This window comes from Triticum urartu, chromosome 6 (genome assembly GCF_003073215.2).
Source record: "Triticum urartu cultivar G1812 chromosome 6, Tu2.1, whole genome shotgun sequence".
Classification (NCBI taxonomy): domain Eukaryota; kingdom Viridiplantae; phylum Streptophyta; class Magnoliopsida; order Poales; family Poaceae; genus Triticum; species Triticum urartu.
This window is the reverse complement of record NC_053027.1, coordinates 562118606-562190313: the sequence shown is the minus strand read 5'-3', so window position 1 is coordinate 562190313 and position 71708 is coordinate 562118606. Positions and strand designations below refer to the sequence as shown.

The 71708-nt window shown below is 45.7% G+C and overlaps 4 protein-coding genes across 5 annotated transcripts; 3 read left to right on the top strand and 1 right to left on the bottom strand.

Moving 5' to 3' along the window:
- The first annotated feature begins 31748 nt into the window (after positions 1-31748).
- LOC125515435 (disease resistance protein RGA5-like) lies at positions 31749-36730 on the top strand. Its single transcript, XM_048680903.1, has 3 exons — positions 31749-32716; positions 34230-36296; positions 36416-36730. Exons 1-2 carry the CDS (start codon positions 31896-31898, stop codon positions 36247-36249), a joined length of 2841 nt encoding a protein of 946 aa, XP_048536860.1. The 5' UTR covers positions 31749-31895; the 3' UTR covers positions 36250-36296; positions 36416-36730.
- A 576-nt stretch (positions 36731-37306) lies between these two features.
- LOC125515434 (CLIP-associated protein-like) lies at positions 37307-46136 on the bottom strand. Of its 2 annotated transcripts, none has more exons than XM_048680901.1 (17): positions 45783-46136; positions 45239-45404; positions 44428-44589; positions 44224-44321; positions 43923-43997; positions 43759-43827; positions 43591-43676; positions 43399-43516; positions 41390-41488; positions 40991-41309; positions 39340-40904; positions 39029-39133; positions 38833-38907; positions 38674-38742; positions 38483-38551; positions 38030-38131; positions 37307-37711 (listed from the first exon to the last, which is right to left on the bottom strand). In XM_048680901.1, exons 1-17 carry the CDS (start codon positions 46065-46067, stop codon positions 37571-37573), a joined length of 3603 nt encoding a protein of 1200 aa, XP_048536858.1. In that variant the 5' UTR covers positions 46068-46136; the 3' UTR covers positions 37307-37570. The 2 variants fall into 2 exon arrangements, with proteins under 2 accessions (XP_048536858.1, XP_048536859.1); XM_048680902.1 differs by having other exon boundaries at positions 37308-37711; positions 39340-40892.
- Positions 46137-64147: 18011 nt separating this feature from the next.
- Positions 64148-64843, top strand: LOC125517033 (protein DMP10-like). The gene has a single exon (XM_048682258.1). The coding sequence runs from the start codon at positions 64148-64150 to the stop codon at positions 64841-64843; it is 696 nt and encodes a 231-aa protein (XP_048538215.1).
- A 4696-nt stretch (positions 64844-69539) lies between these two features.
- Positions 69540-70483, top strand: LOC125513024 (protein DMP10-like). Its single transcript, XM_048678067.1, has one exon. It carries the CDS (start codon positions 69568-69570, stop codon positions 70255-70257), a length of 690 nt encoding a protein of 229 aa, XP_048534024.1. The 5' UTR covers positions 69540-69567; the 3' UTR covers positions 70258-70483.
- Positions 70484-71708: the final 1225 nt, after the last annotated feature.

Genomic DNA, 71708 nt, shown 5'->3' with positions numbered 1-71708 from the left:
AAGGTACACATCAATTACATGTATATCACATATACCTTTAGTGTTGCCCTTCTTGTCCGCTAAGTATTTGGGGCAGTTCCGCTTCCAGTGACCCTTCCCTTTGCAATAAAAGCACTCTGTCTCAGGCTTGGGTCCATTCTTTGACTTCTTCCCAGGCAGCTTGCTTGCCGGGCGCGGCAACTTCCTTGCCGTCCTTCTCTGAAAGTTCTTTTTACCCTTGCCCTTCTTGAACTTAGTGGTTTTATTGACCATCAACACTTGATGTTCCTTCTTGACTTCTACCTCTGCTGATTTCAGCATTGCAAATACTTCAGGAATGGTCTTTTCCATCCCCTGCATATTGAAGTTCATCACAAAGCTCTTGTAGCTTGGTGGAAGCGACTGGAGGATTCTGTCAATGACCGCGTCATCCGGGAGATTAACTCCCAGCTGAGTCAAGCGGTTATGTAACCCAGACATAGTGAGTATGTGCTCACTGACAGAACTATTTTCCTCCATCTTACAGCTGAAGAACTTCGGAGACTTCATATCTCTCGATCCGGGCATGAGCTTGAAAAACCATTTTCAGCTCTTCGAACATCTCATATGCTCCATGTCTCTCAAAACGCTTTTGGAGCCCCGGCTCTAAGCTGTAAAGCATGCCGCACTGAATGAGGGAGTAGTCATCAGCATGTGTGTGCCAAGCGTTCATAACGTCTTGGTTCTGTGGGACGGGTGGATCACCTAGCAGTGCTTGTAGGACATAATCTTTCTTGGCAGCTATGAGGATGATCCTCAGGTTCCGGACCCAGTCCGTATAGTTGCTGCCATCGTCTTTCAGCTTGGTTTTCTCTAGGAACGCGTTGAAGTTGAGGACTACGTTGGCCATTTGATCTATAAGACATATTGCAAAGATTTTAGACTAAGTTCATGATAATTAAGTTCATCTAATCAAATTATTAATGAACTCCCACTTAGATTAGACATCCCTCCAATCATCTAAGTATTACATGATCCGAGTTAACTAGACCGCGTCTGATCATCACGTGAGACGGACTAGTCAACGTCGGTGAACATCTTCATGTTGATCGTATCTTCTATACGACTCATGCTCGACCTTTCGGTCTTCTGTGTTCCGAGGCCATGTCTGTACATGCTAGGCTCGTCAAGTTAACCCTAAGTGTTTTGCATGTGTAAAACTGTCTTACACCCGTTGTATGTGAACGTAAGGATCTATCACACCCGATCATCACGTGGTGCTTCGAAACGACGAACTTTAGCAACGGTGCACAGTTAGGGGAGAACACTTCTTGAAATTGTTATGAGGGATCATCTTATTTACTACCGTCGTTCTAAGTAAAATAAGATGTAACATGATAAACATCGCATGCAATCAAATAATAAACGTGACATGATATGGCAATATCACATAGCTCCTTTAATCTCTATCTTGGGGCTCCATGATCATCTTGTCCCCGGCTTGACACCATATCTCCATCATCGTGTATCCATGAAGTTGCTCGCCAACTATTACTTCCACTACTATGGCTAACGCATTTAGCAGTAAAGTAATTTACATGGCGTTTCTCAATGACACGCAGGTCATACAAAATAAAGACAACTCCTATGGCTCCTGCCGGTTGTCATACTCATCGACATGCAAGTTGTGATTCCTATTACAATGGTATGAACATCTCATACATCACATATAGATCATTCATCATTCATCACAACTTTGGCCATATCATATCACAAAGCACTTGCTGCAAAAACAAGTTAGACGTCCTCTAATTGTTGTTTGCAAGTTTTATGTGGCTGAAGTAGGGTTCTAGCAAGAACGTTTTCTTACCTACGTGAAAGCCACAACGTGATTTGTCAACTTCTATTTACCCTTCATAAGGACCCTTTTCATCGAATCCGCTCCAACTAAAGTAGGAGAGACAGACACCCGCCAGCCACCTTATGCAACTTGTGCATGTTAGTCGGTGGAACCGGTCTCACGTAAGTATACGTGTAAGGTTGGTCCGGGCCGCTTCATCCCACAATACCGTTGAAGCAAGATAAGACTAGTAGCGGCAAGAAAGTTGACAACATCTACGCCCACAACAAATTGTGTTCTACTCGTGCAAGAGAACTACGCATAGACCTAGCTCATGATGCCACTGTTGGGGAACGTTGCAGAAAACAAAAAATTTCTACGGTTTCACCAAGATCCATCTAGGAGTTCATCTAGCAACGAGTGATTAGATGCATCTACGTACCTTGTAGATCGCGAGCGGAAGCGTTCAAAGAACATGGATGAGGGAGTCGTACTCGACGTGATTCGAATCACCGAAGATCTTAGCACGAACGGACGGCACCTCCGCGTTCAACACACGTACGGAACAGCCACGTCTCCTCCTTCTTGATCCAGCAAGGGCAGAGGAGAGGTTGAGGGAGATGGCACCAGCAGCAACACGACGGCGTGGTGTTGATGGAGCTGCAGTACTCCGGCAGGGCTTCGCCAAGCGCTATGGATGAGGAGGAGGTGTTGGAGAGGGAGAAGGAGGCAACCAAAGGCGTGGATGAAAAGCCCTCCTTCCCCCACTATATATAGGAGGGCCAAGGGGGGGCGCCGGCCCTAGGAGATCCAATCTCCTAGGGGGTGCGGCCAAGGGGGAGGAATCCCTCCTCCCCAAGGCACCTAGGAGGTGCCTTCCCCTCCTAGGACTCTTCCTCCTTTGAAACCCTAGGCGCATGGGCCTCTTGGGGCTGGTGCCCTTGGCCCATGTAGGCCAAGGCGCACCCCCTACAGCCCATGTGCCCCCCGGGACAGGTGGCCCCACCCGGTGGACCCCCGGGACCCTTCCGGTGGTCCCGGTACAATACCGATAACCCCGAAACTTGTCCCGATGCCGAAACAGGACTTCCTATATAAATCTTTACCTCCGGACCATTCCGTAACTCCTCGTGACGTCCGGGATCTCATCCGGGACTCCGAACAACATTCGGGTTACTGCATATACATATCCCTACAACCCTAGCGTCACCGAACCTTAAGTGTGTAGACCCTACGGGTTCGGGAGACATGTAGACATGACCGAGATCGCTCTCCGGTCAATAACCAACAGCGGGATCTGGATACCCATGTTGGCTCCCACATGCTCCACGATGATCTCATCGGATGAACCATGATGTCGAGGATTCAAGCAACCCCGTATACAATTCCCTTTGTCAATCGGTATGTTACTTGCCCGAGACTCGATCGTCGATATCCCAATACCTTGTTCAGTCTCGTTACCGGCAAGTCACTTTACTCGTACTGTAATGCATGATCCCGTGATCAACCACTTGGTCACCTTGAGCTCATAATGATGATGCATTACCGAGTGGGCCCAGTGATACCTCTCCGTTATATGGAGTGACAAATCCCAGCCTCGATCCGTGTCAACCCAATAGACACTTTCAGAAATACCTGTAGTGCACCTTTATAGTCACCCAGTTACGTTGTGACGTTTGATACACCCAAAGCACTCTTACGGTATCCGGGAGTTACACGATCTCATGGTCAAAGGAAAAGATACTTGACATTGGAAAAGCTCTAGCAAACGAACTACACGATCTTGTGCTATGCTTAGGATTAGGTCTTGTCCATCACATCATTCTCCTAATGATGTGATCCCGTTATCAATGACATCCAATGTCGATAGCCAGGAAACCATGACTATCTGTTGATCAACGAGCTAGTCAACTAGAGGCTTACTAGGGACATATTATGGTCTATGTATTCACACGTGTATTACGATTTCCGGATAATACAGTTATAGCATGAATAAAGACAATTATCATGAACAAAGAAATATAATAATAATACTTTTATTATTGCCTCTAGGGCATATTTCCAACAGTCTCCCACTTGCACTAGAGTCAATAATCTAGTTACATTGTGATGAATCGAACGCCCATGGAATTTTGGTGTTGATCATGTTTTTCCCTAGGGAGAGGTTTAGTCAACGGATCTGCTATATTCAGGTCCGTATGTACTTTACAAATATCTATGTCTCCATCTTGAACATTTTCACGAATGGAGTTGAAGCGACGCTTGATGTGCCTTGTCTTCTTGTGAAACCTGGGCTCCTGGGCTCCATTTTCTTAATGATATCCAAGTTTTTATCTAGCATGTCAATAGAACATCCTAAGTCAATCCCTACCAAAGAACTGATATGTAATAGAGAGGAATCTTCAAATTCTGATTCAAGGTTCTTACCATAATTGTCTCTTTCTTCTGCTCTGATTTTTGCCATCTCCTCCACTCTCTGATCCTCTCTTCCTTTGTTTCCGAGACTTCTTTTTAGTTCCACCTCTTTCCCTTCTCCATCCTTGTCTAGCCCCTCAACCCCATGAATATTAGCCAACTTTTCACCAAAAGTGCCTACTGATTCTTGACTAGCATTATAGTCAGTTGGTTCATAGTATTTTCCAGATCCAGTTTCCTCCCTTCTTGTTTGATTTTCCTTCTCAAATTCCTCCACATCCATATTAGTTAGCTCCATTTCATATTGTTCTCTGTTAGCTGCCTCTTGTACTACCTTCTGGATTTCTTCCTGTTGTTGGTCCACCAGTTCTTGCATTTTTTGATGTGTAGTTTCCAGCTCCTTAATTCTTTTCTCCGCTTTTGCCCATAATGTATTGTGTCTAGCTTTATCTTCTTCTAGTGCTTTGATCTTATTGAACATGATGTCACTTTCTTTCTGCCATTTCCTTCTCTCTGTGTTCATTTCATTCTGCCACTGCCCCATAGTCTCTTCTACTTGTGTTCTCATCTTATCAGTTCTTCCATCTATTTCCTCACTTTGTTTAAGAGACAAACACCCTAGTGCCATACCTCTGTTGTCCTTGTCCTCCATCTTTGTTCTTTTCCTTTTGTCATCCTCATCCTCTCTATCTTCTAAGTCATTGATCTCTTCATTTTTCCTTTTCTCCTGTTTGTACCACCCAATTTCCACCACTTTCTCAACCTCTGTCCCAATCCAGAACATGAGCAAATCAAGGGAAGTCTTTCCATTATTTCTATGATTCAAGTGTACAAAGTTGCACATTTGGGCATATATCTCGGTTTTCACAGCTCCCAGCCACGTGTAACTGCTGGTTTTCTAGGTGAGTTGCACATTGGGCATGTCTCAGTTGCACAGCTCACAACCATGGCTGCACAGGCGGCAGTGTTGAGTGTTGACTGTCGAATATGCAACTACAACAACGTAGAAAATAATAAACATACCTCAACACCCATAGGTTTCTGTGCATCTAGGTGTAGTTTCAACAAATGCCTTGTATATGTTCTTGCTAGTAAAAATATCTTACACTTCTGATCAGTAATAACTACAAGCAATTAACAGATCTCGAGTTCAGTATACTGTCGGGGGACTAATCCACGAACACCTATGGGACCGGCGGACCGAGTCCCTTTCGGTTCGGCGAGGGCGGAGGTCGTGCAAAGAGCGGATCGAGGCGAAGCACGCGAGCAGTTTACCCAGGTTCGGGCCGCACGGATGCGTAAAACCCTACTCCTGCTTTGTGGTTTGTATTGATTTCTTGCTCGGGAGCGCGAAGTGCTATAGTACACTTCAGCAGCTAACGAGACCGAGCGTGAGTGTTCGAACCAGCTAACCCCCCTCTATGTTACGCACGGGCCTCCTTTTATATGCTCAAGGGGTCACCAACAGGTGGCAACGTAGACAAGGGCAAAAAGGGAAAGGTGCTGCGGTGGGTACAGCCACCTGCTACAGTGTATCATACCTAACCCTGACGGCAGGGGACAAGGGCCTTAAATGCCCGTCTGCGTCGCCTAAACAGTGTAAAAGGGACCGTCAGGGACGCCACCGCTCGCCACGGCGGCAATCTTGTCAGCGCCGCTTGCCACCGCTCACCGCTGGCTGCACAGCCTCCCGCCACGTACGCTGGGAAGGGTCCCAGAGCGACACTTTGGTGGATGTGCTGGAGCGCGGGCACGGAGTGGTGGCTTGCCGCGGCAAGCGCCTTGCCGCGGTCGTTGTCTTGTCGCGTCCGGGAGCTTGTCGCTCACCGGGCCTTGCCGGGACGTGTGGCGCGCCGCGGCAAGTTCTTTAAGATGCCTTGGGCGGCCTTCCCGGCAAACTCCTCTTGCCGGGGTCTTGAGGTGCCTTAGTTGGCCTTCCCGGCAAGCTCCTCTTGCCGGGGTCTTGTCTCCTTAAATGGCTCTAGGGAAACCACGGAGGACCTTGGCGGTCACCCGGCAAGCCTTGCCACGGGATGCTGCGACTGCCCGTGCACAAGTTCGGGATACTAGGGTACCCCTACTCTAGTACACCGACAGGAGCCCCCGGGCCTGGGCCATACACGGTGCCGAGCGCTGTTGGGCCAGGCCCAAAACAGGGCACGGGCACGCGCGGCCTAGGTTACGCCGTATCTCACTCCGTATCCACCGCGCCCTCCCCGAACGGCACGCGTTGAATGCGGCGTCGTGGGAGAGATCGTGGGTGGTTATTTTATTCGGAAATGCGGAACGTCCGCCCCCTCCCTCTTTATAAGCAGGGGAAACAAGGGCAGTTCGCACATTCGCCCGTTGCTGCTTCCAATCTCAGAAATCTCCGCCGCTCCCTCGTCTTCCCAAAGCCGAAAGAGAGCAGCGCTCCGCCCCCCATCGCCACCAGCGCCACCAACGCCATCAATCTCCTCCACTACTTCCGCCATGGCTCCAAAAGCCGACAAGGGGAAGGTCGTGAAGTCGACCGAGGTGCAGCGGCTCGCGGCGCTGCAGAAGGAGCGCGCAGTTTTCGCCCCCAAGCTTGCCGCGAAGGAGCTGAGGGAGAACTACTACCTCTTCTGGTCGGCGGAGACGCGAGCGCATCCACGCACAAAGGTACTCCCCGCCGCCGCTTGGAAGAAGGCCCCAAATGGATACCCCTTCTTCGCTCTATTCTTCTACTGCGGGCTCTGCCCGCCTTTCTCTGAATTCTTCTGTGACATCATGAATACCTATGGATTCCACCTCCTTGACTTCACCCCCAATGTCGTTCTGACCATGGCAGTTTTCGCACATCTCTGCGAAAACTTTGTCGGAGTCCATCCCAACGTAGCCCTCTTTCGCCACTTCTTCATACCTAGAGTAGAGAGAGGAGAGCCTCTATCCGGCGGAATCGCCTGGATCTCGAGGGCCGGCAAGAAAGAAAGGAGGGAGAATTCCACGGCAAGTGGGAGGAGTGGAGGGCAAATTGGTGCTGGATTGACGAGGAGAATCTGCAGCCATTCACCACCCGACGCCAAACCCCAGTAGCACGCGGCAGCGATTGGAGTGACGTGGCCCCGGAAGACGACAGGCTGAAGATTGCCGTCACCAGGATCCTGCGCCTCAGGCTTGCCGGACTCACCGTAGGCGCTGTTGGCGCGGACTTTCTTCACCGCCGCATCGCCCCCCTGCAGGAACGGGGGAGACCCACTTGGGAGTTCAAGAACGCGGCGGACATCATGAGGCTGCGGCCGGGCCTCAACTACAACTTCACAGTTCTGGAGCTCAACGCGATGCTGCAGGAGCTCTTCAAGTATGACCCCCAACATCCCGAAGTTTTTAGGTTGCCGGGGGGCGTCGTTCCGTTGTGCAACAATTCCTCGCTCGACCGCATCCGTGCAATGATGCCGGAGTGTGACTCGCATGGAATTGTGCCAACTTGGCAGGAGCCTGCAGACAACGTCGTGCAACAATTCTTTGATGACTTGGTAGAAGTGGCGATCCGCGCCGACGAGAAGGACGGCCTCACCCGCGACACCACCGATGCGGAGATGGCACTTATTGCCACTAGGCTGGAGGAGGCGGCGGCAGCCGCGGCCGCGGGCGAGTTTGGATTCACCATGAAGGAGGCAGATGCAGCAGAGGCGGGAAGCCGTGCCGAGCGACAAGAGCCTGCCGGCGAGAAAGAGCTTGCCGGGCAGAACGTAGAGTCGAGCGAGCCCGCCAAGGATACGAGCGGCTCGCTGGAGATCAACTCATCTTCTACTTCGTCTTCGGGTAGCTCGCCGCAAGCAGAGCCTCCATCCCCGCCAAGAAGGCGTCTCCGCAAGGCCGGTGATGTAGCGGAGCGGCAAGCGGGTCAACAGTCGCCGCGCCGCGTGACACGCTCCACCGCGGCAAACACCGTTGCCGCGGGAGCGCCTCATGCTGCGACGACAACTGGAGCGGGACCCTCCCGGACCACCGCTTCTGCTCCTGCCGCTTCTCACGCCGCGACGACAGCTGGAGCTTGGTCGTCTCAGACCGCCGCCGCTGCTCCCGCCAAGCGGCCAAGGGAAGCTTCTCCTCCGCCTCCTCGCGCCGGGCACGCGCCGGACTTCGACTTCTCCGCGTTCAGCTCTGACGAGGAAGAAGAAGAAGAGTAAGCTTCTCTTGCTGTACTTGCTGTTCTTCAATCCTTGCTGCTTGTCTTGTATCTCACTTGCTTTACTCTGAACTTGTTGCTTTTCAGGACTCTGGCCCAGAGAGCAGCGAAGAGGGCCAAGGCCCCGGTGATTATCATCGAGGATGAACCCACGGCGACAGCGGGGGGCGCACCCGAGACAATCTTGCCGGACCCGGCAACTTTTCTCCAGAGCAGCCCCCAGCGTAAGTATCTGATTTGCTTTCCGCTGTGAGGTGCGCATGGATACTCTGTCTTTGCTGATATTTGATTGCTGACTTGTGTAGGAGCAGAGCAGCCTCACCAGGAGCCAAGGGAGAATTCCCCGACAAGAGAGAATTCTCCGGCAAGGGAGGGCTTCCTGGTAAGGGAGAGGTCTCCGGCAAGGGAGAGCGCCAGCGGCCCCCCGACGGTGGTGACCGCGACTGCAGAACCCAGCACAGGTAATCCTTTTGCTTCAAAACTTCCCTTGGGTTCTTCTTCTTTTGATCTTCTTTTTGTTGGATTTTTGCTTGACTCTTCCCCCCTTCCCGGCTGTCAGACCCATCAGCTACAGAGCCGATGGAGACCGAGGTTGCCGCCGAAGAAGCAGCCGGTGCTGGTGATCCCGCCGACGCAGAGGCCGCCAAGGCTGCCGCTGCAGCATCTGGCGAGGGGTCCGGCGATCGCACTGACGGCCTTGAGGCCGCAGGAGCGCCAGGCGCTACACCGACCGCCGACCCGTCCGCCGCTGCCGCAGCACCAGGCTCCGGAGAGCCCCAGCCAGGCGTCTGCCTGAAGGCCGGCGAAGGTATCTTCATCAACCTCCCGTGGGCGTCGAGCTCCAGGGCGCCGGTCGAGGGAGAGATCTTCGACGGGGAAGTGCTCGCCTCCGCCGGGCTGACGCTGGTTGACGCGCCAAGCAGCAGCAGCAACGAGCCCGAAGAAGAGCGGCTGCTGCGGAAGTTGATGTCGCTCTACCGCGCGCGGCAAGCCAAGCTGGAATCCCGCGAGGCGCTCGTCGCGAAGGCGGGAGCAGATATCGAGAAGCGCGCGGAAGAGCTCGGGGGTCTCCACCGGGAAGCCCTCCGATCCTTGGCGGAGGAGCGGGAGCAACTTGCCGAAGCGCAGAAGGCCTTCCTCCTCGGGAAGGCTGAAGTCGAAGAGCAACAGCGGCTTGCCACTGTGAAGCTATCCGCGGAGGAGGGCGAGCTGGCGCAGCGGAAGGTCAACCTTGACGCCCACGAGGAGGAGCTTGCCGCGCGCGAGGAGAAACTCGGCGGAGCCCTCAAGCAAGCAGAGGACGCTGCCGCCGCCGCCGAGGCCGCCAAGAAGGAGTTGGAGACGAAGGTGGCGCAGCTGGAGGTCAATCTTGCCGAGAAGGGCAAAGAGCTCAGCGCCGCCAAGGACTCCAATGCAGGTCTTGAGTCAAAGTTGACTGCTTTGACCAAGACGCTGGACGGCGCCAAGAAGCAGGAGGTGGCCTTGAAGGAGGAGATCAAGACCGACAAGGCGCTGCTAGAGAGTGTTGCCGCCACCCAAAACGCCTTCAGGGAGACTGTGGAGCATTGGACGGAGAGTCTTGTGGTTGCCGCCACAGACATTGACAAGGAGTTGGCGCAGCTGGGGATGGAGGATCTCGGATATCCCTCCAACGAGAACCTCCAACCCAGCGCCAAACTCGTCTTGTTCTTCAAGCGCGTGGCGACGGCCCTCCAGCGACTCCGGGAGAGGATTCCGAAGCAGCTGGCCGACGAGTCGGGCAACATCTGCGCGGGAGCTCTTCAGAAAGTGTTGGTGAAGGTGGCCTTCCGCAATCTGGGCCTCAACTTCACCAACGTCCTCAAGACCCTGTCGCCGGATGCCGATCTGGAGGCGCTCAATGCCCTTGTCGCACCCATTGTGCACAAGGTGAGCGGGATCAAGAGGATCGAGGGCGATCGCGTAGATTAGGCCGCCCATTTCCTATTTCCTTGTCGCTGTTTGTCATGTTATGAAAACAATCTATTAGAGCTGCGACAAGCTATCTTTGTAATATAACTTTATTCTGGGTAGTGATTGCAATGTTATTCCCTTTACTTGATTCCTCCCTTTGTATGTCTTTTTACCCTACGCTTTTAGGGAACTTACCGGTGCAGGCACCTGAGCCGCGAGCGCTGAGTGCGGGACGTCAGCAGCCTGCTGGCGGTGCCGCTACCGACAAGAAACCTTGTCACAACTAGTTGCAGCTCACTTAAGTTGTTGAGCGGACTCGAAACAAAGTAAGGGCGCAACCAGCTACGAGTTGGTTCCTCCGCGCACAGGTTTTCCATACAAAGTGCGGTCGTTCAAGGGAGATAACTTAAAAATTTAAAAAATCTGATTGCTCAAACTTTGGCAACTTAGCTTTTCTGTTGTTTGCTTCCCGGCAAGGCGAAACTTTCTTGAACGACGCCTGGTCCATACCATTATCTTCTCCTTTCCCCCCCGGTAAACTTGTGGGCGAGGGAACCTTCCTTTCCTTGGAAAAAAGAAAGAAGAGAAAATAAAGATATGGAGCCTTGCGGCTCGTTACTGCTTACCGGGGAGTAGGTGCTGCACAAAATGCCAGATAACACATGCAAAAAATAGAAAGCATGAAATTGACAAGATGTGCGAAGCACATGAGCTTTACTTATGCACGGGGTCTGCGCCCGGCTTTGTACAAATGATTACATGCAACAGCGGCAAGACTTGTACAAAAAGTGGTTGCCGGAACAGGTTCCGGCAACCGCGCCTTACGTGTAAAACTTACGAAGATGCTCAATATTCCAGGAGTTGCTCACCGGAAAGCCATTTTCGGTCTCAAGGCGGACAGCGCCAGGCCTAGTGACTCGTTTCACCCGGTAAGGGCCTTCCCACTTCGGCGTCAACTTGTTGGAATTCTTGGCGGACTGAACACGCCGAAGAACAAGGTCGCCTTCCTCGAAACTTCTGGCATTAACTTTGCGGCTATGGTAGCAGTGCAAAGCTTGCTGGTATCGAGCAGCTCGCACAGCAGCCTGAAGACGGTCTTCCTCAAGGAGCAGCGCGTCATCTTGTCGCAGCTGCTCTTGCTCAAGCTCATCATAAGCGAGCACTCGAGGTGACCCGTATATGAGTTCCGTGGGGAGAACTGCCTCTGCTCCATAGACTAGAGCGAAAGGTGTCTGGCCAGTGGCTCGATTTGGCGTCGTTCTGATCGACCAAAGAACCACCGGCAGCTCCTCGATCCAGTTTTTCCCGCACTTGTGCAGCCTGTCGAAAGTTCTGGTCTTGAGCCCGCGCAGCACTTCAGCATTTGCCCTCTCCGCTTGACCGTTGCTTCTCGGGTGAGCAACAGAAGCGAAGCAGACCTTGGCGCCAAGATCTTGGACGTATTGCATGAAGGTGCGGCTCGTGAATTGCGTACCGTTGTCGGTGATTATCCTGTTAGGGGTCCCGAAGCGGCAAACAACCGACCTGAAGAACTTGACTGCTGACTGTGCTGTCACCTTCCTCACTGGCTCCACTTCCGGCCACTTTGTGAACTTGTCGATTGCAACGTACAAGTACTCAAAGCCCCCTATTGCTCAGGGAAAGGGGCCGAGAATGTCGAGCCCCCAGACCGAAAATGGCCAGGATAAAGGGATCGTCTGGAGAGCTTGAGCTAGTTGGTGTATCTGCTTGAAATGGAACTGGCACGCTTCACACTTGGTTACTTGTGCAGTTGCATCCTGGAGGGCTGTCGGCCAAAAGAAACCTTGCCGGAACGCTTTGCCGACAAGTGCTCTTGCGCCAATGTGGTGACCACATATGCCTCCATGTATCTCTGCCAACAGTTTTTGTCCGTCTTCCCGATGAATACACTTCAATTTCACACCGTTGAGTCTTCTTCTGTACAATGTCTTGTCAACAAACTAGTACATACTTGACTGTCGGGCTACTCTTTCCACTTCTTCTTGTTCTTCGGGAAGTTCTCCTGTCTGAAGGAAATGGACAATGTGCTGCGCCCATGCTGGAGCTTGTGGCTCGACAACAAGGACTAAAGGCAAATCTGCTGCTGCGGGAACATCCGCTTCTACGGCAAGAACCTGCGGCTCTGCCGGAGCTTGACATTCCCCGACAAGCTTGCCGGAGCAAAACTTGTTGGGAGCTTCTGCTTCAACGGAACAAACCCTAGGGCTTGCCGGAGCATCTTGCTCCTCAGCGCTCTTGGTGTTGGTCTCAGCTGCTGCGGGAACATCCGCTTCTACGGCGAGAAGCTGCGTCTCTGCCGGAGCTTGACGTTCCCCGACAAGCTTGCCGGAGCAAAACTTATCGGGAGCTTCTGCTTCAACGGAACAAACCCTAGGGCTTGCCGGAGCAGACTGCTCCTCAGCGCCTTCGGCGTTGATCTTAGGGACCTTCTTGGCGGCGGCTTCGGGAAGCTCTGCCGGCAAGTAGTCACCAGAAATCAACTTCCTCTTCTTGCTCTGTCCAGTTGATGGCGTTACAGACGGTTGAGTCAGCTTGAGCACAAAGATCCCTGGTTCCACAGGTAATTTAAGTGCGGCGCACTTTGACAGGCCATCAGCAATGGCGTTCTGAGCCCTTGGAACATGCTCCATTTGTAGGCCGTCAAAGTGCTCTTCTAGCTTTCTCACTTCGTCGACGTAAGCTTCCATCAACGGACTCTGATAACTCTTGTTTACTTGGCGGACGACAAGCTGTGAGTCACCCCCGACAATGAGCTTCTTGATCCCAAGGTCTACCGCGATCCTGAGACCGGCAAGCAATCCTTCATACTCTGCAGTATTGTTTGTTGCTTGCTCCTTGGGAAAGTGCATCTGGACTACGTACTTGAGGTGCTCTCCGGTGGGTGCGACAAGCAGCACACCAGCGCCGGCGCCTTGCAGCGAAAAGGCACCATCAAAGTACATCAGCCATTCTTTGCTTGCTTCCTTGACGGGGATGCTCATTTCTGGAATTTCTTCATCTGGTGTTGGCGTCCATTCTGCTATAAATTCTGCCAATGCTCTGCTTTGGATAGTTGAAGTACTCTCAAACTTGAGGCCAAAGCTTGACAGTTCCAGTGCCCACTCAACAATCCTGCCTGTCGCTTCTGGATTCTGTAGTATCCTCTTCAGCGGAAAGCGAGTGACAACTGTGATCTCATGTGCTTGGAAGTAATGGCGCAGCTTTCTCGAGGCCATGAGAAGGCCAAAAAGCAATTTCTGCACACCAGAGTACCTTGACCTAGCCCCCTGCAGAAGGGAACTGACAAAGTAAACTGGGCGCTGCACCATTTTCTTCTGTGTCTCCTCGTGCATCTGCGCAGATCCATCTTTGTCGGGACCAGAGCTTGCCGGGGAAGCCCCTTGCTTGTCGCTGGATGCGCTTGCCGTGGTTTCTGGCTCGTCATCTGCCTCCCTCTCTGCTACTAACGCAGCACTAACCACTTGATTGGTTGCCGCTATGTACAGCAGCAACTTCTCTTGTGGCTTAGGTGCGACAAGTATTGGAGGGGAGGACAGGTATCTCTTCAAGTCTTGCAGCGCAGCCTCCGCTTCCAGAGTCCATTTCATTGGACCTGCCTTTTTCAATAATTTGAAAAACGGCAGGGCGCGCTCAGCAGACCTAGAGATAAACCTGCTGAGAGCAGCCACACAACCGGCAAGTCTTTGTACATCCTTGACGCGCTTTGGTGCTTCAATCTGCTCAATGGCCTTGATCTTGTCGGGATTGGCTTCAATTCCCCGTTGAGACACAAAGAACCCGAGAAGCTTGCCGGAAGGGACTCCAAACACACACTTCTCGGGGTTGAGCTTGAGGCTGATCTTGCGCAGATTTGCAAAGGTCTCGTCTAAATCTTGGATCAGAGTTGCTTTGTCTTTGCTCTTGACCACTATGTCATCCATGTAGGCTTCCACATTTCTGTGTATTTGTAGCTCCAAAGCGACATGGACTACTCTTGCAAATGTTGAACCAGCATTTTTTAAACCAAAAGGCATCCGTACGAAACAGTACGTGCCACATGGAGTAATAAATGCGGTCTTCTCCTCATCCTCTTCTGCCATGAAGGTATCCTGAGTATGCGTCAAGAAATGAAAGCAAATCACATCCGGCTGTGGAGTCAACAATCTGGTCAATGCGCGGCAAAGGAAATGGGTCTTTGGGACAAGCTTTGTTAACATCGGTAAAATCGATACAAAGTCTCCATTTCCCGTTTGCTTTGCGCACGACTACAGGATTGGCCAACCACGTAGGATGGAGCACTCCTCTGACAAGGCCTGCTGCTTCCAACTTCTTGATCTCTTCTGCAATAAACTCTTGGCGCTCCACTGCTTGCTTCCTGACCTTCTGCTTGACGGGCCGCGCATGAGGACAAATGGCAAGCTGGTGCTCAATTACTTTCCTGGGAACACCGGGGATGTCAGACGGTTGCCACGCAAACACGTCGACATTCGCCCGCAGGAAAGCAATGAGCGCGCTTTCCTATTTAGGGTTGAGACTGGCACTGATGGTGAAGGTACCACCAGTGCCGTCCTCCTTGGCGGACACCTTCTTCGTCTCTGGTGGGGCTGCCATTGTCTTCTTACACTTGCCGGTGGAGCTCGATGGTGCGTCCTCGACGGCAGGACCGGCGGACCGAGTCCCTTTCGGTTCGGCGGGGGCGGAGGTCATGCAAAGAGCGGATCGAGGCGAAGCACGCGAGCAGTTTACCCAGGTTCGAGCCGCACGGATGCGTAAAACCCTACTCCTGCTTTGTGGTTTGTATTGATTTCTTGCTCTGGAGCGCGAAGTGCTACAGTACACTTCAGCAGCTAACGAGACCGAGCGTGAGTGTTCGAACCAGCTAACCCCCCTCTATGTTGCGCACGGGCCTCCTTTTTTATGCTCAAGGGGTCACCGACAGGTGGCAACGTAGACAAGGGCAAAAAGGGAAATGTGTTGCGGTGGGTACAGCCACCTGCTACAGTGTATCATACCTAACCCTGACGGCAGGGGACAAGGGCCTTAAATGCCCGTCTGCGTCGCCTAAATAGTGTAAAAGGGACCGTCAGGGACGCCACCGCTCGCCACGGCGGCAATCTTGTCAGCGCCGCTTGCCACCGCTCACCGCTGGCTGCACAGCCTCCCGCCACGTATGCTGGGAAGGGTCCCAGAGCGACACGTTGGTGGATGTGCTGGAGCGCGGGCACGAAGTGGTGGCTTGCCGCGGCAAGCGCCTTGCCGCGGTCGTTGTCTTGTCGCGTCCGGGAGCTTGTCGCTCACCGGGCCTTGCCGGGACGTGTGGCGCGCCGCGACAAGTTCTTTAAGATGCCTTGGGCGGCCTTTCCGGCAAACTCCTCTTGCCGGGGTCTTGAGGTGCCTTAGTTGGCCTTCCCGGCAAGCTCCTCTTGCCGGGGTCTTGTCTCCTTAAATGGCTCCAGGGAAACCACGGAGGACCTTGGCGGTCACCCGGCAAGCCTTGCCGCGGGATGCTGCGACTGCCCGTGCATAAGTTCGGGATACTAGGGTACCCCTATTCTGGTACACCGACATATACGGGTTACTCCGAAGCATCATTTGGGTGTATGCCATGGCCGTGTCATGCGGAATGTTCACCTATTTTTTTTTCTCATAGGGACCAAGTTATAATATAATTTGTTATTTGCATTTTATTCACATGTGAAATGCCTTGTCGTTGTTGTACTTACAGCGTACTCGTCATGTGCAATGTGCTGAGGAGGATCTGCTATAATGCTGTTGTCATCTGCACGGAGAGAGAAATAAATCTCTGTAAGGCCAGTTTACAAAACAAAATTAAAATTCTGTTAATAGATGCTGAACTAAGGTGCATGGGGTGTGTTTTGACATGCTTGAGTGTGTAAGGAAATTGTGTCCCAGCATGATCTTGATTTTGCAAGTCAACGTAGGGTTGTTACTGAAACTTACCTTGGTGAGTACTTGTTCCTCCATAAAATCCAATCTGCTAATAGATTTTGTATGTCATGTGAAAACCATACAGTTCAGGCATTTTTTTTGTCTCCTTAGAGAAAATGATTGACTTGTACAGTTGCACTATGACAATTAGTCAAGCAGCAGCCAAAATGTTTTACTTTTCTTGATATACGGGGTTGTAAAAACCTATGCTGATAGTGGCAATGCCCATTCCAGCTGCCGCAAATTGACTGGCACCTCGAAGTAGCTACCTGTGTATTAAAATGTGAATTGCTGATATTCTTTTCTCATTAACTTTGTCCCGATCTAATAGCCTCCATACAAATCCAGAATTCCTTCACAAGACATCAGACGAAACTCAAAACACTAAGTGGAATCAGCTTAGCTCTTAGCAACAGAAAGCGAACTGTCCTGCCTTTTGCTTGTGTCTGAACATATTCCCTAGGACATCTTGTTATTTTTGCAGGCATATAAAAAAGCTGGATCAAAGGAGCATACAACAACAAATACAGGAGCGGGTGGGGGATATGAGAGATATGCTAACCTTGGTGAGTACTTGTTCCTCCATCCATTTTATATATATGCTTGATTTCTTGCAAAATTCCTAAATTTAATATATGCGAGGTTTTAGGGAGGGGTGAAGCAATTCTCCTGTGAAGGGTAAGAGGGAGAGGGAGAAGGCAGGAAAAGTGGGGAGGAGTGTTTAATAGGGGAAAGAGGCGGGGTTTTGGATTTCTACCTTGTGTTTCTCTCTTTTTTTGTGTGTGATTTTTGTGTTGACTTGTGGGTTTGGAGACCAACTCCAAAGGTCAGGAGCCGAACAGAAGAAACTAAGAAAAAACAAGTAAAAAGCCCAGTAAAAATAAACAACAAACCACATGAAGCAGGGGAGGGAAGTATTTGCAATACAAGTCCATCTGTAGTCGGTCGGCTGAGAATTAGTATAGGCGCACCCTTATTATAGCAATCGTACATATTCAGCTGCTTAACAAGGCGGCTTCATGTGGCTACACATTGAGACCAACGTTTTTGTACTTGGATTGAACTTAGCCCAATAGATTCCATCTTGAAAGGATAGGCGAGACACAATAGATATTACAACACTTTGAAAAGGCTGACAGCTACAGAATACAAACAAATACAAAATGAAAGTCACGAGACGATACATGTGAATGCTACATTAGCTTTGGTCCAAGCTTGTGTTTACATCGAGGACACGGGAAATAAAAAGGGACAAGTCGGCACATGAACCTAAGTAACCCAAGTGCTCCTTCGCGTGCGTATATGCTTTTGCTTCGTAGGGCCACGCACGGTGCATGTGAGACCGTGTGTGGGTAGTTTCCTTGTTAGTTCGTACGTTCAGATGGGTTGTCCTTTTTGCCCACTTGTTTTCTAATCTCAAGCCACTTATCAAACCTTGGAGCCGTTGGTTGCATGTTGTAGATTAGCCACGGTACATTTTTATTCTCGTGCAGTTACATGTAAGTTATGTATACGAGTTAGAGGCTAATCACCCCAGCTAATCTTTTCTCCTAGCAAAGCTTGTCGTTGACCTGTATGCTGCGATCAGCGCCAAGTCATGCAAGCGCATTATTTTTCCTTTCATATTATGCATGTAGATGATGTCTTCGCCCGAGTTGGGGCTTGAGGGAGGGGAGTCGGGGCAGGTGGCCTCGACAACTCCCATCTCTCTACCGTCGCCGGTGATCCAGATCTTAGAGGCGTCGGCGGGTGCTGCGACAGGTAGTCCGAGGCAGGTGGCCTCGGCTATTTCGTCCCCGGTGGCGGCGACGGCGCCCGCGACCTCTGTGGCGCGGGGGGGGGGGGGGGGGGGGGGGGGGGGGGTTCGGGGCAGGTGGCCCTGACTCCTCCTTCTTCTGCGGCGGTCAGGAGGACCGTCTCGCCGACGACGCCGGCGCGCCACTTGGCGCCGAGGGATGGGGCAGGAGGAGGGAGCGAGCAGGTGGCCCCAGCTGTCCCGTCTCTTATCCTACCCGTGGGGCACTTGTCCGAGGGGCTTGGGAGCCCGCAGCCGCCTCCTCTGTTTACTAGAGAGGAGGTTGTGGCCTTTGGCGGGATCCCGGACCCGGTCTCGACGGGGAGACGGATGAGTGCTCGCGTTCAGGAGCTTCCGGAGGTGGATGATATGCAGCAGCGGTGCGCTATGAGGGCGGCCAAGCTTCACGATGCTGCGATATCTTCTGGTATGTCCGTCAACATATCTAATTCTTTATTGCATTTTTCTCATGAGGAGATTATTAATAATGCAAACCAATTAGGAGTCACACTAGGAGTTACTGATAGTGAGATCTCCAATTCGGTGAATAATATGTTAGATTTGGAGGCGCAGCGTGCCTTAGAGACTATTCGTAATCTTGCAGCGGTTAAACCCATGAATGATGAGGAGATTGATGCGTTAGGGGTTAGAGTGCTAGATAATCTGTGTGCGGATCTAGCACCTTCTAATCATGAGTCTGAGGACGATGAGGTGCCCCTAGATGTTGCAGCTGTTAGTTCCGTTGAGTCCGGTTATGAGGACCGGGCGACAGAGCCCACTAAGCCAAAGCGTAAGTGGAAACGGAAGATTTATCCCGACTCTGCAGTTCGTAGGAGTGCTAGGATTCGGACTACTAAAAAATTCCATGACGAAATATGAAAGGAATCTTTTGGAATAGCAGAGGTCTGAAAGACTTAGCTAAAAGAAGGTTTCTTGCTGAGGCTTCTCTGGAACATTGGTTAGATTTTATTGCTCTATCGGAAACCGGCAGAGATAATTTTGCGCCGCAGTTTCTATCCTCTCTTGCGGGTGGTATTGATTTCGATTGGCATTGCCTCCCTCCACGAGGAAGATCGGGAGGTATCTTACTGGGTGTGAGATGCGATTCCCTTGAAGTCCGGAGTGTAGTAATGGGCGACTTCGCGGTAAAGTTTCGCGTTAGGTCTAAAGTTGATGGGTTGAACTAGGCTTTGGTGGCGGTTTATGGTGCCGCACAGCCCGAGCTTAAACCGAAGTTTCTGGCGGACCTTGTTCGAATCTGTGGGTCCGAGCAGCTTCCGATTTTGGTCGGGGTGATTTCAATATCATTAGGAGGAGAGAGGAGAAAAATAATGATAACTTTGATGGCAGGTGGTCGTTTATGTTCAATACCATCATTGAACGCTTGGATCTGAGGGAGATAGAGCTTTCTGGTAGAAAGTTTACCTGGGCTAATGCTCTGCCAAACCCGACATATGAAAAGCTTGATCGAGTTCTCGCGAGCGTGGAGTGGGAACAAAAGTTCCCTCTTGTTACGGTGCAAGCTCTCACGCGGGGAGTTTCCGATCACACACCATTGTTCGTCGACTCAGGGGAGCCAAACCATATGGGAAACAAAAACACCTTCTCATTCGAGATGGCCTGGTTCGAACGCGAGGGGTTCTTGGACCTCATAGCCAGGGAATGGGCTAAGGGTGTAGGAGGTAGGACGGCGGTCGAGCGTTGGCAGAATAAAATTAGGCATTTGAGAAGTTTCTTACGGGGTTGGGCTAAGAACCTCAGTGGGGTGTATAAGATCGAGAAGGATAGGCTCCTTTCTCTTGTACAGGCCCTGGACATAAAAGCCGAATCCGCGATTTTGCTGCCTCCTGAGCTCCAGGTTAAAAATGAGGCGGAGAAGAGGTTGAAAGAACTTCTCCGCGAAGAAGAATTGAAGTGGGCTTTGCGAGCTAAGGTCCGCAAAGTGGTCCAAGGGGACGCGAATACTCAATTCTTTCACCTCATTGCTAATGGCAAGCACAGAAAGAAGCGGATCTTTCAACTTGAACAGGATGAGGGTACTATTTTAGGTCAGGATAATCTCAAAACCTATATTACCGATTATTATAGACAGTTATTTGGACCTCCGGAGGATAATTGTGCGTCCCTCGATGAGTCCAGGACTGAGGATGTGCCTCAATTGTCTGATGCCGATAATGATATCCTGGTTGCCCCGTTCTCAGAGAAGGAGGTGTTTGATGCTATTGCACAAATGAAAAACAATAAGGCTCCCGGACCGGATGGGTTCCCGGTCGAGTTCTATAAAAAGTGCTGGCACATTATTAAGGGGGATTTACTACCTATGTTTCATGATCAATTCTCTGGACAGCTTCAATTATTTCACTTGAATTTTGGAACTATCACATTGCTCCCTAAGAAAACATTGTTGGGTTTCGTAGTAATTTCAAAAAATTTCCTACGCACACGCAAGATCATGTGATGCATAGCAACGAGAGGGGAGAGTGCTGTCTACGTAACCACGCAGACCGACTGCGGAAGCGTTGACGCAACGTAGAGGAAGTAGTCGTACGTCTTCACGATCCAACCGATCAAGCACCGAAACTACGGCACCTCCGAGTTCGAGCACACGTTCAGCTCGATGATGATCCCCGGACTCCGATGCAGCAAAGTGTCGGGGAAGAGTACCGTCAGCACGACGGCGTGGTGACGATCTTGATGCACTACAGCAGCAGGGCTACGCCTAAACTCCGCTACAGTATTATCAAGGACTATGGTGGCTGGGGGCACCGCACACGGCTAAGGAATAGATCACGTGGATCAACTTCTGCCTTTCTGGGGTGCCTCTGCCTTAGTATATAAAGGAGCCAAGGGGGAGGGGGCCGCCGGCCAGGAGGTGGGCGCAGGAGGAGTCCTACTCCTTCGAGGAGTAGGACTCCCCCCCCCAATCCTAGTTGGACTAGGATTCCCCGAGGGGGAAAGAGGGAGAGGGGGGCCGGCCACCTCTCCTAGTCCTAATAGGACTAGGGGAGGGGGGAGGCGCGCGGCCACCTTGGGCTGCCCCTTTCTCCTTTCCACTAAAGCCCATTAAGGCCCATATGGCTCCCGGGGGGTTCCGGTAACCCCCCGGTACTCCGGTAAAATCCCGATTTCACCCGGAACACTTCCGATGTCCAAATATAGGCTTCCAATATATCAATCTTTATGTCTCGACCATTTCGAGACTCCCCGTCATGTCCGTGATCACATCCGGGACTCCGAACAACCTTCGGTACATCAAAATGCATAAACTCATAATATAACTGTCATCGTAACCTTAAGCGTGCGGACCCTACGGGTTCGAGAACAATGTAGACATGACCGAGACACGTCTCCGGTCAATAACCAATAGCGGGACCTAGATGCCCATATTGGCTCCAACATATTCTACGAAGATCTTTATCGGTCAGACCGCATAACAACATAGGTTGTTCCCTTTGTCATCGATATGTTACTTGCCCGAGATTCGATCGTCGGTATTCCAATACCTAGTTCAATCTCATTACCGGCAAGTCTCTTTACTCGTTCTGTAATACATCATCCCGCAACTAACTCATTTAGTTGCAATGCTTGCAAGGCTTAAGTGATGTGTATTACCGAGAGGGCCCAGAGATACCTCTCCGACAATTGGAGTGACAAAACCTAATCTCGAAATACGCCAACCCAACATGTACCTTTGGAGACACCTGTAGTAACTCCTTTATAATCACCCAGTTACGTTGTGACGTTTGGTAGTACCCAAAGTGTTCCTCCGGTAAACGGGAGTTGCATAATCTCATAGTTATAGGAACATGTATAAGTCATGAAGAAAGCAATAGCAACATACTAAACGATCGGGTGCTAAGCTAATGGAATGGGTCATGTCAATCAGATCATTCTCTTAATGATGTGATCCCGTTAATCAAATAACAACTCATTGTTCATGGTTAGGAAACATAACCATCTTTGATTAACGAGATAGTCAAGTAGAGGCATACTAGTGACACTTTGTTTGTCTATGTATTCACACGTGTATTATGTTTCCAGTTAATACAATTCTAGCATGAATAATAAACCTTTATCATGATTATAAGGAAATAAATAATAACTTTATTATTGCCTCTAGGGCATATTTCTTCAGTCTCCCACTTGCACTACAGTCAATAATCTAGATTACACCGTAATGATTCTAACACCCATGGAGCCTTGGTGCTGATCATGTTTTGCTCGTGGAAGAGGCTTAGTCAACGGGTCTGCAACATTTAGATCCGTATGTATCTTGCAAATCTCTATGTCTCCCACCTGGACTAGATCCCGGATGGAATTGAAGCGTCTCTTGATGTGCTTGGTTCTCTTGTGAAATCTGGATTCCTTTGCCAAGGCAATTGCACCAGTATTGTCACAAAAGATTTTCATTGGACCCGATGCACTAGGTATGACACCTAGATCGGATATGAACTCCTTCATCCAGACTCCTTCATTTGCTGCTTCCGAAGCAGCTATGTACTCCGCTTCACATGTAGATCCCGCTACGACGCTTTGTTTAGAACTGCACCAACTGACAGCTCCACCGTTTAATGTAAACACGTATCCGGTTTGCGATTTAGAATCGTCCGGATCAGTGTCAAAGCTTGCATCAACGTAACCTTTTACGGTGAGCTCTTTGTCACCTCCATATACGAGAAACATATCCTTAGTCCTTTTCAGGTATTTCAGGATGTTCTTGACCGCTGTCCAGTGATCCACTCCTGGATTACTTTGGTACCTCCCTGCTAGACTTATAGCAAGGCAGACATCAGGTCTGGTACACAGCATTGCATACATGATAGATCCTATCGCTGATGCATAGGGAACATCTTTCATATTCTCTCTATCTTCTGCAGTGGTCGGGCATTGAGTCTTACTCAACTTCACACCTTGTAACACAGGCAAGAATCCTTTCTTTGCTTGATCCATTTTGAACTTCTTCAAAATCTTGTCAAGGTATGTGCTTTGTGAAAGTCCAATTAAGCGTCTTGATCTATCTCTATAGATCTTTATGCCTAATATGTAAGTAGCTTCATCGAGGTCTTTCATTGAAAAACTCTTATTCAAGTATCCCTTTATGCTATCCAGAAATTCTATATCATTTCCAATTAGTAATATGTCATCTACATATAATATCAGAAATGCTACAGAGCTCCCACTCACTTTCTTGTAAATACAGGCTTCTCTGAAAGTCTGTATAAAACCAAATGCTTTGATTACACTATCAAAACGTTTATTCCAACTCCGAGAGGCTTGCACCAGTCTATAAATGGATCGCTGGAGCTTGCACACTTTGTTAGCTCCCTTTGGATCGACAAAACCTTCCGGTTGCATCATATACAACTCTTCTTCCAGAAATCCATCCAGGAATGCAGTTTTGACATCCATCTGCCAAATTTCATAATCATAAAATGCGGCAATTGCTAACATGATTCGGACAGACTTAAGCATCGCTACGGGTGAGAAGGTCTCATCGTAGTCAATCCCTTGAACTTGCCGAAAACCTTTCGCGACAAGTCGAGCTTTGTAGACAGTGATATTACCGTCAGCGTCAGTCTTCTTCTTGAAGATCCATTTATTCTCAATTGCTTGCCGATCATTGGGCAAGTCAACCAAAGTCCACACTTTGTTCTCATACATGGATCCCATCTCAGATTTCATGGCTTCAAGCCACTTTGCGGAATCTGGGCTCACCATCGCTTCTTCATAGTTCGTAGGTTCATCATGATCTAGTAGCATGACTTCCAGAACGGGATTACTGTACCACTCTGGTGCGGATCTTGCTCTGGTTGATCTACGAGGTTCAGTATTATATGTTCTGAAGTTTCATGATCATTATCATTAGCTTCCTCACTAACTGGTGTAGGTGTCATAGAAACAGTTTTCTGTGATGTACTACTTTCCAATAAGGGAGCAGGTACAGTTACCTCGTCAAGTTCTACTTTCCTCCCACTCACTTCTTTCGAGAGAAACTCCTCCAGAAAGTTTCCGAATTTAGCAAAAAAAGTCTTGCCTTCGGATCTGTGATAGAAGGTGTATCCAATAGTTTCCTTTGGATATCCTATGAAGACACATTTCTCCGATTTGGGTTCGAGCTTATCAGGTTGAAGCTTTTTCACATAAGCATCGCAGCCCCAAACTTTCAGAAATGACAACTTTGGTTTCTTGCCAAACCACAGTTCATAAGGCGTCGTCTCAACGGATTTTGATGGTGCCCTATTTAATGTGAATGCGGTCGTCTCTAGAGCGTATCCCCAAAACGATAGCGGTAAATCAGTAAGAGACATCATAGATCGCACCATATCCAGTAAAGTACGATTACGACGTTCGGACACACCATTACGCTGAGGTGTTCCGGGTGGCGTGAGTTGCTAAGCTATTCCACAAATTTTTCAAATGTACACCAAACTCGTAACTCAAATATTCTCCTCCACGATCAGATCGTAGAAACTTTATTTTCTTGTTACGATGATTTTCAACTTCACTCTGAAATTCTTTGAACTTTTCAAATGTTTCAGACTTGTGTTTCATTAAGTAAATATACCCATATCTGCTTAAATCATCTGTGAAGGTGAGAAAATAACGATATCCGCCACGAGCCTCAATATTCATCGGACCACATACATCTGTATGTATGATTTCCAACAAATCTGTTGCTCTCTCCATAGTACCAGAGAACGGCGTTTTGGTCATCTTGCCCATGAGGCACGGTTCGCAAGTACCAAGTGATTCATAATCAAGTGGTTCCAAAAGTCCATCAGAATGGAGTTTCTTCATGCGCTTTACACCGATATGACCTAAACGGCAGTGCCATAAATAAGTTGCACTATCATTATCAACTCTGCATCTTTTGGCTTCAACATTATGAATATGTGTGTTACTACTATCGAGATTCAACAAGAATAGACCACTCTTCAAGGGTGCATGACCATAAAAGATATTACTCATATAAATAGAACAACCATTATTCTCTAATTTAAATGAATAACCGTCTCGCATCAAACAAGATCCAGAAATAATGTTCATGCTTAACGCTGGCACCAAATGACAATTATTTAGGTCTAATACTAATCCCGAAGGTAGATGTAGAGGTAGCGTGCCGACTGCAATCACATCGACTTTGGAACCGTTTCCCACGCGCATCGTCACCTCGTCCTTAACCAATCTTTGCTTGATTCGTAGTCCCTGTTTCGAGTTGCAAATATTAGCAACAGAACCAGTATCAAATACCCAGGTGCTACTGCGAGCATTAGTAAGGTACACATCAATAACATGTATATCACATATACCTTTGTTCACCTTGCCATCCTTCTTATCCGCCAAATACTTGGGGCAGTTCCGCTTCCAGTGACTAGTCTGCTTGCAATAGAAGCACTCAGTTTCAGGCTTAGGTCCAGGTTTGGGTTTCTTCTCTTGAGTAGCAACTTGTTTGCCGTTCTTTTTGAAGCTCCCCTTCTTCTTCCCTTTGCCCTTTTTCTTGAAACTAGTGGTCTTGTTGACCATCAACACTTGATGCTCCTTCTTGATTTCTACCTCCGCAGCTTTCAGCATCGCGAAGAGCTCGGGAATAGTCTTGTTCATCCCTTGCATATTATAGTTCATCACGAAGCTCTTGTAGCTTGGTGGCAGTGATTGAAGAATTCTGTCAATGACGCAATCATCTGGAAGATTAACTCCCAATTGAATCAAGTGATTATTATACCCAGACATTTTGAGTATATGCTCACTGACAGAACTGTTCTCTTTCATCTTGCAGCTATAGAATTTATTGGAGACTTCATATCTCTCAATCCGGGCATTTGCTTGAAATATTAACTTCAACTCCTGGAACATCTCATATGCTCCATGATGTTCAAAACGTCGTTGAAGTCCCGATTCTAAGCCGTAAAGCATGGCACGCTGAACTATCGAGTAGTCATCAGCTTTGCTCTGCCAGACGTTCATAACATCCGGCGTTGCTCCTGCAGCAGGCCTGGCACCCAGCGGTGCTTCCAGGACGTAATTCTTCTGTGCAGCAATGAGGATAATCCTCAAGTTACGGACCTAGTCCGTGTAATTGCTACCATCATCTTTCAACTTTGCTTTCTCAAGGAACGCATTAAAATTCAACGGAACAACAGCACGAGCCATCTATCTACAATCAAACATAAACAAGCAAGATACTAATCAGGTACTAAGTTTCATGATAAATTTAAGTTCAGTTAATCAAATTAATTAAAGAACTCCCACTTAGATAGACATCCCTCTAATCCTCTAAGTGATTACGTGATCCAAATCAACTAAACCATAACCGATCATCACGTGAGATGGAGTAGTTTTCAATGGTGAACATCGTTATGTTGATCATATCTACTATATGATTCACGCTCGACCTTTCGGTCTCCGTGTTCCGAGGCCATATCTGTATATGCTTGGCTCGTCAAGTATAACCTGAGTATTCCGGGTGTGCAACTGTTTTGCACCCGTTGTATTTGAACGTAGAACCTATCACACCCGATCATCACGTGGTGTCTCAGCACGAAGAACTTTCGCAATGGTGCATACTCAGGGAGAACACTTCTTGATAATTTAGTGAGAGATCATCTTATAATGCTACCGTCAATCAAAGCAAGATAAGATGCATAAAAGGATAAACATCACATGCAATCAATATTAGTGATATGATATGGCCATCATTATCTCGTGCTTGTGATCTCCATCTCTGAAGCACCGTCGCGATCACCATCGTCACCGGCGTGACACCTTGATCTCCATCGTAGCATCGTTGTCGTCTCGCCAAGCTTGTGCTTCCACGACTATCACTACCGCTTAGTAATAAAGTAAAGAATTACATCGCGATTTCATTGCATACAATAAAACGACAACCATAAGGCTCCTGCCAGTTGCCGATAACTCGGTTACAAAACATAATCATCTCATACAATTAAATTCAGCATCATGTCTTGACCATATCACATCACAACATGCCCTGCAAAAACAAGTTAGACGTCTTCTACTTTGTTGTTGCAAGTTTTACGTGGCTGCTACGGGCTTAAGCAAGAACCAATCTCACCTACGCATCAAAACCACAACGATAGTTTGTCAAATAAACTCTGTTTTAACCTTCGCAAGGACCGGGCATAGCCATACTTTGTTCAACTAAAGTTGGAGAGACAGTCGCCCGCAAGCCACCTATGTGCAAAGCACGTCGGGGAAACCGGTCTCGCGTAATCGTACGCGTAATGTTGGTCCGGGTCGTCTCGTCCAACAATGACGCCGAACCAAAGTGTGACATGCTGGTAGGCAGTATGACTTATATCGCCCACAACTCACTTGTGTTCTACTCCCGTGCAAATAACATCAACATAAATAACCTAGGCTCGGATGCCACTGTTGGGTTTCGTAGTAATTTCAAAAAAATTCCTACGCACACGCAAGATCATGTGATGCATAGCAACGAGAGGGGAGAGTGATGTCTACGTACCCACGCAGACCGACTGCGGAAGCGTTGACGCAACGTAGAGGAAGTAGTCGTACGTCTTCACGATCCAACCGATCAAGCACCGAAACTACGGCACCTCCGAGTTCGAGCACACGTTCAGCTCGATGACGATCCCCGGACTCCGATGCAGCAAAGTGTCGGGGAAGAGTACCGTCAGCACGACGGCGTGGTGACGATCTTGATGCACTACAGCAGCACGGCTACGCCTAAACTCTGCTACAGTATTATCGAGGACTATGGTGGCTGGGGGCACCGCACACGGCTAAGGAATAGATCACGTGGATCAACTTGTGCCTTTCTGGGGTGCCTCTGCCTCAGTATATAAAGGAGCCAAGGGGGAGGGGCCGCCGGCCAGGAGGTGGGCGCAGGAGGAGTCCTACTCCTTCCGGGATTAGGACTCCCCCCCCAATCCTAGTTGGACTAGGATTCCCCGAGGGGGAAAGAGGGAGAGGGGGCCGGCCACCTCTCCTAGTCCTAATAGGACTAGGGGAGGGGGGAGGCGCGCAGCCACCTTGGGCTGCCCCTTTCTCCTTTCCACTAAAGCCCATTAAGGCCCATATGGCTCCCGGGGGGTTCCGGTAACCTCCCGGTACTCCGGTAAAATCCCGATTTCACCCGGAACACTTCCGATGTCCAAATATAGGCTTCCAATATATCAATCTTTATGTCTCGACCATTTCGAGACTCCCCGTCATGTCCGTGATCACATCCGGGACTCCGAACAACCTTCGGTACATCAAAATGCATAAACTCATAATATAACTGTCATCGTAACCTTAAGCGTGCGGACCCTACGGGTTCGAGAACAATGTAGACATGACCGAGACACGTCTCCGGTCAATAACCAATAGCGGGACCTAGATGCCCATATTGGCTCCAACATATTCTACGAAGATCTTTATCGGTCAGACCGCATAACAACATAGGTTGTTCCCTTTGTCATCGATATGTTACTTGCCCGAGATTCGATCGTCGGTATTCCAATACCTAGTTCAATCTCATTACCGGCAAGTCTCTTTACTCGTTCTGTAATACATCATCCCGCAACTAACTCATTTAGTTGCAATGCTTGCAAGGCTTAAGTGATGTGTATTACCGAGAGGGCCCAGAGATACCTCTCCGACAATTGGAGTGACAAAACCTAATCTCGAAATACGCCAACCCAACATGTACCTTTGGAGACACCTGTAGTACTCCTTTATAATCACCCAGTTACGTTGTGACGTTTGGTAGTACCCAAAGTATTCCTTCGGTAAACGGGAGTTGTATAATCTCATAGTTATAGGAACATGTAAAAGTCATGAAGAAAGCAATAGCAACATACTAAACGATCGGGTGCTAAGCTAATGGAATGGGTCATGTCAATCAGATCATTCTCTTAATGATGTGATCCCGTTAATCAAATAACAACTCATTGTTCATGGTTAGGAAACATAACCATCTTTGATTAACGAGCTAGTCAAGTAGAGGCATACTAGTGACACTTTGTTTGTCTATGTATTCACACATGTATTATGTTTTCGGTTAATACAATTCTAGCATGAATAATAAACCTTTATCATGATTATAAGGAAATAAATAATAACTTTATTATTGCCTCTAGGGCATATTTCCTTCAAACATATGCTGTGAGAATTGAGCAGTTCAGGCCGATCTGCCTCCTCAATGTTAGTTTCAAAATCTTCACCAAGGTCGGGACCAATAGGCTCACACAGATTACGCATTCTGTGGTGCAACAATCCCAAACTGCTCATCCCGGACAGGAACATCCTTGAAGGGGTGGTTGTTCTTCATGAAGCGCTCCATGAAATCCACTCCAAAAAATTAGATGGAGTAATTTTTAAGGTGGATTTCGAAAAAGCGTACGATAAGGTCAAGTGGCCATTCCTCCAACAGGCATTGCGTATGAAAGGTTTTGATGAAGCCTGGCGCCGACAGGTCGAATCCTTTACGCAAAAAGGGAGTGTGGGAATTAAAGTGAATGACGATATGGGTCATTACTTCCAGACACATAAAGGCCTCAGACAAGGAGATCCGATGTCCCCTATCCTGTTTAACATTGTGGTGGATATGTTAGCAATTTTGATAGGAAGGGCTAAGGAGAATGGTCAAGTGGGTGGTTTGGTACCTCATCTTGTTGATGGAGGTGTATCCATCCTTCAATACGCTGATGATACAATCATCTTTATGGAGCATGATTTGGCCAAGGCGAGAAATATGAAGCTGGTGTTATGCCTTTTTGAACAATTGATCGGGTTAAAGATTAACTTTCATAAGAGCGAGTTATTTTGCTTTGGTAGAGCCAAAGACGAACAGGAGTCTTATAGGCAATTGTTTGGGTGCGAGTTGGGGAGTTTACCTTTCTCATACCTTGGTATTCCGATACACCATCGTAGGCTGACAAACAGAGAATGGAAGTGCATCGAGGATCGATTTGAGAAGAAACTGAGATGCTGGAAGGGTAAGCTCATGTCATACGGAGGCCGTTTGATCTTGATTAATTCGGTGCTCACGAGTATGCCTATGTTCCTCTTATCGTTCTTTGAGGTCCCAGTTGGTGTTGGGAAAAGACTGGACTTCTATCGGTCGCGCTTCTTTTGGCAGGGTGATGAACTCAAAAGAAAATACCGGCTTGCTAAATGGGACATCATCTGTCGACCGAAAGACCAAGGGGGTCTTGGTATTGAAAATCTTGAAGTTAAGAACAGATGCCTTCTTAGTAAGTGGTTGTGGAAGCTTTCTTCCGGGACTGAGGCCATGTGGGCGCAGATCCTCCGCAGCATGTACCTCCAGACTAAAACATTGTCCCAGGTCACAGTCAGGCCGTCTGATTCGCCTTTCTGGAAAGGACTAATGAAAGTCAAACAATCAATGTTTAATAGGACGAGGTTTGTTATTGGAAACGGTGCAAGTACACGTTTCTGGGAGGATACTTGGCTTGGTGACTCACCTTTAGCCATTCAATATCCGTCTTTATATCGGATTGCTCAACGACGTGAGGTGTTCATGGCAACAGTATTTCAATCTATCCCCCTTAATATTCAGTTTAGACGGTCGCTAGCGGGCAATCGTTGGGAAGAATGGCTCCATCTAGTTAGGAAACTAATGGAGGTTCAACTTTCTCACCAACCCGATGGATTACGCTGGAAGTTGACTAGTTCTGGAGTATTTACAGTTAAATCAATGTATATTGATGTTATTAATTCGAACTCCATTCCAACTTCCAAGTATGTCTGGGTTGTCAAAGTTCCTTTAAAAATTAAAGTGTTTATGTGGTTTGTCCATAAACTATTTTAACAAAGGACAACTTGATAAAGCGTAATTGGATAGGACCTACTAGGTGTAGTTTCTGTGATCAGGATGAGACGATTTAGCATCTATTCTTTGATTGCCCGTTGGCCAAAGTTCTTTGGCGGACGGTCCATATTGCTTTTAATATTACTCCACCGACTTCTGTCAACGCATTATTTGGGACATGGCTTAATGGAGTTGAGCCTGACTTAGCAAGACATTTTCGGGTTGGAGTTTGTGCCTTGTTGTGGACTATCTGAAATTGTAGAAATGATTTGGTTTTTAACAGAACATCACGGATTCATTTTTTGCAGGTTATTTTCCGAGCTACAGCAGTGATCCGTTCGTGGTCGCTACTCACTCCGATGGAGGCCAGGGAGCATTTGGTTACTGGATCTATCCGTTGGGAGATGGTAACTCGGGATATCTTCAACCGGTTTGGATGGCGGTCATGTAATAGGATAGGCAATTAGTTTACCTATCTATTTTTAGCCAGTCGGTTGTGGCGTCTTTTCCTGGCTAGTTTGTGTATCTAGCCTTTTAGGCTCTGTGTGAGCTGCCTTTTTCTTTTTTTTCAGTTGGAGACTTTGGAACCTTGTTGCCACTTTTTGTTATTTGATTAATAAGATGGCTGTATGCATCACTCTAATGCAGGGGCCGGGGAACCCCCTTTTTGAAAAAAAAAATTATGCATGTAGATAGATGCTAATCAAGTGCATATATCTAAATCTAGCTGATTAAAATGCTGCTTGGCTTGTCATTATCTCTGGCTGGCATAGATTAAAATGCGGTAGGAGACTTCCGGTAAACGCGGGCTTCGCACGATGCATGTGCACCATTTCCCTGTTTTAACGGACAAGGATGGCCTAGGGAGCTGTAACCCACGCTTGTCCCTTTACTCTCAAATGGTCATGCTTAGGCTGAACTGAAACAAAAACCCATAAGAATCTTGCAGCTACCACACACCCATTTGTCGGTCCTCTTTCTGCACTCCTCTCCACTCTGAGCAAACCCCAAGCACGAACTAAGAGATGGGTTCGAGAGAAGAATAGAGAGAACAATGGCGGTGGTGAGTTCTTCTCTGGGCGTGTTGGGTCCCCTGCTGGGGAAGCTCACTGGTTTGCTTGCCGATGAGTGTGCCCGCCTGAAAGGCGTCCGCCGCGAGATCCGCTCGCTCAGATCCGAGCTGACCTGCATGCATGGCGCGGTCCAGAAGTGCACGACGCTGCAAGATCCTGATGTTCAGGTGAAGGCGTGGATATCGCTGCTGAGGGAGCTGACCTATGACATTGAGGATGTCATCGACAAGTTCATCCACCAGCTCAGTAATGAGGGCCACCAACACCAGGGTGGCTTTAAGGAGTTCTTCCGCAAGACTGCTCGCTGGCTCAAGACTCTGGGCTCTCGCCGTGGAATCGCCAACCAAATCAATGATCTGAAGATTCGTCTCGAGCAGGTAAAAGAGTTGAAAAGTAGTTACAAGCTGGATGATATTCCCTGTGTACATTCAGTTGTGGATCCCCGCTTGTCTGCTCTTTTTGTTGAGGAAACACACCTTGTGGGAATTGATGGTCCAAGAGATGATCTTGTCAAGTGGATGCTGGAGGATGAAAGTAGGTCGACGAAGGATCGCAAGGTGTTGTCCATTGTTGGCTTTGGTGGGTTGGGAAAAACAACACTGGCCAAGGAGGTCTACCGCAAGATCCAGGGGGAGTTTCATTGTCATGCTTTTGTCTCGGTCTCGCAAAAGCCCAACGTAAAGAAAATTATGAAGGATTTGATCTCTCGGGTGCCTTGCAAGGAAGATTTTAAGGAAGGTATCGAAACTTGGGATGAAGCGGAATGTATTGCGAAGCTAAAAGAACTCTTACAGGATAAGAGGTAATTTCAACCCCCCCCCCCCCCCCCCCCCCCGAACCCGTTTTAAGCAAATATATTAAGAATAATTTATTTATACTATCCTGTCTATATGCAGCAGTGAAAAAGAATCTCTACTATTTAAATCGAATCGTAAAATAAATATGTATATGGGTTAAAGATTAGTGATGCACTCAAATGATTCAAAATATTTCTCGTGAACCTTTAAAGCATGAATAACATAGTGAATCATTCTAAGGGCCATTTTGTCCAAAGAACCCCATTAGCTTTATCTTTCCCTTCCAGAGAAACGATCTCCAGAGTTTGTCAATCTCATCAACTACTCACTTGGTAATTTGATGCAAGACATAAGATAAGCAGGGATAGCCGACAAAACCTATTTAGTAAGAGAGAGGTGACCACCCTTCGTTGGGAAACTCAAGGAGAACCCGATAAAACATTTAGCATCAGAAGAGATTACTGGCAGAAAAGCCTCTCTTGGCAACTTGGAGTCAGACAAGGGCATCCCCAGGTAGTTTTGAGGAAAAGATTAGATCGGGCAGCCCACCACCCTAGAAATATCTGCAGTTTCCCCATCGTATTGCCCAAGGCATCAAGAATTTCCTTAAGAAGTTTAGCCTGATGAACATCACCTTACAAAACAATAAGACTGTCGTCTGCATACTGTAGCACTGGAAAAGGCAGCGTGTTGACAAATGGGTGTCGAAGAGCTCCACTGGATGCAAAAAATTTAATGACTTGCCACGGCACATCAACCACAGTAATGAACAAAAGGGGTGACAGAGATTCCATTCAACAAAATAGCAATTTTAGCGGTTGTAAGGAGGGAGTCAATCCACATAATCCATTTACCATCGAAACCTCTAGCTTTCATAATAGCAAAGAGAGCATCCCAAGAAACTGTATCAAAGGCCTTGGTTAAGTCTAGTTTTTGCACAATGGCCTTTCTTTTCCAATTTTCTGTTTTCTGCCTGTCTGAACAAGATCATTTGTGCATATAAGAAGTTATAAGCGATGCACCTGTTTTTGACAATTCTAGATTGATCATTATCAACCAGTACAGTAATAAGAGCTTGAAGCCTAGCCGCCAAAACTTTCATGATTCATTTCACTGGGCAGTTAAGATGCGAAATATGCCTGAATTTACGGGGGGAGCAGCTATTTCTTTTTTCCGAAACATAATCAAGTAGGATCTGTTGATTGTTTCTAACCATATTAGTTGGTTAGTTTTGAGTTCCAACTATGGCTAAAGTCTCCGTTAAGTAAGCAAAACATAACGAATAAGCACACGGAAGACCCTAAATAACTTGTTGAGTACTTGCAGCTTGTATGATTCTCAGGCAATCATGGTTTACTTATTGTTTTCCTTCTGGATTTTTTATTATCGTCCTCTTAGAAATCGTAGATTTTTTGGGGTATTATGGTTGAAGTCTTTATAAATGACATTGGTATCTTTATGTTCTGTACTTGAACTACTTTTCAAAGTTGGTTAACAATATCTACTTATATGCATCAGGTATCTCATTGTTATTGATGACATATGGTCCACATCAGCATGGGACGCTATTAAGTATGCTTTCCCGGAGAATGAATTTTCTAGCAGGATTATAGCTACCACACGAGTTGTTGATGTAGCAAGATCATGTTCTCATGGTGGTAATGGCCGCATGTATGAAATGGAAGCCCTAAATGATCTCCACTCCAAACGATTGTTCTTCAAAAGAATATTTGGTTCTGAGTGCTGCTGCCCTGATATGCTAAAACAAGTTTCAAATAAAATACTGAAGAAATGTGGAGGCCTCCCATTGGCAATTATCAGTATAGCAAGTTTATTGGCAAACAGACCGCTGGTCAAAGATGAGTGGGAGAGGGTCAGAAGGTCTATTGGTTCTGCATTGGACAAAAACCGAAGCTTAGATGGAATGAATAACATATTATCCCTTAGTTACAATGATCTTTCACCCAATCTCAAGACCTGCTTGTTATATTTATGTATATATCCTGAGGATTATGTGATTGAAAGAGATATTTTAGTGAGGCGATGGATAGCAGAAGGCTTCATCTCTGAAGAGCGCGGACAAAGCAAGCAAGAGGTTGCCGAGAACCACTTCTATGAGCTAATAAACAAAAGTATGGTCCAGCCAGTTGAAGTTGGCTATGATGGAAAGGCTCGTGCTTGTCAAGTCCATGACATGATGCTCGAGCTCATTATTTCAAAATCGGTTGAAGATAATTTCATCTCTTTGGCAGGCCATGGTCAAACTGATTTGGCAAAGGGTGATGGTCTTATTCGGCGACTATCGGTCCAGCATATTGACCAAGAGCTTGCATCCATATTGGCAAATGAAGATCTAAGCCATGTACGATCTCTGACAGTGATAGCATCAACTTGCATCAAACATTTGCCTAGGCTTGTTGAGTTTGAAGCTTTGCGTGTATTAGAATTTAGAAATTGTGAGAATCTGCACATGTATGATATGGATGGTATAGATAAACTATTTCAACTGAAGTACCTGAGCTTTAGGGGTACTCGGATGTCGAAGCTACCATCAGGAATTGTGAGGCTATATGGTCTAGAGACGCTAGATCTTATAAATACACATATAGAAGAATTGCCTACTGGAATTATTCAGCTCGTAAAACTACAACATCTACTCATTACAAGATGCTTTTTCCGTGATCCTTACGGTGAAGCAAAGATACCAAATGGTATTGGAAATATGAGGAATTTACATGTGATCTCGGGCTTTAATATTATGAAGAGTTCACTATGTGCAGTCAAGGAATTGGGGAATCTGGCCTGTCTGAAAGAAGTGCATCTACAGTTGGATGGTCGAGGATCTCAGGAATACAAGAGGCATGAAGAGATGTTGCTCTTCTCACTATGCAAGCTTGGCACATGCAAACTTCAGTCTTTACGGATATCCTGTCCTGATTCAGCACCCACCCAGTTCTTAGATTCTTGGTCCCCTCTGCCATATAATCTCCAAATATTTTGGGTGACCACTGGCTACAATTTACCAAAGATGCCAAAGTGGATTGTACCAGCACTCACCAATCTTGCATACCTGAACATTAATTTGATTGAAGCAACAAAGGAGGATCTGTGGCTACTTGGAGAGATGCCTGCTTTACTTCGACTGAGTATAACATTCAGGACTGTCCAAAAAGAAAGGCTTACCGTACAAGGTGCTGCATTCCCGTGTTTGAAGGAATTCAACCTTATCCGTACTTTCCGTTGTGCAAGTGCAATTTACTTGACATTTGAAGAAGGGGCACTGCCAAAGCTGGAGAAGCTTGAGCTGCCGTTGTTTGTTTCAGTGGCAGAAGCCTATGGGTTCTACTTGGGTCTTGGCCACCTCCCATGTCTGAGAGATGCCCAAGTTACTCTTTGCAATGATGTTGCCACATCTTCCGAAATCAAGTCTGCTGCAGCCGCCTCTATAAGGAATGAGGCAAATGGGCATCCCAATCATCCTAGGTTATCTATCCAGGACAGAACGGAAGATACCTACTTTGACGAGGAATGGACCTAGCTGTCAGGGAATTGTTATATCATGACATTTCACAACCAATGCAAGAGGTACTAATCGTAATTAACAATTTAATTTCGTACATTACTTTCTGTGTGCAATATATCATGACATTTCATCAACAATTTCTCATACCCATACATGACATGTTCGCCCTTCATCTATTCAGGGGATCTTCTGTTGAATGCAAGCGTCTGATGGTGTGCTGCTGGTTTGATTGGAATGTTGTGGTGATGCGTGAACCATGAAGCTGGACTGATTAGTTGTGTGTGGAAGCTGAAATAAAGGTGTCCGAGAAGAAGTGGTTTTTACTTGCTCTGCTATGTTACTATTTTGTTTTCAGGGACTGTTGTGCTACCAGATTTTGTTGCCTTGATTTACTATTGCTAAGAACTTAAGTTCGCCTCTAGGTGAAGTTTCGCTGTTGTTTATATGTACTCGAGTACTTGTGTGTGTAACTTAATTTGATGGACTGCTGTGTTGAGATATGTGTACATTCAGTTGAGTTGAAACAGCTGGATTGAGACTTGAGAGATATATATGCTGTCAGGTTTCAGAACTGTAGTAACGCTTTTGTCACTCGTATACTCTGAACCAGTGGCGGGCGGAGGATTTGCACAATGGGTATCCATCCAAGAAAAGCAAATTCACCAATCATAGACTGAAGATCCGATTGATGGTTTGCTAAAAAGTGCATAGACTGAAGAAAATTAGTCGAAGGAGTATCCATGATCCTCACCTTTATGTCGCCGCTTCCGGCCTGGACGTTGCTGGTGTCTCACCTCTGCAGTGCCGCCCGCCGCCACCGGGCGGGAGCGCTGAGCCCCCGAATCGCCGGGACCGAGAGCGAAGGCGGCTGCGGCTGTGTCTCCCATGATTATTTCTCACCAACAGCGGGCGTGATTGGTGGACTGGCTGCTGGGAAATTAATTGGGCCATGAGCAATCCCATCGGAAGCCTATGGCCCACGTGTGACCTCCCTCTTTCTTTCTTCTCTAAAAAAAAACGTGTGACCTCTCTTCCCTTTCGTTCTGAAGGACGAAACGCTGCCATGGCGGCCAAAAACAGGGGATCCTTTTTTACTTTCGAACCCGTTCAGCAAGAGCTTTATTATTACTGTTGTCTTCAACTCTTCATCGACTGAATTACAGGAGACGTAGCTGCTTGCTGGTACGCACCAATGGATACATGGTCCTAAACGTACACGTAAAGGGATCATGGCTAGAGCTGCCTTCCGTCCCGCCTTAACCATCGACGCATCAGTCCTCGCCGGCATCATCGATCTTCAGAGCATTAGACGCCAAAATAATACTAAAAGAGAGCATCAGACGCCCGCCCTGGACAGTCTGCTCGCCGATGTGGTGACCACGAGCTGCAGCAGCTGCGGGCCGCCCAGCCGCTCCAGGTGCGGCGCCACCGCCGGCCCCAGCTTCAGGAACGTATCCACCAGGCACAACAAAATAGCCTGCAATGCAATGCAATGCATCACAGGGTTAATTCAAAACGTAAGACAAGTGCTGTTAAACTTTCCATGAACAGATTCTGAGTCGGTTTCAGACAGGTTTAAATTCTAGCACAGTGTTCAGATGGAAGGCCCGCACGGTCACAAGACGAAATGAAATTGCTTATCATGTTAAGTCTTGATCTTCTGGAGGGTTCCATGAAATTTTACTTTCAGAATTCATGAATTTCTGGGAGATGGAAGGCAAGAGCAGTGTTTCCCAGAAAATAGAAGATGATCCTAAACACAATCTAAAAAAAGGGAAAGTGGTGATGGATGAACCTTGCGAACATATGGACTGTGGTTTTCGAAGGCGTCCAAGACCGCAGGTAGGAATGTTGACAGATGAGTCATGAGGTCGTCGTGTGACAGCCGCATCACAAGCTGCAAAAAATCGGAGACAGTAAGGAAAAGGTCCACAGTAAGGAAAACGGAAGTAAACTATTATCACTTGCTTGACTAATAGCAAAGTGAAAAAGAAAGCAACAGTGATGCTGCTAATGAAATGGGCTAAAATCAAACACAAGCTTATCTGCAATGTAATCTGACGGCATAAAACAGTAGAACTGTTGATGCTAACAATACTTGTGTGCATCCTACTATTCATAGGCCGGAGATGTACTCTGAAGTATTATCCAAATTTTCTTTTTCATTCCAATACCGAGAATCCGAGATCAAATCATGTGACCGCACACAATATTACATACACCAACTGTATGACTTGGAGGGATTTACCTTGCTCAGACTGTTGATGCTGACAATAAGGATTTTCTCATCGTGGGAGACCAATTGAGAAGCAATTGCCTGTATTTATATGACAAAGATAAGATGCCAACTACTGTGAAAAGGGAAAGGAACAATATATTTTCCAAGGCATCTATCTAATTACAGTTCTAACTGAGAACATAATATAAAAAGAACCTTACCCGAAGGCATCGCAGTGGATCAAATTGAGTAACCACGGTTGTCAGACAGATATGTGCCAGATTTACTACCTGCAATCACAATGACATAAAGGCTTGAGAAGGTAACTTTATGGTTGAGCCAATGCAAACCAAAGAAGAATGCCCCCAATGTAGCAGTACCTTCAAGGCAGCATCTTTGGTTGCATGCAGCAATTTAACTACAAGAGTCTCGAAACAATTCTCCAGGGCCCTTTCCTGGAACATATGACCATAGTAGAGGTCATTTTCATGGAAGGCCCATCAATGGCACAATTGCTTGCTATTAAGTAGTTTCATCAGAAATACTTGTGTTCCCATAAGAAAATAGAACTCTTACTTGTTTTTCAAGAATTCCAACCAATAGAGAAAGTGCAAGCTCTCTGGTGGATTCATCCGGGTCATCAAGCATCACAAGAATAGAAGAGGACATCTGATGTGAATTCTGAAAGAGGAATAAGTATGAGGTGACATCAGAACCAACAAACCTAGGACTGGAATACCCCTTATTAAGATAAAATAAATAAATAAGGTGATACAAATAGATCAACCTAAACGAAAATACATGTTAATCCCTATGTCAAGATGGAAAGAACCTTAAAAATAATGATACGAAATAACACCAAACATGTCAATAAAATAGTTACAAACCTGATGATGCATCTTGGAAATGCTTGGCTCGTGGCTCTGACTACCATTCATCATCATATCCTTGCTTCGCCTTGCAGGACTAAACTTTTTACCCATCGTTTCAGCTCTGTGACCATAAGATTCACTACCCAATTCAGATTGAACCTTCGTGGTACGACGCCCAAAGACTTCCAAGTGAGTGCTCGGGAGATACTGAAATGCCGAGCTAAATACTTGATCACCTCTGACATCACTGGATTGATATGTGTCATGCTCCTGGGATTTATGTTGCCTTCCGACATAACTTCTGGGATGAGGATCTGTAGCAGCAAAGCGATCAAAAGACGACACTTTCTGTTTATGTCTCCTTTGCTGCAAGAACTCTTCCAGGTCGCTCCCTATCATAGGGATTAACTGCTTTATTGCCCGCGTAAGTTGCTTCTGTTCTTCCATTGACAAGGTAACTATAAAGCTTAACATGGTTTCCGGATCATAATGACAATAGACTGAAGATAAACCAACCACGGCAGCCTCTTTTAGCTTCTTGTTTCTATCCTTAAACAGAAGAGTTAGCTTCCCAAGCCACGGCTTAAGAAAACTGCTACCAGAATAGATGTCAGAATTAACTGTGCATTTCACAAAAGAGGCCTTTGCAAAGTCAAGAATTGCAAGCTTTGACTTGGGGGATTTTTGCTCGTCTAGCGAACGAAGCAGAGCAGGTAAGAGAGAATCAATGGAGTAACTCTCACCTGCAAGTTTCAAAACTGCTAAGCACTGCTGCTTGGTTGACTCCTTTGGATCATTTAATCGAGAGAAAACATGGGGCAACATCTTGTCCAGATAATGTTCAAAAGGCTTCTTGAAAACCGGCATGATCTCAGCAAGTGATGAGAGAGCAGCATGTGCCACTTTATGGTGTGGATCATCCAAATACTGACTAACAAGCCTCATAACCTTCTCAAAATTTTGTGCAACCTCCTGAATGCCTTTTGGTCCTCGCTCTTGCAAGTGTTGGCGCAAGAAATTGAATGCATATACCCTCATCATCCAATCTGACTTGGGGTTAAGGCCTAAAGAAAGTGCCCCAGTGAGAGATGAGGGCACATCCATGCTATTGGCCATTTCACCAATAATTAGCTGTTTACCATCTAAATCACCTCTTGTACTGGCATAGAACCAGTTTGTCATCACCTTACTCAGGAGAGGTCGCCGGAAGTTAGGAGTGTGGTTATTCGGTGACTGCTTCGGAACTACACTCTTACGAGGAGTTCTGACACAAGGCCTCTCTTCTTGTTGGGTCCTTAATGTTCCACCTGATATTCCATTAGAGCTGGATTTAGTGGACCTTTGGTTTAGCAAGTTTCCTGACTCTTCCGGACTAGCAGGAGTGCGGCTCAACATCTCAGAAGGATCCCCTGGTGCTTGAACTTTACAAGAGGTTGTATGTTCAACCTCCGGCCTGCACTCGGCCTTGTCTTGGAAAGTTGCTATGACAGTTGCTTCTGACAATAAAATGTCTGGAGTTGGTTCAAATGGAGTGGCAGAAGGAAAATCACGGGATGATGAACTGATACCTGCATTTTGGTCTGAATTCAACAAGTTGGCCAATGAAGCAGAGTGGTCCAAACCGAGAAAAAGAAGAAATAGCAAGGTATTTTTCAATGACATATACCTGAAACGCGTTCATCAGGGTCTGGAACTGGAATTCTTTCTTCTTCTAATGTGCTCATATCCTCAAATGAGCTTCCAACAGCTAAACCATCTTTACTATCTTCCGCTGGAACTTGAGGGGTCATATGAGAATGATGAAGAGATATTTTCACCAGTGCTGATTGCAGGTCTCCAGAAGAAAGTGATGTCTGAGAATCAACCATGACAACCTTGTCCATTGCAGTTGGAATGCAAGGAACAAACTGAGGTTGCCCGAGCTTAATTCCTTCTATTGGAGACAACTGCTTTTGATGTGTCTCAGCATCATCATCAATTATCATCTACAGAATTTAATATATAGAGTCAAAAACTGTATGAGCAAATAGGCAAATATGCAAGATAAATTTGAGGATATATATACTTTCTGCCTGGATGGTTCAAATGATGAGAAGAGCTGATGAGAACGTTCCGGCCAAATTCTGGAGAATATCCTGTAGCATGCCCTAGCACCCGATCGAACCTTCAAATAAAGAAAGTTGCTTAAAATCTAGAACCAAATCACCATGCAGGATAGTTTCGAAAAGGGCATCCACATAAAGAACATAGCTCAGAGTGCAATGCCAATTGCCAAGTTGTAAAATAGAAGTCCTAGGAGAAATACAGGACCCATTCCAGAAAGGTTAAAAGAACTGTATTGATGAATGTAGAACCATTCCAGAAAGGTTAAAAGAGCTGTACTAATTAATTTCTGTAAGAGATTCACAACCATGTTTCAGATAATGACTAGCGTAGCCAAGGGTGTTTTGTAGCCTACAGGTTACATACTGATCATGGTTTTTCTTTGAGAAAAAGCCTAGATAACCCCAAGTAAAAAACCAGGATCTTAATCCCCTCAACTACCACAAATCAAATAAATCAGCTCCTGAGTCCTGTTTAGCAGTTTCTCATGGCGGTTTACCTAAGCGACGAGACGGAAAAGTCCCCAATGGGCTGGACATTCTGCCCAACACTTTGCATGCGCCGAGAAGAGGCCGGCGACTCAACCCAGGACTTGGTGGTCGCAGCAGCCGGACGCGATGACAAGGCAGGTGTGAGCATGCTGAGATCTCACAGGAGGCGCGACAGGAGGTGAAGACGGCGTGCCATGTCCACACAAGGAGCCGCGCGCTGACGGCGGAGACCATCCAGAGCGGGACGCCTTCCCCGGCTCCACCTGCCCTGCCATCCATGCCGCGTCGTCCGCGCCGGAGGCCACTATCCTTGTCAGAGACCGTCGAATTGGCTGCACCACAGCTCAATGGACATGGAGTCCTCGCGGCTCACGATTGCGTCACTCGTGGAGGCTTTGCACGGCGTCCAGCGGCTACCGCGCGAGCGCATCGCCGCCCTCGTCGTAGAGGGAGGGGTCGATGTGACGCTGCAGCGTGGGAAGTGCGCCCAGAGGAAGCTCGACGGCGAGGTCCATGCCTTGGCTCGGCGCGCCGTGGCAGAGGGAGAGGAGAGATGATCGAGGAGTATTAGGCTAACATGTCGTAACCGCCTAGGCATCTCCTCGGACTCCGCGATGACATGGTGAGACCCAGAAGATACCTATCGAGCACGTCGAGAAAGAACCGACAACCAAAGCACTGCCGCAGCCTTTCACCGCTGGCCATCATGATCGTCGCCAAACTGGATGCCACAACACCATATTGTGGGCCGCGCACATGTTGACTGCAATGCCGCGTGAGCGTCGAGCATAGAGAGTGCAAACGAGATCAGTAGGTCTTCAAGACGACGCCCAAAGGGAGAACCGACGATGCCGACGCCGACGCCCAGCCCAGCTGGGCCTTTTTTTACCCAAAGAACTAGATCTAGGGGTGTGTAGGGGATCGTTTCCACACCGACATCTCCAAGGAAGTAAGCCGACGTCCACAGACGCCATCACTGATGGCCGGCAAGAGCCCGACAAGCATTTTTTCCCGAAGCACCTCACGACCAACACCCCCCCCCCCCCCCCCGCCCCCCCCCCCCCCCCCCCGGGCGCGCGCGCTAGACCCCTACCGTGGAGTGATAGTTGAGGGGTTTTAGATCCTGATTTTTGAAATTTGGGGGTGAAGTGGCTAAAACGGAGTACTGATGGGGGTTGTCTATAATTACTTTTCTTTTCTTTTTTTCTTTTATTCATTTCAGCAAGTGCATGTTTTCTACATATAATATCAAAGCTACTAAGGGCAGAACTGATGATACTAAGGGTAACTAACACAAAAAATTATTCAACTAGGTAACCAAAAATTATTGGCAAAAGATTTGCTTGTAGCCAGTGTCAAACTTGTCCTAGATACATTGCCAGGAAACAATTAAAAGGCAAAGATAAGAAAGAAATTTAAATATTCATCTCACACTCCTCAAAAAATAAATATGAATGGAGAGTTGAAGACATGCAAATACCTCACTAGTTGCATCTCCTATGCAACACTTTATGAGTTCTTCATACAGATTCGCTAATCTCTGTAGTTCGGGAGTATCAACCCAATACTCTAGCATCAGTATTGCATACTCACAACACCTACAACAGCAACACATTCTTAAGCATTCATCCAAGATCAATGTATATCACCCGTCTTGGTGCCTTTCTGTTACCTGCCACGAAGAACTGCGCTTCTGTCATTTTTTGCGAATTCAATAATTCTTGGTAGAATGCGAGCTACTTTGCAGTTTCGTAGCATCTGTAGAGTCGTAGAGACAACATTGTACATCAAGCATGTTACAATCAAATGTAAAAAAACACTTGTGTATGACTGTATGTACCTCTTTTATACAATTATCAGCAGACTCGGCAATTACAAGAACGGTGATCACGACATTCTTAAGAAGGGCCTAGAGATATCAGATGGCAACGTGGTCTCTTCAGATACAACAAGATAGTCATAGATATAGGATGCACAAACTAAAAGAAATCAACAACAACATACCGGAATAAGCAATTCAGCACATGGTTCGAAGTCACGCAGTAGCTCCTTTGATAGGAAAATTAGCAAATGGCATGCCTAGAAATATCAAAAATAAGTGCTTCAGTGGGTGTGCAAACAAATGGTACAAAATGTGACGAGTTCCATAGCTCATAAGGGCATAGAAGCTAGATGATTACACATAATATATCCTTTTTTGTCACACTACTTTACTGTTTGCTCTGCTAATTTTGTGGCAACTATGTTTGATCTGCAGTACACACTTGTTGCATTCACTTCAACAGAATAGTGAAATAAGTCAAACCTGCTTTACAACACTAGATCTCCTGTCCAGAAGCTGGGTTATAAGAGGGGCCACGAGTTGCTTTAGAAGCGTGGGGAAGGCTGAATAATCCGCGGCACCTGTAATAGAGGCAAAAGAAATGCCCTCAGAAGATCTGGCTTACTTCAGAAAGTTAACTGTCTAATGTGCACAGTGAAGCCAACATAAACAAGAAGGAATTAGCACCTCCAAGAACTATGCCTTCAACTCTTTGCATCGCAGTTATCCGGATTGACCACTCATTATCTGGCTGTAAAGTAGACATTACTTTTCCCATTTCCTTTATCAGATCTTTTTCAGAGAATACTTTTATAGGTTCAACTGATTTCCTTGTAATATCTTCTTCCCCTGCATAGAGTACGACGGATAGATCAAATACCATAAGATATAGATACCGTAAGATTAAAAATAGTGTAAACAAAGCATAGCACAAGAGGAAAGACATTCATAATTAACGAACAATAAGTCATCAAACATCATATTCTTGGCCTTAAAATTTCCAATACCAACATTGCTTGCTACTGAGTACTGCCAGTTAGTTGGATGTTAGTTATTTGTTGTAGTAGTATAGTAATCAGGTTGACCCGCTGCGAATACAGATCTATGAGCATTGGCCAGTAAGTATCATACAATGGTCAACCGGTATGAATAGACAGATGGTCAACCGGCCTTAACATTAAACTTCATTGTAGATTATTCCATAACATACTTCATTATAAACTGAGGCATCTCTTCAGAAACAGTCTCTGATTCAAATATGATGTCATGAACATTTTTGTTATCTACCTCAGTGGTATCGAATTATGTAGGTTAAATTATTACGGAAATGGTAAATTAAATAGTATAATGTTTAACAAAATGAGCATGTTTTAGTTTTTTATAATGGGTTTGGTATGAAAGGTTCTTGTTGGATAAAAACACAATAATCCTACTATATACACGCTCTACAATTCTGGACCTGGTTAATTGGGTGCTTGACGAGAAGTAAAGTCTATACCTGCTAGAAGGGACATATCTCTTGTGCTGATCCTTTGTTTCGAACTTTTCTTTACTTGATTGGTACCAAAAGATTCAGCTTCGGTTGTTGTACAACTAGTGCGGTGGACATCTGGTATGCTAGAACCTGTTTCTATATTTTCTGACCTTGCATTCATCTCCTTCATCTGCAACATCACAAGCAAACTAGTCAGGTTTTTTGTTTTGAAGTTACTATAGTATAAGTGATATTGCTTCCGACTCCGCATCTAATTAGTCTCGGAACCACACACAGCTTTCTATAAAATTGGGATAAATTGGATAAGTATTCTTTTATTCAATTATGCAGGCATTTGGCCCAGACCTTTGATTGGAGATATGTTAATTAAGTACTCGAGCTACATATGGCCCCACATCCATGTGTGCTCCTTTTAAATTAGCTGAAAGCCTGAAACTCAACTACTACTGACGCGAAATACCCCGATAATAATCGTGCAATAACACGGCGACAAGAGCTAAACCCTGGAGGAGAAGGAATGGAAATCAGAACCCCGATAGGCCAATACCTCCATGAGCAGCACGAGGAACCTCCTGGAGGCCTCCCGCACGGCCGCGTCGCCGTCCCCGAGCCGCCCGACGACCAGCGGCGTGAGCTCGTCGACGTGGCGCCGCATCGCGTCCCCTCCAGCGGCGCACAACGCGTCGAGCGCCGAGCACGCTGCCCCGGCGTCTCCGCAGCCGAGGAGGCCCGCGCAGCACTCGGCGAGGGCGGCGGCTTCGGTTGCTGAGATCCCCGCACCCGGCCCGGGCGCTAGCTCCCGCAGCCTCGCCGCCGCGGCGGAGGACGCCATCCCACCGGCGCGTGGGTTTGGTGCCTGCTGGGTGTGCGAGGCGATGGAAATGGTGGGAACGAACTGAGGCGAGAGAGAGAACTGAACGAGGTTTGACATGGGAGTGATGATGGTTTTGTAGGCGCTGGTTTCGCGGTCTAAACTGTGATTTTGACCAGGTTGCGTCTGTTGGGTTGGAGGTTGACACTTCAAAATATTCATATTCTGTCGATCAATGTTTAGAATGAAGTCCCAGTGATTCTTTTGCACTGCATTTTGAATAAAACCTCATTTCTATTCAAAACCTAGCTAAAATGTTTTTTCGCGTCCAATCGAGCAAATACAGGTACAGATTCAATTACAGCGGATTCGAGTGGGCATGCCATTGCGACCCGTGTTCTTTATACAAGCATAGAGGCTCTATTTTTTGTTCATCTCAATGGCGCCTCCCAATGACATACTACTTCATTTTCGGTTTAAAAGGGCCATGTGTACGGAAATCCATTTCGGCTCTCGGGAGCACGTGCTCCTGCGCGCAAAAATAATTTTTGAATTGTCAAAAAAAAACCCAACAGTTTTTTTATGTATTCATAGATACATACAAATGCTACCTACAAAGTTTTAGGCAAAAAGGTAAAACATTTTGTCCTGTGCAAAAGAAAAAACAAATTAAACATCAAATGTTACCCAAAATGTCACCCCCAATTTTTTTCGCCCAAGAAAAACTACTGCTCTGTTTTTGCATGAAAATTGTCAAACATTCTTGCAACACTAACACGAACATCCACAAAAAAATCATATTTTTTTAACATTTTACTTTTTTTTGAGTTACTGTTCATTGGGAGCAAACTTACATTGGTTGAATTGTGGATCTAAGGATACACGTGAGCCTTTTAAACTAGACTAGAAAGGAGGGAGAACTACATTATCCAAGAATTAGCACATCCTCAGCGTGCCACACCTTTCGATCGTCTCTAGTCCTCCTCCATCCACCACAAAAGATTGAGAAGTTATCACCGCCCAACACACTTGCCTCGATACCCAAATGACCAATCTATGCTCAACAGCCTTCTCTCTTGTCCTACATTCATCGTCGATGTTTTTTATGTATGATTCTTCTATATTTATCCCAAAAGGATGTTTCCTTTGTCGTTGATGCTGCTAGCCCCTTCCTCCTTCATTTCCTTCTCCAGTGACTAAACGGGTTGGGGACCCCAACAGTTCAGCTCCGACCTGTAGATAGGGTAGGCCTCGTCCGTGGGACGGCGTTGCTTCTGGCGGTGATAGCGGCGGCACATCCAAGAAAAATTACCAGGCTCCTGTCCTGTCTTGATGGCATCGATGGTAGTGTCAGACCCAGTGGGCTTGGTCTCCCATCAACCCTTCTAGTCGGAGGTTTTAGGTCTGGTTTACTGGTTGTTATCATCTTGGTAGTGCCACAAGTGGGTGAGAGAGGGGCCGGAGGTTCCAAATCCTTGCTTGAGGATTGACGGCGACGGATGGCGCTCTATGTTGACAGTTGAAGGTGGCTATGGCCTCCAGGACACGAGGAGTGTCGAATGATCTCCATTCGACGCCCCACATCGACAAAGACCTTGCCGGTGACGGGCTTTTTCCTCAACTCAAAACGCCCTTTTGGGATATAGCTCTCCTCCGAATCCGAAGAAGGTTAGTGGCGGCGATGACACTTTTATGATTACCTCCATACTCCCTTCTCATTTATTATCTTGGAGGGGTTTAGGCAAAGTTCTATGGACATATTTATCATCCTTCTCGCCAACTCCACATGCGTGCATTATATTTACAGCATTTGGGATTAATGATACACGTGGTTATCTTAAAAACTAAAGTATGATCATAAAACTATTTTTTAGTATTGGACAACCTAACTTTTTTTTAAGAAAACATACCCAACGAGCATATTAGATCTGATAAATATCAAGGAAAACAATAGCCAGTACAAGTGACAAGCAACTGGACGCACAACGACCAATACAAAATAAAATTGCATTAAAAATCATATTAGCCTTCTTCATCCTTCAATTGTACACCGCCCGTTGGAGATTCAAAATTACAATGATCTAATAGTAAAGGAAAGGGACATCTACAAGCGTCCTCACCATACCAGACTTCAAAGACCGCAAGAGCTATCCCCCTTTACGATGAGATCTAGAAATCGTTGAAGCAACATTAGTTGGAGTATCACCCCATGCCATACATGCTTGCAATCCATCACCATCAATTCAGAGGGTTTGGAAAACCGGACCAAAGCACAGAACAACATGAAGAAGATGTTATAGTGGCCGCGCCATTAGTCAACACCAAAGACACACCAACTGCCAAGATCTGAAGGGAGCCAACATATCTGAAGACACAAACTCTCATAGGCCCTTCGTCGGTGCTGGATTGAACGACGCCGAGGTAGGAAATGACCGAAGAGACCTATGGCAGACTTACTTTATACTCCACTACCTCTCTCCTACTACTACCTATACGTTATATATGAAATGCCGGTCAAAATGAATGTCAATTCGACCAACCCCTGGCTGTTGCAGCATCGTTGTTGTGACAAGACGAACTCATGTCCTCGAGACTATTCTTAGTTATCTACGGACCAATATGTACGTCATTTCAACAACGCGTGTACGCTGGGTTGTTCGTTCTTTGTCTTGTTGTGCGAAGTTTGTTTGTAATGGAAACGTGTCATACGTTCGCGACTGAATAAACAACAGGAGGTTTAATTAGCTACAACAAATTTCGCCGGGGAAACATATAGGTTGCACTCTATGCATGATTGCTTCACTGTTTCTTTCAGAGAGGACGTGTCTTATCGTACGTCCTTCGTGCAGAATGGCGTTTTGCATTAGTTCGCCCGTCACAAGCAGTGAGACTAACCATTTTTACTCTCTTATTTGTTACTCTCCTTTCTAAATATAAGCCCTTTTAGAGATTTCAACACGGACTACATATAAATGTATATAGACATATTTTAGATTGTATATTCACTTATTTTGCTCTGTACATAGTCCATATTGAAATCTCCAAAAGGGCTTATATTTAGAAATGGAGGGAGTATATTACTTAGAGGGGAGGTGCATTGTAGTTTTAAAACTTTGTGAGTGCAGACTGCAGTGTAGTATTATATATTTTTGGCGACTTAAAAATAGTACAATATTCCCTGAAAATAATGTGCTAGGTTAATTAGCTGGCTCCACGTGACTTGAAGGCATCAATTAATCTAGCTAGATATTTTCAGAAGTAACCCTAATTAGGAAGCTTTAATCACCAGTGGTAGAAGTAGAACTGAATGCATGTATACCATCTCTGAAAGAGCCGGGCACACAGCGCTACATGCCAGAGATTAGAGAACAGACAGACTCCATGTCTGTATGAAGTATGAACCATCAAACCACACACGGCAAGAGAGCCAGCTAGATTGCTTGGTAAGATTGCCATGCATGATTACAAATGCATGGAGAGATTTCTCTTGACTCTTATGCGGTGGACGGTGGTTAGAAGCCAACGAACGATCGGGTCAGTGAAGGCCGGTTATGAAACAAGTAGTAGAAACAACGACGACGACGACCGCTCGGAACGTCGTCGTCTAACAAAATGCAAAGCCAGCAGCGTTGATCTTGACTCTCTCACGCACCCCTAAGATCCGAAAATCTTTCCCCCTGTCTCGATACAAGCCAGGCTCAGCTGCCCTCAATAAAAATGGCTCGACGGAGTAGACCAACCGGCCCCCAACGGGAACAGGCTGCGGTATTCGTACCGTACTCGGAGGTAGCCATACGACCGAACGGACGGTGCAGAGCTTAAACAAGAATGAGGGAGTCCAAATCAAACCACGACTACATATGTTATGCTTTGTTTAAGTTGTATTCTCGAGATGCGGTGTACATACTGTGGCAGGATTAGGACATGCACTGGACGAACGACGCGCCAACTGATCACGAACTAACTTTCTCTGCGACTGTGTTAGGTGGGCTATACGTACACGCCTGGGCATTTAGGCTTTACAACCATTTGGTGTGTACGTACATGGCTGTAGAATACTCATAGCATCCATCATACCACGTACGCAACGCAGTCATGTATACGTATATAGTATTAGTTTCCCCGCCTCTCATCAAGTCTCGTCCACGCATACATGTAGAGGCATAAGTGTGTTTCTTCCTCGCTAATAATTAAAACGCACTGCTACTGCATGATGATGGCTTACCAACCTTCAACGTCTTGTGCTCATAGATCCCTCGGAGGGCAGGGCAGGGGACTGTTAGCCTGGGATACTGAGTGTTAGGACTCTAACTAACAAGCCCGTCCGAAAATCAAATGCGACCGCCACTTCATGTTGTATTTTTATTTTTGAAATGCAATGTACATTTTACCAGTCGGTTGCTATAGCCACTATTAGGTCACTGACCGAAGCAGTGACACCAACGCGTGAACTGATGTTAGCTATCCTAAGAGCATCTACCGTCAGACTTTGCAAATCCGACCTCTCAAACGTCCGTAGCCGTGGACACTGACCGGCCTCAAATTTCCATTCTCATAACTGGACACCTCAGTTAGCATATCTCAAATTCATACAAACTCATGCAACTACGTAAACGATGCTACATCATCCGGATACTACAACATTGCCATCGGACTACCAAAATTTGGTATGTTTGGCTATGATAGAGAAGATCATTCACGGCTGCCCCTGCCCTTCCCGGCGCCCTTGTCGTCCTTCTCGCGAAAGTACCGGTCGAAGACGCAGTAGGGATTGAGCCGGATCTGCCCATCGCTGGAGCTGTCCTCACCGTAGTTGTCCTCCTCCTCCTTCTTTGGCGGCAGTCCGGCCATGGCACGTATCGCCCGATTCTACTCTCGAGCGAGGGCGCGCGTGTTCCTCCGCTGCTGCTTCTTCAGAATGCGGGCGCGGATGGCTTCCTCCTTTGCGGCCGTTCGCGCCACTGCATCAGCCACCGCCGCCGCCATGTCGGCAGCGAGACGGGCCTCAGCTGCCCTTATCCTCTCATTCTCATGGCGGGCAGACCGGTCCTGATGGGACTCATAGTCCACCCCGACCAGTGATGAGGAAGGAAACATTTTCCGACTGCCGGGACCGCGATGATCCAACCCCAGAGGATCCGAGCGCCTGTTCAGCCGACACTATGGAGTCGCGCCGGACAGATCCTGCCGTAGGCCAGGCGCCGTCCTCCCGGGTGCTGCGGAGTGCAATGCGGACGTCCATTGCCTCCTCCAACCCGCATGGGATGACACCCCAGTCAACGGATCTGGACTGATCGGAGTCAGATCCACTGCTCGCCATGCCGGAGGCGGCCGGAGATCGCCAGATAGAAGCTTGGGTGCCGAAGGGGAGTGGAGTGAAGTACTAGAGTTTGGTCCGACGAGCAGATGGGGAGGAATATATGTGGGTTCAGGTGGGCTAGCGTGGGCTGATCAATCCATATCAGTCCCATATTTGATTGGATATGAGGGGTGCCGGTCATGCCGGGCGTTTGAGATGCACGTATGGGTTGAAATTTCGTGACCGGGCGTCCCGCGTGGGCGTATGAGGCGGATTTGGGGCGCCCCGCTATAGATGACATGCGTGAATTGGATTTATAGGGGGTTTCTTTTTTACCCTTTTCCTCTCTATAGTCCATGCCTCTATGGTTGTGTGAATGTACAACCCTCATCGATGCGTATGCATGAGGAGAAAGTATGTATACTGCTTGTTCTCGTTGAAAGGCCGAAGCAACCAGGGTCCAGGAAACGATCTTACCGCGTTGTTTTGTCTTTTTGCGGGGGATCTTACCGTGTATTAACCAATATTGAAGAATTAACTGGATACACTTTGTGAACCAGAGGCAAGGTCATTGATTATCTCACGTATGGAAAAACCGAAAAAACACCTACTAACGCGTCAACAGATAGATATGGCTATTGTACTAACTAATTGCCGTTCGTTGCAACGGAGACATACATACATATTCTAATAGTTCGACAGTAATCATGTCCGACATAAGTATACCTTACACTCACCTTATTCTTATTCTAGATTTTAGAAAGATTTTGATTTGATTTGAGTATGTGTAACGGAATGCAAGGAAAGTTGTTGATTTAGTTGAGATTTGATAAGATTTGATTTGAAAGAGCACATGGTTTGCATCTTCTCCAAGACCACACACCAAACAGGATCCATCAGCCGGGCCGTTGCGTTTAGCTACATTGTCGGAAGTTGGCAGCCTATTTCTTTGTCACATGAAGATTTTTATCTTGAGTGGCAAACCCGTCTTCCATAAGCCCCTTGCTATGTCCAGCGCACTCCCCTCTGTGAGTTTGCTATAGAGTGATTTAACCGAAAACTTTTTGGAGGCGGTCAGGCTCCATTCCACGAGTCAGCTCCAAGCCAAGACGATAGTCACCAATTTTTTGAACCAAGTCGTCCCATGACTCTTGTTCGATACCGGTGAGGGCCCGTAAGAAATGGATCGCGGGTGGTGAGGAGTTTAGAGCCTCCCCCCACCATTATATTAGCATTTGTGGCCACCCGATAAATAGAGGTATGGCTCTGCCAAAGGGGGACATGTCCCAACCAACAGTCGAGCCAGAACCGAGTGGATTGACTGTTGTTGATACGAAACTTGGCCCCGACCGCAAAGGCGGGTCGCACCGCTTGGATCCCATTCCAAAACGTGGATCCGGACGAGGATGCCGTGAAAGGGTTCCTGTTAGGGAAATATTTTGCTTTTATAAGCTTTGCCCAGAGTCCCGACTTGTTTTGGGCAAGGCGTCACCACCATTTGGTAAGTAGCGCCACGTTCACCAGTTTTGAGTTAGTGATACCCAAGCCGCCAAATTTTCTTGGCCTACACACCGCAGATCATTTGACAAGGTGGTATTTGCGCTTGATGCCGGTTCCTTCCCAAAAGAGCCTAGATCAAGGTGTATCAAGCCTAGCGTGCACGCCATCTGCTAGTAGTAACATCCCCATAGTAAATAGGGGAAGACAAGAAAACCGAAAGAAAAGGAAGAAAAAGGACAAACGGCTAAGGAAGTTCACAACGTGTGTGAAAGAAATGTAAACACGAGTGAACGAGCATTGGAAAGAGAAAAATGCGAGCAAGCGAGAGTTGTACCAGTCCAAGTACCGACGCTGAGCTCGCTCACCCTACGTGATTGCTCGATTTTCAGCATCCCAGTCACTAAATAGGTGGTCCTTGCTGTCGTTCTTTTTTAGGATTCCTTGCTATCGGCTATGCGTCGAGGAGCGACCACGTGTCCAACCACCAGCACAGTTTGGACCGGACTAAAGCGGGGGCACATGCATAGTTCTAAAAACCGGACCAGATCGGTGGTCCGACCGGAAAAACCGCGCCTTGTTCGGATTGTTACGATGTAGCGATCTTTTAGTAAAAACCAAAAAATATTCAAAAACAGTTGCATCAACAAGGAATTGAACACCTAGTCCTTGAGGCAAGGCATGTTAAAGGCCCAATAACCAACTAGGCCAATACCACTTTGTGATTTATTAATGGTTTACATACAATATGATGTGTATTCATTTGATGTAAGGTCAATTTTTTAGAAAATAACTTAAACATTTCATATTTTTTGCAAATAAACCGATAAACCGGCGGCCTGACTAGTAAAAACCTAAACCGACACCCTACCTGTTTGTTTGCCGGGTCAGTGTTTTAAACTGTGGCCGCAAGGTCACATTTGCTTCTGCGGCTCGGTGATCGACCGAACTGGGCCTCGGCCCATACAATAATGAAAAACTGAAAAAAGCGAGAAAATGAAACCAAACAAAAAAGTATTAAAAAATTGAATCAATGAAAAAATCTTGATAATGAGATTTCTTCAAAATATCCAAAATAAATTACGAATTTCCGAAATGTTCCCAAATTTGAAATTCAAAAAAGTTTATGAATTCATAAAATGCCCACGAATTTCAATAATTTCCATAATTCAAAAAATGTAAGCAAAGTTGAAAAAGGATCCATTTAAAAAATAATGTTCTTAGTTTAAAAAGTCAATTTAGAAATGTACTTGAATTTGAAATAATATTACAAAATTTGAAAAATATCAGCAAATTTTATAAACTTGAATGAATTTCAAAAATTATTCGTGAATACCAGAAATGGTTACAATTTTCAATAAAATGTTCGTGGTTTGAAAATTTATTTGTGAATTTAGAAAATGTCCGTGGAGTCAGAAAATGTTCCCAAATTTAGAAAATGAAAGAAAAGTAAGATTGAAAAAAAATAAAATGAAAAGGCAAAATTTGACATGAGAAAGAATAAATAAAAAGCATGATTAGAACATGAAGAAAACCACTAGAAAGAGACACAGAAATCAGCTCAGGAAAGGTTCTAGAACTTTTCTAGAATGGGCTGGCTAATATGCGTGGAATAGAATGGTCATGCGAGTACCGCACAGGATATCTAGCAAACGTGTATGCCGGGCGTGTGCGTCAAAAGGAGCAAGCTTCGTTGAAGCCCGGGGGCTTGGGCTGACACACTATGCCCCCAAATATTTTCTTTTATTTCATTACTTCGAAGTATACAATCAACACTGTAGCAGCTGGTACCGTAGCACCCAGTTCACTGTAGCGCCCGGTATTGCTTGGTTTTTATTTCAATTTTCTTTGAAAATATGAATATATACGATGAACAATCTTCATATACACATTAAATATTTTGTAATGTACGTTGGACATGTTTTGTAATGTCCGTTGAATAATTCGCGAATACATATTGAACAGTTTGTGTAATATATGCTGAACAAATATCAAATACCTACTGAACATTTGTAGTATTTTATTAAACTTACTCTTAATATACATTGACCATTTTATAATGCATGCTTAAATATTTTATAATATACTGTGAACATTTTCTTAAATATACGAAGAACATTTTTGTAATACACATAGAACTTTTGTATAATACCAAAAATATATAAAAATAAAACAAATAATAAAATAAATAAACTAAAAATAAACAGAAAAATAAAACAGAAAACAGAAAACAGAAAAATAAAACAGAAAAAGAAAAGAAACAGAAAAAAATGAGGAAACAGTGAACCTCGATGAAGGGCCGGGCCAAACTGGGCGTCGGGGCAGCAGGCGTACAATAGCTCCGGTTTATAATCGGGTTTTGCCCCCAAAAGCCAGAGACCATCGCTATTTTAAGAAATTTAATATATTTTCTTATATATTCTTGCTATTTCAAAATGCTTAATATTTTCTTTAAATATTTGTGTGTGTTTCATGAATTCAAAACATGTTTAAGAATTAAACAAATGTTCGTGAAGTTAAAAACTGGTCAAGGCTTCAAAAAATATATTTTTAAACATAGTACAGATGCAGACGTTCATACACATGCACATGCATATGTACTACTCCCTCCGTTCCTAAATATTTGTCTTTCTAGACATTTCAAATGGTTACAACATACGGATATATGTAGACATATTTTAGAGTGTAGATTCATTCATTTTGCTTTGTATGTAGTCACTTGTTGAAATCTCTAGAAAGACAAATATTTGGGAACGGAGGGAGTATGTGCAATTATTTTTGGGGAAATGGTAATGAATTTTAAAAAATGCTTGGGAATTCTAAAACTATTACTATTTTATTAAAAAAAGTTTACAAATTTGGAAGTTCTTTGAAAAATCAATAAATGTTCACTAATTTGGAAAACATTTAGGAAATTGAAAATAAGCTTGAAAATTTAGAAAATTGTGAAAAACTTCAAAAAATATTTGGAAATTCGAAAAAGAATGTTCATGAATTTTAAAAATATTAGTGGATTTCAAAAATGCTTGCTACTTTGTTTTTTGTTGTTTGCCAATTCAAAAAATATCAGCGGATTTAAAAATATACACAAATTCGAATAATGTTAGCGGGTACAAACAGTATCCAAAGAATTGACAATATATTTGCGGATTCTGTATTTGAAAAGATGTTCAACAATTTAAAATAAGGAAAAAGAATAAATATTAAAGAAAAAGGAAAAAGAAAACAAAAACCAACAGAAAGAAACACTTGAAAAAGCAGGGGGGCAACCCGGGAAAAATCGTAAGATGGTCAGCCCTTTGTAAGAGCTAGTGTTCTGTCGATGTTGTGCGTTTGCTACTATCCGCAGCGTTACATTGCAAATAGAATTTTTGAAGCAGGCATGTGCTCGAACACATGGTAGGGTAAGTTTGATTGTGCATGATAAATCAAATCCCCAAAGCATTAGATGGATACCTCTAGCGAAGGTTACTTCTACATTCCTCTAATCACGACAAGTCGCACAACGCATCTGTGTCACCTGTCATCACCAGGAAGTATTGATGGTTTTTTTCCACATGTGTTAGGGATGGGAGGGTCTATATGCGGTTTTCCTTTTGGCCAGATCCATTTTTCCAAAAAGATATATCTCATGAATCAGTCCAAATCACAAATCATTTTCACCTCTTTGCCCCTCGCGTCAGGATCTTCCAATCTAGATTGCATACTGGTAGGTTTTGACAAACATTTTTTATACAAATTGTACTCATTGTAGTAAACTTGTACTCATCCGTGTGGTATACTTGTAATCCATATGGTAGTGTAGGTTGTGCTCCCAATGCATGGTGTTTCGCGTGTATAGCACACCTCCAACACCACATTTCCACGCGCTACGCATCACATCTACTTTGCACCGGGGAGCGAAACTATGTTGCACCATAGACCACAACTGTAATGCGTTGCGGTGTACATGTTCTTGAAGGATATATATGATGATTCGTGCGACACAGGTGTAAATACACAACATGCAAAGAAAAAAACAGACAAAAACTAAAGAAAACAGCCAGGAAGAAAAATCACCTATGCGCTCTTCTCTTTGCTCAACTGGCCCCTCGGGCTCCACTTCACTTACGTGCGTGTGTCACACATCGGCCCACTAGGTCTCCGTAAGTGACCTCTGGGGAAGGTTACTCACATGCTTAAAAAAACCACTAATTAAGGGTACTCTTTGCAAAGGTTATTCTAGAACTCCTCTGATGGTGACAAGTGGCGTAATGCATGCGCATCACTTGTCGCCATCAGAGAGTTTTGTTGGGTTTTTCACCCGCACGTAAGGGATATGTTGTTGGATGTGTGTGCTTTTTTCGCAGATTTGTTTTTTGAGAATGAAATATCTCACGCACTGTTCGTCTAAACTATAAATCGGTTTGCCCATTGCATTATTTGCATCAAGGTCTTCAACACTAGATCTTCATGTTGACAGCTTCCAATGAACTTTTTTCCGGGTGGAATTTTTGCTCCCAATGTGAACTAGCATGTACTCCCAAAATGTACCGGCATATGCTTCCAAGTGAATTAACATGTCTTCCCGCATGGATGAAGCACAAATATACTAACCTATGGTCCCAAATTGTACTAGCCCGTGCTCCAAATTGCACTAAACTGTGGTTTTAGAACTGCACTAACATGTGTGCTCCTGGGTGCACTAATCTGGCTCCAGAACATTATTAACATGTGCTGAAGCACTCATGTGTTGCTCTTCCCACATGGGAATGAAAAGAACCGGAACAATAAAAAAACATAACTAATCTGAAAACCAAGAAAAAACACAGAGAAAACCCCTAAAAAATTGTCTTGGTTGGGGAAGCATTCGGCGAGCGACGCACGATGACGTTGGAGCTCATCCAAAGGATACACGGACTAGTTGCTCCCCTGTTTCAATGTAATCTCTCATCACCAATGGACCCTCTCCAGAAGTTCATTTAAATTTGCTTGCAATTCACGCAACTGTTTTCTAGGCCTTTTAGCACCTCAGAGTCCTAGCCATTGAAGATCTATGGGCGTATTTTGTTCTCTGGTCCAAACTCTTGTCCTTCTAGTCCCCAAGCTCGTTCCCAGTCCCCGAGCTTAGCTACATCTCACCTATTGCAAGATGGTAGCCTCAAGGGAACACTTTAGTGGGCCAACCCAGTATGGTACACCACCTTTTCTATTTTAGTTACCTTCATTCCTTATACTTTTTTAGGTAACCTTCATTCCTTATTCGTTTGGTTCATTATTTTTTTCGTTTTCGTTTTCTTTTTTCATATTTTTCTTTTTTTTTATATGTTAGAAATAAAGTACATATATTCCAAAAATTAAGGTACTTAAATTTATAAAAGTGCTCACCACACATTTAAAAATTGTTCATGGAGTGTAAAATATATGTATGCAACTTTTTAAAACTACTCCATTTATAGCATTAAACAAATGTTTTCGTACATTCATAAAATGTTCACATGTTTGAAAAATATATTCATGAATTTCTTTAAAAATTTATTCAATGTAAGAAATGTCTGTGTAAATTAAATTAATGTTTCTTACCATTCAAAAAAGGAAGTTCACCATGTATTTGAAAATTTTAAACATGCATTAAAAATGTTTAAACATGTATTTGGAAATTTTCCTTATTTATTTGAAAAGTTCAACATGTATAAAAAATGTTCCGTGTGTATACAGAAAATGTATAACATGTATTAAAAAAGTCGACATGTATTTGAAAAATAAAATGAAAAGTAAACAACCAAAAGGAAACCGATAAAAAACACATAGAAACAAAGAAGAAAAAACTCGCACAAAACCTTCTAAAACCTGTCCAAACCGGTCCATAGAAGATTCGCAAAACCGCTCCAGAAAGCTACAGTACTAGGCCAGCCGGATAGGCTCGAGCCAGAGGCGAGACGAGCTACCATCTCTTTGTTGTAAATTATAGCTCCCCCGGACTACATAGGCTGAATTCACACAAGTGGGCCTGCAGTCAAATTTGAAAAAAGCACTCATTGGTGACAGACCCAAATTTGCATTATTAGGGCATCTCCAATGCGGACCTTAAAACAAAAATTGTATCCATTCACGGCAATGATACGGGAGCCAGCTATCCAATCGTATCTGCATACATTTCAAAAGGGAATTTGAACAAACCAAACGATTTTTATGTAAACTGGATGAAATTTTCACTTAAACTGAAACACATATTCATCATTAAACAAAAGTGTTTGGAAGTTAACCTAGTCTAAATCATCACCAGTGGCTGTCCTACAAGTCCTCCTTGTTCCACATGTCTGGCATCTTCTATCCGTTAGCCCTAGGAAGTGAAGCCGCTGGTCGCCGACGAGGAAGAGTAAGACATAGGACATGAACTGGCCCAAATGGGACATGAGGCCCTGCCGTCTCCCATGTCCTACTCTTCCTCGTCGGATTCCGCGGCCCGGATGTCACCGGTGGAGGTGAGGTCCACGATGGACATGGATGGGCTAGCCTTGTGGTCATATCGGTGCAGAAGAGGGCCCACCGCTACCGACGTTCCGGTCTGCGATCACCTGCACAGTCTGCGCATTCGACTCTCCCATGCGCGCTGCCTCATAGAGCGCTCACTTTTCATCGACGAAGTTCGGGTCCTCCACGGCCATCGCCACCATTGCATCCTCGTTCGTGAACTCGGTGTAGATTAGGCCCTCAACGATCCGATGACGTGCAAGGACGACGAGGTTGTAGTGCTGCTCCTCCTGGACTAGCCGGAATGTCGACACCAGCAGCGGGAGGGCCTACTCCGCCATTATGGCGTCGAAGTGCGCTTGTGCCTGCTCCGTGGTGAAGCCAACATGGAATCGATGTGGGCAGGGGCGCCATCTCATCGTTGGAGGTGTCCTCCATTATTGGGTCATTGTTGGAGACCTCCGGTGAGCTCACTAGCATGCCGAATTTTATCCACCATGCATGGTGGCCCTGCCAGCCGGCTGCAAGGGCGGTTAGCTCATGCGTTTGCTCCATCTTGAGGCTATCCCACATCGCTTTGGAGCTCACGATCATGGCAGAGCTATTATAGCGAGGAGGATCGGGAGCGGAGGTGGAGCAGTGTGGATCGTGCCGGGCATGGGAAGGTATAAATATGGAGCACCGGCCAGGGCAAGCGGCTAGTGTTTGAATGCGGGTGCCAGGTGGGTTTGTCGGCCACCATGTCTGTTTAGTGTCGGCAGGAGGATGGACGGGCAGCCGGTGTGAATGCGGTAGATAGCCGTCTCCTGTCACGTTCAGACACGTCTTTCTGGCAATGAAAATGCGCAAAGACCAGGAAGCGACTTGTGTGGCCTCTTGGCCGGCGTGCCGCTTCAATGTCGGATCCAGTGAACGGCTGCATTCGTTCTAGGCCAGCATAAATGCGCCGCGGAGAACGGAGGTGCATTACGCTGGACAGAGCGCATGCATGAGAGAAGATTTTGGGTGAGGCTAGGGTGTCTAACACATACATGACAGCGGGTTCGGACGTCGCAAAGTATACCTGGTTTGTGAGATTTCAGGCACTCGGACTGATCTGTGGACCGAGGAGGTACCATGTTGAATGGTAAACTATGTGAGAATCATTTGGTCCGAACGGCTACGGACGGTTTGAGATCTGGAGATGGCCTTTACATCCAAGGAAAAAGACTTCCATAGCCAATGAAAGTGCTAGCTGGCAGCTGCAAAGTACAGTACAAACTACACATGATGGTTGGCTTAAACTATACATGCATCCAGTGGCGGAGGTAGAGGGTGGCCAGGATGGGCCATGGCCCACCCTAAGAATTGGAAATAGCTTTTATACCATAGGAGAAAGGCTAAAAAGATAAAATAAAAATAAATGTATATGTACACTAGCACTATCGGCCCACCCTGGCCTAGTGGGCTAGGTCCGCCACTGCATGCATCACGTAATGCACCGAGAGATTCCTCTGCACCCCGGATGTCCTGCTGCCGTTCTAGCAGCCGTGACGAGATCGCGGGGTATTATGAGCTCAAATGCTCCTTTTTTTTATCTATACTCTACATGCTATACATAAGTATAGATTTTTCCTCGTTCAAGATCCAGTGCTCGCAGAGTTGTCCATGTACCATGTACGAATGCACGTACGCACTTATATATACACGCCGGCGGCTAAAATATGCTAGTACGAGCTAGCCGCAGTTTTATTTCCATTGGATTCGTGGGTCCATGCATGCATGCACAAGGGGTAGACATCTCTTTCGGCCTTGAATGTGTCTTTCACTTCTCCGGCGACGTTTAGAAGACATATATCTACTGCGGCGAGGTCGCACCTAGCTTGGTTCGTCGATCAGCTGCTCGTGCTGCAAGGTCTACTTCTTCACCGTGTCAACGCACATGTACTCCTCCCGTAAAAAAACGCACATGTTTCTCATGCCATGTTGCGAATGACATGCATGTGTGCTCAGCACGAGTGGCTTCAACAAAAATCAACGTGGCAGAACTTTTTTATTTTTTTTTAAAAAGGAGAGTTCGCCCCAGTCTCTGCATCAGAACGATGCATACGGCCAAACGTGGCAGAATACATGGTGTTATCTAGATGTTTTTTTGTTGATCTCAATGAATACATACAAGGAACAAACATATTATTTCAACTTTTCAAGTGTTGTTATTGGAGAAAATGCATGAGCATGCTATGTAGCTTTGTTGTATTTGTTTGTCTTGCGGCGAAATAACAGTGAACAAAGTGTAGTTATTTCCTTCCACCTCTTCTCTATTCTTCGTGCAAATGAATTTTACTTTGTGATAGGAAAACTATATTATTCATTGGATAAAGAAGTTATCAAGTATCTGCCCATGCATGCCTCGCATGGAGCCTGCGCAAGAAGGGCAAGACGTCTATCATCCTGGTCCCTGTACTACTCACACTGAATAGACGGCTCCTGGACAGGAAGAGTATATATTCCCATAAAGGCTGGCCGACACTATTTTCCATACAACAATAAAATGGGATTGTAGTACGAAAAAATGGAAGAGTTGTATTTACGTATACGACGCAGCTAGCAATACAGCATGCAGTCCGCACAGACTTCTGTGACTCCGAGAAGGATAAAAAAAACGGTCGATGTCCGGCCGTCGTCACTCTAGCAGCAGCCGTGAGAACGAAGCTGCTACCTACTATGCTTGTTGCGGATTGCTTTTCTCCAAGTTGGTAATTATACGTTCAAGTCCATATCATGCAGAGCTGTTCACGTACATACGTACGTACATGCCGGCTGCGACCATATTTCGAGCCTCATGCAGCTGATTTCTTTGCCATTAATTTAATTCGTCCCTGGTCCATGCATATGCATATGGACCTTGAACGTTTCTTTCCTTCTCCGGCGACCTTGAAGAGATAGAAGATATCGATGCCTCGTCAATCAGCCGCTCGTATTGTGTGAGATCGTTTTCTTTACCGTGCCAAACTGCCAATGCATACGTCTCTCACTTGTCATGCTCATGTATGTCTAATTGGCACGAGTGGTGTGCCAAGTTGCTTTACGTACGAGGTTTTTGTTCTTATAAATATATAATTCACATGTCTTGGTTCAACCAGTCAATATTCATCTGTTTTTTATGGATGATGCACTCAGAAGGCTGATGATGAAGAGGTTTTTTCTCTCTCTAAAATACACAGTTTCAGATTATATCAATCAGGGTGGATAACATACGAAATTGAGGAAGAGTTAGTCCAACGCACCATCAAGAAACCACTCACAATTGGCGCACACACACACACACACCATGGGACCAAAACCTAATAGCAGTACAAAACTGACCTAACAACCACAGTTGCCAAAAGTCCCCTAGAGATATCCATACACTCAACAGGAAAAACAAAAAGGCCAACCATGATAGCTCAACCAATGCTTTTGTTGAAAAGGACGATGCCTACGAGGCTCTTAGGCGTCAGGCGACGGCCAAACACCTCTCCTATGGCATCATCAGAATTCTAGAAGGACGGGAAATAAACTTTTAGGTCCAACAAAAAATCATGCCATATTGCACAAATGGGTAATATTGCAATGGATAGTTGCTGGTAGTTTACTCATTTACATGCTAATAAATTTATGTCTATACACATATATAATACCTCAAATACTTACCTAATAGTCAAAATTGATTGTTTGAAGACAAAATCGAGAGGTAGCATTCCTCCATGAATTGGTGTCATTTGGTCAGTGTGTTTTATGGCTCGGACTATATTATTGATTAGCAACATATACTATGTGTATGAAATAATAATAAAACCATCATAATAATATGAAAGTCAGTATAATGGAACAAACACATGCAGTAGCATGCACACCGATTATTTCCTTCACGCATAAATTAACAGGGAGGAAAGATATACAAATAAATGTGTATGAGAAATAAATAGGAAAATCCAACAGGGGTGCTCCGCAGGTGGCACGTGGGCTCCTATAGCCTTGTGGAAGGGTTGCCTTCCCCAAGGAGGAGTGGTTTTTCTGGCATGCACGCCAGATGCATCCACCTCCAATATTCAAGATTCATGCCAAGTTTTCTAATTTGGTTGAAGTTTATCTTGTTTCAAAGTACTACTGAATGTTTCGTTGTGTTATCTCCTTGTTTTGAAGTTCGTCATAATGTTACATTGTGTACCAACAAAACGAGAGTGCACCCGTCGGGTTTTATCTAGCTTTATGAGATTGTGTGTGTGTGTGTGTGTGTGTGTGTGTGTGTGTGTGTGTGTGTGTGTGTGTGTTTCAAAGCCCATGTTAATGCTTCGTCGTATATGAACAGAATCCGAAATCATGAATCTCCAACACATTCAATGCTTAGTCAATGCACACTTTATAGTGTATCGTGGCCTTCCAATTGGCTCCCATATTCATTTTGGTGCAAGCACGCAGTAACCATTGTCACTTTCGGACATGGCCACGAAAATAAACTAGCCTGGCGAGACATCTAGGAAATTCACGTGAGTAAAAAATTATACACTTATGCACAAGCCGATGCTTAGCTAGTTCTCTTTCCTCGCCTTCCCGGAAGAAGACTTCCATAGCGTATTAGTACCAATGGACTTAACGTGCTGGCTTAACTAGTCATGGTTATAATTAATTACAAGTTACACCAGCTTTTAATTAAATATAGCTAGCTAGAGAGTTGAAGCCCTGGTAGATGCATGCATGTATATCTTGATAGGGCTTTGGACTTTGGAATCATTCGCATAGGATTAGTTTGCCTATATAACGGCAACTTGAACATTCCTAGCTAGCTAGGACACGCGCCCACCCAAATCGAGCACAGTACGTAGTAGGTACAATGGCATCTTCTTCTTCTCCGTCGTCCATGGTGACCCAGATATCTCCACTGACCAACGACGTCGACGACGGTAAGATAACAGCCGCTGGCGCGGCACTGCCAACGCCAACCACAGACAGGGTCATGTTTGGCATCGCAAACCTTGCGCAACTCCTGCCAACGGGCACGGTGCTGACGTACCAGGCATTGTCCCCGTCCTTCACCAACCACGGCAAATGCGAGACCTCCGGCTCCAACCAGTGGCTCACCGCGGCGCTGGTCGCTGTCCTCGCCGCAGTGTGCATCTTCTTTTCCTTCACGGACAGCGTCATTGGCCACCATGATGGAAAGCTGTACTACGGTGTGGCCACGACGCACGGCTTCAATGTGTTCAACTTCTCCGACGAGGATGAGAGGCGGGAGTGGTCCGGTCTGGACGAGTTTCGGAGGCTCCGCCTCCAGACGCTGGACTTCGTGCACGGCTTCTTCACGGCGGTGGTTTTCCTCACGGTGGCGTTCAGCGATGTGGGACTGCAGAACTGCTTCTTCCCGGACTCCGGTAGGAACAACCAAGAGCTTCTCAAGAACCTACCTCTAGGAATGGCGTTCCTTTCCAGCATTGTGTTCATCATCTTCCCCACCAAACGGAAGGGCATCGGATTTAGTGACACGACTCCTCGCCAAAAGTTCGTCCATCCCAGCTTGAATAAAGTTTGATTCCCATAAGTGTAAGAACAAAACACCAACAAACATATACGTAGTTGCCATCCATGTTGATTAAGTGTTTAATAAATTTTGTGCTGGCTTGTAATATGATGGGGTGGATGTTGCTATCCTTCGTTTTTGTCCTTGCATTGTAGGGTTTACTAGTTATAGTGCTATCAGGTTTGCTGTGTGCTGATTGCTGAGTTAGATGATGGGTTTCTTAATACTGCATGAATTCACTCTTTTCTTCCCGTATCCTGTTTGCTATAAACAGATAATGTAGTTCCGTTATGTGAAAGTGATGAAAATGGGAGTAACCCAGTTCAAAAGAAAAGTTTGATTGAAAGTAATGGAACTAATGTGCAACAGAAGGTGCTTAACTGTGTATCACCGGAGAAAAACATAAAGTTTTTCAAGTATATACTCCCTCTGTTCCATAATGTAGTGCGTACAGATTTTTTGAAAATCAAACTTTGCAAGCTTTTTCCAATCAAGCTTTTTCCAATTAAGTTTTTGAAAATCAAACTTTGCAAGCTTTTTCCAATTAAGTACCAAATATATAAAATATGAAATTACTTCTTACAATGAATCTAATGATATATGCTTGACATTCTAGATGTAAATGTTTTTCTCCAAAAACATAGTCAAAGTTTGCGAGGTTTGACTTTTTCAAAAATATATATGCACTACATTATGGAACGGAGTGCGTATATAGTATGTCATAGTTGTCACATAAACAAAGTGTTTTCTACCATTTTTTCGAAAAGGGGGTTCGCCCCAGCCTCTGCATCAGAACAATGCATACGGCCAAGATTATTAATAAGTGAAAGGTCCAACACAAGTCTCCATGTCTCGAACAAAAACCAAAAAAAGGCTCACGAAGAGCAAAAACAAAGGTAGAAAAGCCACAACCGACTGGCAAAAAAAGATAGAAACACTAAATGCCTATCCTATTACATGACCGTCATCCAAACCGGTTAAAAATATCCCATGCTACCATCTCCCATTGGGTAGATCTAGTAACCAAACGCTCCCTGGCCTTCGTCGGAGTGAGTAGCGACCACACACAGATCAACGCAGTGGCTCGGAAGATAACCTGCAAAAAATGAATTTTTGTTGTTCTGTTAAAGACCAAATCATTTCTGCAATTTCAGATTGCCCATAATAACGCACAAACTCCTACACGAATGTGTTTCGCCGTGTCAAAATCTATCCTATCAAGCCACGTCCCAAATAACATGGTGATGAAATTCGGAGGAGTAATGTTAAATGTTATGTGAACCGTTCGCCACATAATTTTTGCCAGAGGGCAATCGAGAAAGAGGTGTTTGATTGATTCATGTTGGTCACAAAAGCTACATCTCATAGACCCTGTCCAATTGCGTTTTGCCAAATTGTCCTTTGTTAAGATAATTTGTTTATGTACGAACCACATAAACACTTTGATTTTCAAAGGAACTTTGACTTTTCAAACATGTTTCGATCGGGGAATCGTGCTAGAGTTGATAACGTCCAAGTACATGGATTTAACCGAAAGCTCTCCATTCTTAGTTAGTTTCCAGCAGAGCTTATCGGGCTGTTGAGACAACTGGACATCCATCAATCTTCTCATGAGATTGAGCCAGGCTTCCCAACGGCTCCCTACTAGCGTCCTCCTAAATTGAATGTTGAGCGGAGTAGAGTGCAACACTGTTGCAATGTAAGCGTCTCTACGCTGAGCAATGTTATACAAAGACGGATATTGGAGTGCTAGGGGTGTCTCCCCTAGCCATGTATCCTCCCAGAATCTCGTAGCGGTATCATTTTCAACTATGAATCTTGTTCTATTGAAAAAGAGCGATCTAACTCTCATCAACCCTTTCCAAAAAGGCGAGTCAGTCGGCCTCACTGTCACCTGGGACAAGGTTCTAGAGTGGAGATACTTGTTACGTAAGATCTGAGCCCAAGTGGCCTCTGTCTCGACAGAAAGCTTAAACAGCCACTTGCTAAGAAGACATCTGTTCTTCACCTCCAGGTTTTCAATGCCTAGAACCCCTTGGTCTTTCGGCCTACAGATTATATCCCATTTAGCAAGTCTGTACTTTCGATTTAGCTCATCACTCTGCCAGAAGAAACGAGATCGATAGAAGTCTAGTATCTCCCGGACTCCCACAGGAATCTCAAAAAAGAAAAGAAGAAGCATGGGCATACTCGTGAGGACCGAATTAATAAGAATTAGTCGGCCTCTGTATGACATTAGCTTGCCTTTCCAGCAGCACAGTTTCTTCTCAAATCGATCCTCAATACACTTCCATTCTCTGTTGGTCAGCTTACGATGGTGAATTGATATACCTAAATACGTAAAAGGTAAAACCCCCAACTCACACCCGAACAGTTGTTTGTACGCATCTTGGTCATCATTAGCTCTTCCAAAACAGAACAATTCGCTCTTGTGGAAGTTAATCTTTAAACCGGTCAATTGTTCGAATAAGCATAACACCAACTTCATGTTTCGCGCTTTTGCCAAGTCATGCTCCATGAAGATGATAGTATTATCAGCGTACTGCAGGATGGATACACCTCCGTCAACTAAGTGCGGGACCAGGCCTCCTACCTGGCCCACCTCCTTAGCCCTTCCTATAAGGATTGCCAACATATCAACCACTATGTTGAAAAGAATAGGCGACATCGGATCTTCTTGCCTCAGTCCTTTGTGTGTTTGGAAGTAGTGACCTATGCCATCATTCGCTTTAATCCCAACACTCCCTTTTTGCGTGAAAGAGTCTACCTGGCTTCTCCAGGCCTGATCAAAACCTTTCATACGCAAAGCCTATTGAAGGGAAGGCCATTTGACCTTATCGTACGCTTTCTCAAAGTCCACTTTGAAAACAACTCCGTCTAATTTTTTCGTGTGGATTTCATGGAGCGTTTCATGCAGGACCACAACCCCTTCTAGGATGTTTCTGTCCGGCATGAACGTAGTTTGGGACGGGTGCACCACAGAGTGCACAATCTGCGTAAGCCTGTTCGTCCCGACCCTGGTGAGAATTTTGAAACTTACATCAAGAAGACAGATAGGCTTGAACTGCTCGATACGAACAACCTCTGTTTTCTTAGGAAGTAAAGTTATCATTCCAAAATTTAATTAAAACAACTGAAGTTGTCTAGAGAATAAATCATGGAACATCGGGAGCAAATCTCCTTTGATAATATGCCAGCACTTTTTATAAAACTCCGCCGGAAAACCATCCGGCCCTGGAGCCTTATTGTTTTTCATTTGTGCAATGGCCTCAAACACCTCTTTCTCCGTAAATGGGGCGGTCAGAATATCATTCTGATCTGCCGCAAGTTGAGGGACATCCTCAACCCCGGACTCATCTAAGGATACAAAATTATCCTCCGGAGGTCCAAACGACTGCTTATAGTAATTAGTTATATAAACTTTAAGGTTCTCTTGTCCTAGAATCGCCCCCTCATCTTGCTCAAGCTGAAATATCCTCTTCTTTCGGTGATTGCCATTTGCAATAATATAAAAGAATTGAGTGTTGTCATCCCCTTGGGTGATTTTGCGAACTTTAGCTCGCAATGCCCACTTCAATTCCTCTTCTCGAAGGAGTTCTTTCAGTCTCAACTCCGCCTCCGCTTTAGTTTCCAGCTCTCTGGTATCTAAAATAGTGGATTCAGCTTTTATATCGAGGGATTGAATAAGTAGAAGGAGCCTTTCCTTCTCAGCCTTATAAATCCCATGCGTATGCTTTGCCCATCCACGAAGGGTATGAAAACATCACAGCCTCCTGCGATATCAATTATCACAGCCCTCCATTCCCTTGTTTGCTTTACGATCGACGTTGTTATTTTGAAAAGATAATCATGAGCTATAAATCTAGCTTGCCTCAAGAGGTCTCTCCCATTTTGCGAAACAACACTTCTTTCATCTACCCCACCATATTTTACAATGATTAACATACTTGTATAAAATTAATTAGTACAGTAATTTAGGATAATAACTACGTAAATTAACTAGGATAAACAGCTAAATTTAGGATAACTATGCAAAAAAAATATACTGGGCGTTTTACACGTGTGTGCATCTATGTTTACTGGGTGTTTCTAGAGAAATTATATCCTTTTGTCAACTGCTACAGTTTTATAATCTTCATGGGACAGTGCCTCCTCACTTCCAAAATAAATGGCCTCTTTTGTTCAGTTATGCTTTCAGCAATAATAACTTTGTTGGTATTTATTTTATGTGGGATGTAGCTTGGAACGGGGTAGAGCATCAGGAGGATTTTTTTTTTTTTGAAACGGAGATCAGGAGGAAATTAATAACGTGAGTAAAAAGTGGAGTACTTGCGTAAAAGCTGATGACTAGCTACGACTTGTTCTCCTTCCTCGCCTTCCTGGAAGAAGACTTGCATAGCATACATCACCAATTAAATTCACGTGCTTTCTGTAAACTATATACTCCATGTCAGACGAGTTGGTTATAAGTTAACTACAACTTACACTAATTAACCATTCACCAAAACTAGCTAGAGAGCTGGGACCAGGTACATGCAATCGTGTAGTGTAGAGCCCTTCAGCATGCATGCAGCAATACCAAGTAAAGACTAGTCAACGCGCCAACACCAACTTAAATTTGAACTTTGGAATCATTCAGCGATACGTGCCTCTATATAAACTTCAACGTGTCGATCCGTTTGGAGCATTCCAACTTTCAGAGCTAGCACACACATCAAGCACACAGTAGGCGTACAATGGCATCTTCTTCTTCGTCATCGCCCACGGTGATCCAGATACATCCACTGACCAACGAGGACGACGGTAAGATAACAGCCGCCGGCACAGCAGCGCCAACACCTGCCACGGGGCCTGCACCGGCCACGGTCATGTCGAGCGTCTCGAACCTAGCGCAGCTCCTGCCGACGGGCACGGTGCTGGCATACCAGGCACTGTCCCCGTCCTTCACCAACCACGGCAAGTGTGAGAGCTCCAACCAGTGGCTCACCGGGGCGCTGGTCGCCGTCCTCACCGTCTCGTGCCTCTTCTTTGCCTTCACCGACAGCGTTGTCGGTCGCCGCGATGGAAAGCTATACTATGGCTTCGCCACACTACGCGGCTTCAACGTGTTCAACTTCTCCAGCGAGGAAGAAAGGAACGAGTGGAACGATCTTGACCAGTTTCGGAGGCTCCGCCTCCGGCCGCTGGACTTCGTGCACGCCTTCTTCGCAGCGGTGGTTTTCCTCACGGTGGCGTTCAGCGACGTGGGGCTGCAGAACTGCTTCTTCCCGGACGCCAGCAGGAACACCGAGGAGCTGCTCAAGAACCTGCCCATGGGCATGGCGTTTCTCTCCAGTTTTGTGTTCATCATCTTCCCCACTAAAAGGAAGGGCATTGGGTTCACTGACAACGCTCCTCGTCAAAAGGTGGTCCATCCCTTAAATTAATTAAGACTGATTCTCGTAACTTGAAGTTGCCACTTGCCAGAGATTGATTGAAAAAAATTGAATCCTTCAGGAAATTCATACTCAATCGGATTTGACGACACCGCTCCTCGCAGGCGTAGAAGTTGCTTGACTGTATCATGTTGGAGAAAATCATGAAGTTTTTTTTAATTATATATGTTCAATGTGCGTGTGCCATGGTTCTTTTGTAAACAAGGAAATGTTTTCTGTCCAAAGCAAGTGTATAATTATGTAGGTGCCCTGCGTCCCAGCCTCCCAGGCTTATCAGAGCTCTCCATTCCCTTTGTTTGCTTTAAGCTCGATTTTTTTTATTTTATACAAAAAATCCTTAACTAAATCAAGTTTTTATCTAAAGTTCTCTCATATTTGGCGACCCATACCTTACACTTCTTTCTTATCTCGATTCTCAATTCATTTTACTGACTAAATACTTTATACTTGTATGAAACAAAATAGTCCTGAAGTTTAGGATAAACACTTGAATTTATTTCCCCGCAAAAAAAAGACACTTGAATTTATTGGATAAACACCAAATCAATTGGATCTGAGCCATTCCACTAAAAAAAATATTATGTGGACAAATCTAAAACTTGCGGTGTAAGAAGTAGAGTGGGGAGGCCACATATATACATCTAGAGACATTAAAATTGGACGTTAATATCTCCATCTCAACGCACTAGCAATTTCAGCAGTTGGATTTGCTGTTTTGGGCATCCCTAGCCATTAGATGTCCTTGTCAATGTGTGCATCGGCCGTGGATCATCATTCTTTGCAGAGTGGGCTAGGGACTAGGATGACGTTGCTAGGGCCACTATTCCCATAGCAAAATCAAAAGCCTTTGGTCGATTCAGGTCTGTGGATGGTTAGAAGACCCTCTAGTATGCTACTAGCAAGGCTCGTAACGGCCTAGCCAGAGCATTTACAACAAAAAATGGTTACAACATGTGAATCGAGAATGAGATCCAACAAAAAATTGATTTATAGACGTACCGGTTATAAGAATTTCACAACATCTTAACTAAGTACTCCCTCCGATCTTGAACTAAAACCACCACACTTATTTTGGATGGAAGAGAGTAAATCTTAACATCCTCCTTCAGTCTAACTTGTTTAAGTCGAGGTTTTTAAAATCCGTTAAGCTATTGCAAACACTGGTTCTGTAAACTCGTCTGTGACTTGACCACCCGTGGCATGAACCGAATTTCCAATAATCTTTATGCCACATGATCGTGAAATGTTAACCTACCTCGATGCATGTGCTTATCCCTCACATGGAAGGCCGGATTAGTGGAAGATATGTTGCACCAATATTGCCACAACAAAAAAGTGCAACCGAGCATGCTCATCCCCAAAGCTAATTGTATCCATATCACCTCTGTTGCGGCATTGCTAGAGGTACAACTCATCTTCCATTGTTTTGTTTTGTACGTATG

What these genes read in the sequence shown, in the direction of transcription:
- LOC125515435 (XM_048680903.1), top strand. Translation starts at nt 31,896, where the DNA reads ATGGCGGTGGTGAGTTCTTCTCTGGGCGTGTTGGGTCCCCTGCTGGGG. An exon ending in GAACTCTTACAGGATAAGAG is followed by an intron (nt 32,717 to 34,229) that starts GTAATTTCAACC and finishes TATATGCATCAG; the next exon opens with GTATCTCATTGTTATTGATG.
- LOC125515434 (XM_048680901.1), bottom strand. Translation starts at nt 46,067, where the DNA reads ATGGCGTCCTCCGCCGCGGCGGCGAGGCTGCGGGAGCTAGCGCCCGGG. An exon ending in GATCTAGTGTTGTAAAGCAG is followed by an intron (nt 43,998 to 44,223) that starts GTTTGACTTATT and finishes TGATATTTCTAG; the next exon opens with GCATGCCATTTGCTAATTTT. An exon ending in AGCGCAGTTCTTCGTGGCAG is followed by an intron (nt 43,517 to 43,590) that starts GTAACAGAAAGG and finishes TTGCTGTTGTAG; the next exon opens with GTGTTGTGAGTATGCAATAC.
- LOC125517033 (XM_048682258.1), top strand. Translation starts at nt 64,148, where the DNA reads ATGGCATCTTCTTCTTCTCCGTCGTCCATGGTGACCCAGATATCTCCA.
- LOC125513024 (XM_048678067.1), top strand. Translation starts at nt 69,568, where the DNA reads ATGGCATCTTCTTCTTCGTCATCGCCCACGGTGATCCAGATACATCCA.